Source organism: Apteryx mantelli, chromosome 3 (assembly GCF_036417845.1).
Source record: "Apteryx mantelli isolate bAptMan1 chromosome 3, bAptMan1.hap1, whole genome shotgun sequence".
In the NCBI taxonomy this organism is placed as follows: domain Eukaryota; kingdom Metazoa; phylum Chordata; class Aves; order Apterygiformes; family Apterygidae; genus Apteryx; species Apteryx mantelli.
The window spans coordinates 135983501-136053931 of record NC_089980.1 but is presented as its reverse complement, the minus strand read 5'-3'; the positions used below and the strand labels follow the sequence as shown (position 1 = coordinate 136053931).

Below are 70431 nucleotides of genomic sequence, written 5' to 3'. Positions count from 1 at the left end.
GGGGAAGCAAGTGCCAGCGGATTGACAAAGTTAATAATAAAAATAGTTGTATGGCTGCCAGATTGTCAGTTGTTGGGTAACCTACAGCTAAAGGAAAGTATATTCGTTTAGTGGAAAAGAATTTAATGATTTACCATTCCTGTGGAGTTTTCTTCAGTGTGGTGTGTAAGACTAAAATACGTGTTGGATAGAGAAGAAGCAACCAGCCTTGTGGATGGAGTTCAGGTCATGTTTAAGACATGTAAGGTCATACATAGGTGCCTAGAGCTGTGTTAGAAGCCCTGTGGCGTCCCACTAGTTCTTCTGCTGCTGGTCTAGGTTTCCTACAGATCCTGTGTCATATTGGCCAGCCCTATGGAGATGTCTCACATATCCTAGGACATTTTAAAGGGTGCCAGAAGCCCGTGTGTGAACTGAATCAGGTCCTTAAAATGAGATTGAGCTACAGATGCCTGCACCACATGTAGGTGTCTACAGGCGCACTAGATGTCTACGCCCCCATTACTGTCAATGGAGAGGTATCAATACAGTCAGCAGTCCCTAGGGAGTAATTCAGCCGATCGGCTACTACAGACAGGGTTCAGTTGCCTAAACATGGGTGTGTACTACCATCTGAGATGCCATATGTGAGATATCTGCATGGGCTGACAGATCTGACAGATATGAAAGGAGACTGAGCCTTTCTGGAACAGCAGCTGTAGACCAAGCAAGATAAACCTGGGCATCTCGGATGGCTCCAGACACTTTTATTCAGGCAACTCAGCCAAGCTGCTACATTTGGCCAGCTGACTCTCTAAACTCCACTGATAGCATTGACTGCAGGCTCAATTCAATTGCCTGAACACAAGTAGCAATAAAAAGTTCATATATTCAGCTTTGGCCTGTTTCTAATGGCCAATAACTTGAAATAAAACATCCATGCCAGAAAAAATAAACCGCACATGGTTTATTTATGAAAGAGATTCTTCACAGACTTAAGGATTGAAAACCAACCTGAAAACACAATAGGTAGAACTTGACAGCTAAGGCTCCTCACTCAAAAGAGAAAGTTTCCTCTTTGCTTTTGACTAGATATGATTTCAATGCTCATCTGGTTCCTGATGTCATTTTGGCCTGTGCCAGCTAGAGCTCTTCCAAACAGCGCTGGGTCACAGTTCAGGGGATGGCCCAGACCTGGAAATGTTTCCAGTGGGCACTTTGGACCAAGTCACCCCTTTTTTTTAGGATGGGAGAAGTGAGTTTAAATAATGTAGACTATATCCATGCCATGTCACTTGACTACATGGTTAAAGGAGGTTCTTAGGCCTGTTTCATTGATAGTATCAACATAGCCTTCCCATAAGTTTATCCTCTCTGATTGAACCTAGGCTCTTCCAGATGCTAATCTATCATATGATGAATGACAATTGTTCTTATTCAGCAGTTATATCTGTATTGGTAAACTAAACAGTGCAGGGCTTGTACACTGCCTGGAAGCCTTTTGGCATGAACTGGTTGTGTCCGTACTATGAAATTCTCTTACTCTCCAAAACCTGGGTGGCCATATCCCAGCTGCTGTTTGGAAATTGTCCATCCATCTGTCTGTCTCTGGCAGGCTTCTCTAACAAATTAAACAGTATCAGACACCTGCACAGGCGCTAGACCTCAGTCCATCTGTACTGTAAGTTGTCAGCACAGTACTGGCCTGGCTTTCATCCAGGCAAATGAAAGCTCTCCTAAAAATTCCCAGGCACAGTTTGGGAGTTAGCCTGGGCCAGGGACAATTTCCCAGGACAGAGACAAAGAAAGAGAATCAGAGAGAATGATCGAAGATGCTTCATTTCCTTAGTAAACCAGGCAAAATCCTCTATCACCAGTGACATGGACTAGGATTGCTGCAAAATAAAATAAAGCGGGCCAATCAGAACTGAATCTACCTTCTTTTCTCCTCTTCTGCCTGTTCTCAGAATAATGTACTAACTCACCTGCCTACCCTTGTATAAGGCTTCGTTTAAACTGGACACCTCAGGCAGTCCTTATGGATAAAAGAGAAATCAGCACCTTTAGTATGTGACCCAGCTGTCCTTTAGATGTCTATATTAAAAGAAGAGGAATCTTTCGCCTGGAAATGTCTGTTGTAGAATATAAAGAGAGTCTAGGCTAGCTTAGATGACTTCCACTCAAATGTACCTCTGTAATTTCCTGAGAAGCTCCTATTCTCCAAACTTAGTCCAGTAATTACTAAAATCCTTAAGAAGGAAACCAAGCAGGCACATGCTGAACAAGAAACTTCAGAGAGTTAGGACTTTTGGGTTTGGGGCTGCAAAAAGGATATTTTGTTTGACTACATAAAAGGTTATTTTTTCTGACTATAATTTATATGTAACTTTTTTTTTTTTTTTGCTTCAAAATCTTTCTTTAAAATTCCCACCAAAACTGAAACTATGTGCTGATAAGATGTGGCTTATGAAGTTTCAGCAGACATAGTTACTTTTTCTGCAGTTGGGAGGAGTGTCTTGATTGAAAACAAAATGGGCAAGCTGTTTTTCAGCTTTGTTATGTACTGTCTGCAGCTGCTTCATAATCATAGCAAAAGTCAGCTATATTATTCATGCTGACAGGAGTGAAAATGATGGAAAAGGAGATGCCAAAGCTTTTCAAGTTTGTAACCTTTTGCCCAGCTAAACACGTCAGGTCCCTCCTAGCCTATTTCTGTATTTCCCTTCCAGCTTAGATTATTCCATCCTAAAATAGTTTAGGTTATACTTTTGAAAATGGAAAATGCATGAGGGACATTTAATATGATGTGAAAATTCTCTCGAGATTTGGTTTTCCCCTGCATGTTGCAGAGTACCCAGCCTGGCTTCAAGCAGATTTCATTAATGTTAGTGCAAAATATTCTTTTTTCCATCATTTCCCCTTGTGTAAATGACAGTTACACAGCATGTTAGAAGTGACTGAGGCTTTCACCAAGTGTTATGGACTTCTCATTAGAGTACAATGATTCCTTGGGTGACTTACCAGTCAGAAGTCATTATGTTCGCAATGGCTGTGTTGTAATTAAGTAGAAATCAACCCCACAAGCAAGCATTGCTCTGAAAAACACATTTTCCATAATGTTGAACTGAAGGGCTTGCCAAGGACAGGAGCTAGGAGGAAACTTATCTGGCCCATGCAATTTCTCTGAACTATCCCAAGCCACTACCTTGTGGCGCTTCCCAAGAGAGTAGCCTGTGATGTGCTACAGAGACACTTCATTCTTCCTCTGGCAGGCAAACACAGTGCTTGGGGATTTTCCAGAGGGTCATTTGCTGTGCCTGCATTTTAGCACATATTCCAGAAGCTGCAAAGTTCACACTGACAGATTTCTCCCTCGCCAAAGTTACCTGGAATAGCTGTGGTTCACTTGGAAACAAACAAAACCATCTTTTTATTAGACAGGGCTTCTCATCAACAGCATTACAAAGGAGAGATCTCATTTTAGAGATGGAGAAATGGGAGCAAAGAAAACTCACCTGCCTAAACAGAAAGACTGGAGTGCAGTCCTGGTGTCCCAAGTCCCAGTCAGTGCTGTTTATTACCCTGACAATTCTGCAGCCGATGCTACCTCCTTGCACCAATCCCCTTGCTTGGTGTTGGGACACTGCTTCAGAACATAATACCATCTCTGTAGCACAAAAGAGAGAAATTGTATTTATTGCCACTTATAAATATACACACACACGCATGCACACACACACACACACACATATATATATATGGATATGTGTATATGTGTGTGTGCATATATCTATATCACTCTACTCTTTCAAAAATTAAATGTAGTTTCCAGGCAACATTCCCAAAGCAAAACTCATGTTCAGCCTACCTGAAAATCCAAATTGGGCTCAAATTTCAGAAATTTGTTATCATGTCTTATCTGTATTTCTTTATAGAGTTGTTGAGCCCAAGTGTCTGGTTCTCACCCCAGAGACAACTGTATTTCCCTTTTAGATGATATCAGTCCATATATCTACATATAAGTCTGCTAAGTTCACAAAGTGCTCTGAGATTTCTAAATACAGCTATTATGAAAATAGCCATTGTTATTCATGTTTTTAATAGCTGTTGACAATCATGAACATTTTGAGGACAATAGATACCTACAATAGAATTGCTTTCCAGTCTCCATTGCCTGCATTGACTATAATGGGATCCTAGATTGTATTGTAGACATGTATATTTAGGTTTGAATCTGGTGATGAATTGTAACCTATACAGTTCATCAGTGGGGTGAGAGCCTTCCAATAAAAAATAATAGCAAGAATTTGAAGCCTCTTGTCCATTCAATACGATTATCTGTGGAACATACCTGAGACCATTTTGGAGCGATCATCCAGAGCATGTAACACTGAGCAAGATTCATCAAAGACTATCTTGTCACTGAAGCAACTTGGCATATTTTAAAACTCTTAATATAAAATCCTACTGAGAGCAAAGCTCTGTAGTTTCTGCTTACCTTTGTAGCTCCTGCAAGGCAACCCAAAGCCGCCTGGGATTAGTTAACCAAGACTGAAAACTACCTGAGTCTGTCTTCACTAGGATTGTGTGTTACATTAGCTGTTTAATTTAGCAATCAGATATAAAAACACATTTTTGAAGCTTGTCTAATGAAGATGCTTGGAGTGAAATTCTTCCAACCACATGTCAATGTCTGAATCTGAGATAATTACTGCAGGCTCCCTTTATTGTCAATGGGAAGAAACAGGCATTTAGAGTGTGAGTCATCTGACCTATTTTGGAGTGATGAGTTGCAGATGAAATGCTGAGTTGTCTCCATTGAGTACTGGAGGAACAGAGGGTGATTAGCTTAGATGTAGATGTCTAACGGGATCAGATGGACTCTTCTCCTCCCTGCTTCAGAGTCTGATGAAGGTATGCTTCACCTTAGCAGCAGCAAAGAATTTTACCACCCAGCGAACACCATGGCTAATACAGGATCTGGTCCAAGACTAATCCACATGGAGATGAGAACAGCCACTGGGAATGGAGTGCCATCTCCACTTGGGCATGATTCACAGCCTTCTGAGGTCAATGTGAATGTTTCCACTGGCTTTGCAAAAGCTGGGGTTTAGGCATACATTAACTTAGCGGCTGGGTGCCACAGTTTAAAATAACATTACTCTTCTGTTTTTTATTACTAATGCTTTGCCAAAGGTCACTTCTCTTACAGCAGAACTGGCAGAACAAAGTGAGTCATAGGCCAGTATGGGTGCTCACTCAGTCATAAAGGTACGTATATGTTGTTAATATATGTTACCACAACACTCCCTTCCCTCAGAGCCTTCATCTCTGCAGATTTGGTGGATCTAGTCTGCAGTCTTCATTATCAAGACAATTAATATTTCATCCCTTTGCCCATCTAATCCAAGGCTACCGCTGGCCTGAGGTTCACAAAGAGCAACTGAGTGTTATCCCAATCTGGGTGTTATCCCCCTCCTCAAAGAGCTTGTAGGGCTGCCCCCACTGCTTTCACCCAGCAGTCTGGTCAGTTGGCTCACCAGAGATGGAGTAAATTAGGGAGTCTAATCTAAACTAATTAGCTTGGTTCCTTTTATGAGCTGTAAAGGGCAGGTCACCTCCAGCTGAAGGGAGATGGGATGATGTATCATGTGGAGGGTGCTTGTCTTTGTGACCGTGTTGTAAGGGGTGCCTGTGGGTGACTAGTGTTTACAGAGCTGTAACCAGAATGTGAATTCAACATTAACCGATTCCTTTGCATACAATCTTTATCCTTTCATCGCTCGGCTGTGTGGGGCTGGGCTGTCCTTAACCCTTTTTTTCCCCATGAAAGGAAGTGTGTGAGTATCTTGATGCTACATGATTGTAGGAAGTTTGGTGGTTTAACTCAACTGCCTCTGGTGACGAGGGGATTTTAAGTACCTTTGACAAGAATTGTCTGAGGTAGACATGGCTTTTGGGATCAAACTGCATATTCTTCCTCGCTTGCTTGTGTGTTGCTTTACTGAGGTTTAACTTGAGAGAGGAAATATATTACTGAACTATATTATTGAAGCCTGAAACTTTTTTAATCAACAGGAAGTAACATGCAAAGACATTGCAACTTTGGGGGCAAGTGGGAACTCTGGAGAGAAAATATGAGGGCTTAAGGATTTCTTTCATTTCTGTGGCATTGTGGGTGCTTTTGCAATACTTATACTTTTACTCACCCCACTCCTCCAATCCTCCTTTTCAGTTTCTGGGAAAGACTACTTTATTGTGCTTACAGAGTGACTGAGAGGACACGCTGCTGCCCTACTAGCAGAGCCTTACAGGTATCAACAATTCTCTGCAACAACACAGCGGCAAACTCATGTTCTCCCTGTTGTTCAGGTCAGTGTGATATGACTTTCACAGTCTAACTGGGATCATTCCAGCACTAATAGCATCATTACACCTGTTCACAGTTCTAACTGGAAGAAATTGGTCATTTTAAACCTTTGGAAAAATAGTGTTAAAGTTGCACAGCTAAAACACTTTTCATTTTGAATAGCAAGAGGGATTCATGGCTGCTGCATGGTCTTAGGAATGAGGAATTTCAGATTTTGGTCTTAATGGAAACAAGAAGAATAAACACAAAGGTTGAAGCCTTAACATCAGATCTGGGAAACCTAGGCTTCAGTTCTTCCTTTGCTACAGGTTTCCTGTGTTGCCTCAAACAAGTCTCTCGGGACAGGATCCAGCTCACCTAAATTTAGTCACCTCAAAAATAGGTGGCTTGTTTAAGACAGCTCCTTGGGCTCCCTATAAAGTCAATGGAGATGGATAGGGAGTTCTCCCCAGGGCTCTCACCACAAGACTATTCTGATCTCCTTCAGATAAAATGTATATTTCTCCACAAGAGTGCCTATCTCTCACCACTGACTCTAGCGGTAGTCTGCATGACCAGTTTAGACAAGATCTAAAACTTTTAAACGGTGGGATTTAGCTGAAATGAATTCTGCTTCTAATATTAGGGTTATACAATCCATCTAAGTACATGTGACAGACAAAGATTTTAATTTGTTCAGTTACAGGCCAGAAAAGAAAATATTATCCTGTCAACTCCATGCATTAAAGTGGTCACTAGTCAGGATCACAGAAATGAAGAAAGACAAAAAGTATCATAATTATAGTTCTTTATTTATCTCATGATTGTTTGGGGGTTTTTTTGCCTGTTACATTCATGCTGTCATGGTTTTTCTTAGTAACCATAATGGATAAAGATTGCCCGGATTTTTCCCTTCTTCTGAATGAATACAGAGATTCTCTTCTAATGAGGAAACGGTATTTACAAACAAGCAAACATGCTTGCAACACAGACTGAATAGAAAATGCTCCGGGGGAAGGATTCTCCAAGTGACAAGGATCTCGGCTTCCAGTTAATCCGAAGGGCTCTGTGGGGTCCTCGCCACTCTGTGCTTTTGCTAGTAAATAAAGCAAGCCAGCAACTGTTCTCTGAGCAGAAAGGCAGGTGGCACAACTCATGTTCACACGCCTGAACCTTCTTCCCTCCCAATGCAGGAGGGAAACTGCCTACCAGGAATGGTCCCTGGCACATGGTATCCTTTGCATCCCATCCAGACATTGCCTGAGACAATGCTGATTTGCACAAGCCAGAACTCTGCCATGGAGCGTGCAAGCAATTTAAATGATACAAAGAAGAATGAAGCTTTACTGGCATCCACATTTTAATTTTGGGGCATTAAGGCACAGAAAGACTCAATCGCTTGCCGAAAAGCAGACAGGAAGACTGTGGCAGGGCAAGAAACTGAAGCCAGTTCTCCCCAGGGCTCTCACCACAAGACTATTCTTTTTCTGAGGCTAAGTTCATCTCTGTTTTTTCAGCATAACTGAGTGCAGAAAGTATTCACAGTTGTTGTTGTTACTGTTTTTAAGCATAGTCTCCTACAGACTAATCTGAACCAGTGCCTAAAAAGCCAGACAATATTTTTTCCAATGCATAGGAGATTACTTAAGCAGCAGAGGATCATGTGTGCTATCTACCTAGAGATGCAGAAGCCTGCAGTTATGCCTAGCTTTTCTGAGGCCACTTTTGTCTTCTCATTAGTTTTTCAGTGTAGGGATGAGATGTAAGTGGGGGGATAACTCAATATTAACAAAGCATAGCTGAGCACTGTTTGAGTATGGAGAAAAAAAGTTGAAAGTTTCTCTGTGCAGGAACAGGTACTATCCACTAAATATTTAAATTACTCCCTGAACCCACTTATATTCCCAGTCAAGCATCAAGAGCAATGAACAGAGCCCTTGACTGCAAGTTAATATCACTTGAGGGACCTACTTTTCGTGAATTATGTGATCACTAACATTCCTGCAAAGGGCATGCCACACTACTGCGTAGAGGCAGTGGAGTGCCAGGAAGTAAACCCTAAAGCATCTTCCGACACAGAAGTGTGGGATGTGCTCTCTGAAAGGAACATGGTAGCTGCAGCTTAATTCAGTTGGAAAACTCAGACTATTAAAATGCTAGTGCCTAATATATAATAATATCAGAAAAGCCAAACAGAAGCCTATCTTTGCCTCACAGTCATCTCAATCCTACTGTTTGCCATGTAATGCCAGCTTGAAGCTTGGCAGTTCTGTGTAGTGAGGGTGAAACACCACTGGGCTTAAAGAGGGAAAAGTCCACAGGAGAGGAAGGCGGAGAGAATAGCCTTAAGACCAGTCTGTGACTTCTCTTACTCTCATAAGTATAACTTGAAGGCTGAAAAAGAGACCTGAGCATGATTTTTCAAATTTGGTAAAGAAAAGAGCCCAAGGCAATAGAGAGTCTTGACTTGGGGTGCCTGGTGCCATCCCTACTGCTGAGGACCCTTGGACTCATTAAGCCTGGCAACTTTTTACAAATGAAGTTAAGAGCCGGGGAAGTTGTTGCCCTAGCAGTGGGCTATTGCCTTAGCAGTTGCCTTGCAGGCAGCTCTAATGAACACTGGGTCATTTTAAGAAGTACTCTTCATGCCATCACAGCCTATTGCGAACAGAAGTTTTGTCTACCCCGTCCCACCTAATAAGAGATTTGCCATCATCAAATCTCTGCTGCGCCTTTGTTTCACAATTCTTTTGTCTTCTTTCTCCGTTAAACAACAACGTGTTCCAGGTTGAACAAGGAAACCTGTTCTTTTTTTCATCCAAGAGAAGCATCTCCATGAATGGCCACTCATCTTTTCCACTGCAATTTTTATTGGATTCAGTCTCTCTTGTTCTCTGCCAAGTCTCTCTAAATAATAATTTGTAAACCTGGCATTTCTGAATTCCCAATGTAGGTCCATTTAGAAATTAATAAGAGTAGAATTAGCCAAATCCTAATTTGAAAGAAAATAGGCCTTTTTCTTAAAACTATTGTTGTTGTATTACAATAGTACTGAGAGGCACAAGCCAATAATGGAGCTGCATTGTTACAGGATACTGAACAAGCATAGCAGGAGGTGAGCCAGACCTTGAAAAATGTACAATCCGAATGGATAAATCAGAGACAGAGAGACCAAAGAAGTGACTAGATGAGCATCAGACAGTAGGCAATGGCAGAGCCAGAGCAGGACCTTCGGGTTCGTCTGTAGTGCCATGTGGTTGAGTTCCTGACTGCTCACTTGGACCCTAGTCCACTGTCTGACTGCCCTGGGTACAGCTCTGCTGCATGCCTTCCTCTCTGGAAAACCTAGAAGGTGGAATAGAGGCAGGCACACCTTTAAGTTTCAGTCCTGCAGACAGTGTAGATGCAAATGGTGTCCTGGAGCTCAACACAGCTAGCTTACACAATTTGGGGAGAGAACATCAGAGCACTTCAGCACCGCCCCAGAGGTAGTAAAATACCTTGGTCTCTTGTCTCCCAGTCAGGTAACCTTTCCTTTGATTGCTTTTAAAGAAATATAACAAGCTTCCCTCAAAACAAACCCCCTTTCCCTCCTCCAGTGAAGGAGGCAATACTATCATAAGCAAGAATACAACCAATGGTCTCAGAGGCAGCATTGGGTGGGTGCTTTTGTCCTCATACCTATGTTCAAAAGGGTTCTCTGATGTTCACCCTTCCGTGTGACTCTTTGTGCCAAACAGCTCCATTTGTGGCCATCAGCACCAGAGCCTGTCCTGTGCTGTCTCAGTTCTGCTGGTCCTGCTATCAAAGCTAAGCACCAGGGAAAAGAAAGACCAGTTTCACCTGTGCTGTTGGAGTGAAGCCACCTCTCAGCAGGGTTCAGGACTTTCCAACAGAGTGGACAGAATTGAGTTTTGCCATTCAAAGGAGGAGGGAATGAGTCTAAATCAGGGCTAGGTCATATGAAAAAGAGGCAAAGAAAAAGGAGCAGAACTGGGGCTAACAGCTGGGGGAGAGTGCTGAAGAGCTGTCCTTTCTGCTCCTTGTGCTGCTGGGAGGGCAGAGAGGACCTGGGCAGGCATGGTTCCTACCCTATGTGCTGTGATCCCTTTCATGGCTCAGTGGTGTGATGGCTATTTTGCTGATTCCAGGACACTTCTGAGCTTAGGATCACAGACAGCTATGCCACATCTTTGTTACCACCACACTGCAGTTGCACAGAACTGTGGAGTCTCTTAAAAGTTCCAATATTTTCCCTGACTTTTTGGTGTGCTGCATAGCTACAGTGCATTGCTCCCCTGTCCATACTTCTCCAGCCATGCTCCAACATGCACCCTGCCTGTAGGTGTGCAGAGGGTGGTGACACAGAGCCTCTGCACAGGAAAATTCTTGCGGGGGTGCAGTTCTGTGTGGCCAGTTCTGCAAACTCTGTAACTTCTTCCTGTGGCTGGAATGGTGCAAAAGAACTGTGAAAAAATGGAGTGCAGGACCAAAATGCAAAGGACAGTTTATGCCACCATCTCAGATAAGCTAATTACCAAAAAATATCACCAATGAATGGTTGGAAGATTACTTAAACCTCAAGCAAATATCTTCTCATGATAATATGTGCAATACTCAACATAACTGGATATGAATTCCTCTTTGATACTGTGAAAATAAGGGGATTAGTACTGCTCATATTACTATTAAACTGAGGTCTTGGAACTGTCACCATATTAAATACAAATGGGTTTGCATTGTCAAATTCCACACCATGGGTAAAACATTTTATTCTTTTCTTTTCCTGACATACTAGTAGTTTTCATTTTATGTTAGCACCTTTGGTGCCATTTCCTTCCCACTCATAGTGCATTAGTATCAGTCTTCTCATACCTTTGAAAGAAAGAGCTATAATATGCTTCGTATTTGCATGTTGAATTAACCTTTTTGTATCTCATTGCCATCTTTCCCTTCCCACCTCATGCTGTGCTTCTGCCTTGGCTTGTTTGCACATTTCTATTGAAATTAGTGCCTTTCATTTTATATTTAGGAACTGTGCAAAAAAAAAAAATATATATATATATATATATATATACACACACATATAGTCCCTGAGATTATCCCAGTCTATTTCTCAGCTGAAAAGAGCTGACTTGATCCTTGTCAGTCACATGACACAGCTTTACCCCACATGCGACTTTCCTCACAGCTGCACATCTTGTCCTCTCATTTTCATCAGTGCAAAGTGAGTATCAATGGTCATCAGCTACAAGGAAATGTCGATGTTATTGTTTAATAACTTTGAACTTCTGGCTTTATTTCCATCATATACTTACTGGTGCTAGTGTAGAAGTTGTACAAGTTCTTGTTTCCTCTCATGTCGCAGTCACTGGGCGCTTATTTAATCTCAGACTGCTGTTTATTGTCACCTCAGACTGCCAGAACCATTGAAAAAACCTTCGGCTTAAGATTGAAAATCTTAAAAATGAATAAAACAAATGTAAAAAAAAAAAGTCTTACAATCATCTTTCAGAACTGTGTGTACAAGATTGTCTTGGTCTTGGGGTCCAGTTTCTGCTCCAATACTTAATGTGCAATGGGGTCAAACATGCTGGAAAACCAACTGGAACCCAGGTGCCCTGGTGAGTCTCTAACTGCTGTGTGCTCACTTTGACTGGCTTAACCAACAGTCAAGTACTGTATGTAAAAATGGATTTAGTGAAGAAGCCGAATTTAGGTGATTCAAATTGGATTCTTCAGGGGGGGCAGCTACCTTCAGTTACCGCAGAGGGAAGTTAGGGAGGCTAGCATCCCTAGACCAAGTTTAGACTTTGTAAATGTGCCCTCAGGCAGTGACATGCAAGTCAGTGCAGCCATCCAGAAGAAAACAATTTAGAAATTACTTTGCTTGAGGTTGCAACTCCCAGCTTAAACAAGATTTGGTTGTTGAAAACATACAACTTCATGAGCAGACTCTGAGACTTCAACTTAAATGCTGTTTCTGGTTTTCATAAATAGAGGTGAAAGCTGGAAGCACACTTGTTTTGGATCAAGGAGAAGGCACACAAAGGGGACTGTCCTAGTGGATTGTTCTGCAGTGCTCTGCTCAACTTGAAATCTAGGAGTCTTCACAGGAGAGAAGGTCTGGACAGAGCAGTCAGAGATCAACAAGGATGGCAAAGCCATGTTTCTCTTCTAAATGACACATGAAGTTTGATAGACACGAATTCTGTGCAAATATGAACATAGATATATCACCTGTCCAGACACGGGGAGATATCAACCATATTGAAATATGGTACCAAACCAAAACCAATATTCTTGGCCCAAACCGATCCAAACCTTGAGACATTTTTTTTTCTGCACAATGAACTGCCACATCCTAATAAACTGACAATTTAAAACAACTGCCTTGCTTCTACAAGTTCAGATTTTCAGATCTTCAGAATACTCATAAAATTTATTTTCTGTGGAAAGGGAGAATAAAGCTATAGGACATCCTAACTCAGTATTGCCAAGTAATTAGTCAACCCATATCCTATTTTACCTCAACAATAAGAATTTGTTATATATATAAATGTTTGTATCAAATATAGATATATGGTTTCATAGTGGGTTCATTTCTTGTTCAAAGTGTCACACAACGTTTCAGAAATGAGTGAGTCGCAACATTATTCTTCCATCTGTCTAATTTAAAGAGTACTTTCTTAAATTAAAGGAGAGTTTTACAAAGTAATTCTCAAATGTGTCCCAAGATATTGGGTCTGTCAAGTGCAATCTTTGACTGTGCTTTAGCTGTAAACAGACGATCTAGATTGGTCTGAAGTGCAGAAAGGTATTACGCTGTGTATGACTTGCTATTGTTAAATGACACAAGAATAATTCACTGGGTTTAGGATCAGTCAGCTCTTCTGTTTTTAATCATTTCTTTTTCTTTTCCATTTTGTAACCAAACTGTTGATGCTATCCTGTCCCATGTGAATGCTAACTTCAGGGTTTCACAATAAATGAAATGTCATCTAAACCAGTGTGACCTATCCACACAGTCTAATCTAAGGTGCCCGCAGAAGCTGGAAGAGCACTAGGATCCCAATGTAGCCAGTGGGGTCTCCTGGAAGTAATTCAGTTCTCAACAAAACGTTTCATTCTGCCTCTGGTTTCTCTTTGCTTTCCCAAAGAAATTTAATATCTTATTTCAGTAGTGAGAGGATGAATCATGCAATGGGTGGAGAAGCAAGATATCTGGCTTGGTTTGGGTGACATCAGGCAGTCACTCCATCTCCCTGAGCAGAGCCCTTGGTCTTGTTTCCACCAAGAAAGGCAGAATCCCCACAAACGTTATGTGAGCTGACTGTATAACACAAGCCAGGAAACCTTTCCAATAATTTTCTTTACCAAAATTATAAGCTCTATTTGAGCACTAACAATCCATTAAAATAGACAGTCATTTCTTGTCCTAAAGAATTCACTTTCTGAGAGAGAATCTATCACTTTTTCAGCTAAATGTTTGCACCAGGATAAGAGCAAAGCCCACAGGTTACTTGAGCTAGGAAAATTGAAAATGCCAGGGTCTTTTCTCTGGCACTGGCAGCAACTGGCACAGTCTGGACACATCCCCACTGTCAAATTATCTGTGTCTTCAAAATCGGTGACCTTACTGCGTTTTGGGAATGGTCCTGGGCCCATTTTAGCTGACCTATGGCTGGAAATGAGTTGGGACAGCGCTAGCTGGCCCAGCCCAAAGCTGTGCCAGAAAATGCTCTGTGAATTTAATAATGTGAGCAGTCACGTTCCAGTGTCTGGCCCTGTTTAATTTACCAGTTTAGATGTAGCTATTATGATTTTTTGTGTGCTGTACTGAATGAACAGTCAGAATGTAGCTATCTTCTGCTTTCTGTCACAGGATTTGATATGTCTCTTACTGACTTTAGCAGACATTTCTTCCCCAAATCATGATCAAATGGTAACCTGTCATCTCTCTTGAAGAGACTACAAAGATCTGAGTAAGCTATTTAAGGCTCTCATTACTAGGCATGTTTTTGAGATATCACATCCGTCTCTTTTCTGAACCTTTTCTGATTTGAGAACTTCTTTTTATGATGAAGACTATATGTATATCACACCTCCCTAGTCTAAATTGGTATCCTCTTGCTTATGTATCTGAGGCTCAAGAAGCATTGCAGCAAACAACCACTTTCAGCTGGCTACCTGCTGTCAAGAGACGTTCAATGAAGAACATCTACACTGAACATCTAGTGAGTAGTTGCTTGATCTCTGGAGTTGATTAGGTGTTATTGCTTTCCAAAAACCTGTATGAGACTTTGAATGAGACCAGCGAGGGGCTGATCCAGCAGAACGAAGCAAACCGTCCTCAGGACAAACCAAACAACTGGGGAACTTTGAAACCAAACACTTACTGCAGTGAGGTCATCCAGGATAAGCTACAGCTGAGCGAGGCTTGTCAGACTTTCATTTTTGAGGTACAAGCCTCGGGTTAGTCTAAATCCACCCCTTAACTAGATCCAGCTCATTGCTCATAGTACCTTTCAGAGGTGTGCTGGTTTCTAGGCTGTGCTTATCAGTGTGAAACAACACTCTCAGGCACTGAATGAATCCCCTTCCATCCACCTGTACTTAAAGGTGTATTGTTCTGTTGAGTTAATCATACCAGGTGACTCAGCTAATGGGGCTTTTTGTTGTATCCACTGACCTTTTAGTCTATGAAGCTGCTTTCTATCAGTGCATACCAGCTCCTAAACAAGTGTAAAGCCCCCAACTCAGAAACTCCACCTGTGATGATGTACATATGCAAATTTCTCTTCATTCAATAGCGTTTTTTTAATCCATTTGTTTTGGACTAAATTGATTTTTGGTAGAGCTAACTTCAAGAAGTCTGAATGTCACGTGGGACTAAGTACAAGAGGATTGTTTTAATATGTTTAGATATGCCTGAGAGCTGGAATACTTATGATTGCTTCCAAAACTGCAGCAAGGTTGTTATATAAGATCAATTTTCCGTGAAATCATGCTGACTAATGATTATCTTCTATTATTTGTCACTCAGCTGACATCAGTCTGGCTGTAGGACTTGATGTCAAAACCTGAATTTTCCTTAAGTACAACTCATCTTTTCCTCCTAGATTGCCCAGCTCTTTTGGCCTCCAAGTGCAGTAGGTATCTCCTTCCTTTGGTAGAAGTTCTCTACCATAAGGCAACCAGGCATGCTCTGAAATGCCTTTCCTGAGAAGACAGCCATTGCTCCCTCGAACAGCTCCCCTCTATGACCCAGGAAGTGGAGAGCCAGCCACCCACCACCTCAGTCCCTCAAGGAGCTCTGAAAGCTAAACAGGGCCCTGGTTACAATTAAATTAAATTGCCACCTTTGTGGTGAGAACAACAGGAGGTTTTTGTCAGTGATCTACAGGTTAAAGCCCTCCCCAGGAAGTGGGGGACCTGGATTCAAGGCCTATCTCAGCCTGAAGAGATCCCACTGCCATGACCTCCAGGCACTGCAATACTCAAAGCAAAGGTACTTTCAGCCCTCTGCTTTAAGCACTCCATGTGCAATTAGGAGCACAGGAGTTTTGTGCTGAGAAGGAAAACAGAGGAGAAGGAACACAACAGATACCTAGGTATCCTCATAGCTGGAAACTCTGCTAAGGTGAAATGAGGCTGTTATTCACCATCTAGGACTTTGCTTCATTGTTTAATCCAGTAATGGTGGAACCTGGGCTGCATTACGCAGACCTCTGCCTGCAAGTCAAGGGAGGTGATTCTTCCCCTCTGCTCAGCCATGGTGAGATCTCTCTGGAGTGTTGGGTCCAGCTCTGGGTTCCACTGTACAAGAAAGACATGGACATACTGGAGCGAGTCCAATGAAGGGCCATGAAGATGATTAAGAGACTGGAGAATCCAACATACGAAGAGAGGCAGAGAGAGCTGAGACTGTTTTGCCTGGAGAAGGGAAGGATCAGGGGGATCTTATCAATGTGTATTAATACTTGATAGGAGGTAGTAAAGAAGATAGAGCCAGACTCTTCTCAGTAGTATCTAGTGAAAGAACAGGAGGCAATTAAAATGAAATACAGGAAAATTACATTTAAACATAAGAAAAAACACTGGAACAGCTTGTCCAGAGAGGTTATGGAATCTCCATCCTTGGAGATACTCAAAACTTGACTGGACATAAGTCCAGTGAGCAACCTGCTCTAAGTGACCTTGCTTTGAGCAGGGGGGTTGGACTAGATGACATCCAGAGGTCCCTTCTGATCCCAGTGATTCTGTGATTCTGTGTGTGCCCTTTATCAAGGTTTGAAATCTCAGCTCTCTCTTCACCCAGGTAAGAACCAAGGTCCTTCTTGCCCATTTTTATTTCCCTTCTACTCAACACATGCTGCACGTCATGCCTGCACTATGGTCCAGTTTCAATGGGAAGCTCTCACCTTTTTTTGCCTTATCTGCTCAGATTTTTCAGGCTAGTGTTATCTGTCATTGAACTTGATTTTTATTAGTTCTGGAGAGGAACAGACAGCCTCTTCTGTCTCCTAGGATCTGTCTACACCGTGAGTATGTTCAGACCCCGTTGTGCTTCCACTGACTTTGGAGCAAGACAGGATGGGATTGGGGAATTTTGCAGAAACACTTGAGCTGACTACATATAAACCAGCCTTAGTTCAGAAGTAGCTTAGCACAGGAAAGTGGTTTCTGAGGATGGGAATCATGGTACTAGCAGTAGTAGGAACAATATGCATGTTGTGTCGCCTGAAGGAGAAACCAGACGTTCCTTCTCCCTCCTCCTCCCTTATATCTTGCCTTTATCTAGCTCCTGGCAGCAAGACTTGTGAGCTAGAACATTGCTGTGGTTATGAAGCCACCTAACTTCTAGATTCCAGCTAGGGAGTCTGCATAGTGCTGCACTGCTCTGGGTGGATTTACTGGCTTACGTTTTCATGAATGTGAAGATATCTGGACTGAACTTCATTTCCTGGTGAAGACTAGCCCCAGGAGTTACCTAAACTAGCTGGACTAGAGACAGCTGGAGGCTGTATCTTGTGTGCCTGCACTGCAGTACTAGTAGTCTAGTACTACAAGTAATACCAAGTGCTTCACTTAAAATGAGATCGTGGATGTTACTGGTTTGATTCAAGCTGACTGTAACCAATGCAAAAGGCTGTTATAGTTTTCAGCTTCTCCTTTTTTGATAATAGCACTAATCAAGCAATTGATCACAGGACTCGGGTCATTAGCAAGCAAAGAGAATGCTTGCTTCATGCTTGCAAAGAGAACTTCAATGCTTGCAAAGAGAATTTCTTGCTAGAAAAGAGAATGAATGAGTTATTCAGCTTTCTTGTGTCACAGTTCCCTTCTTACCTTTTGCCTGCCTTGCTTTTTAACAGGGCAAGATTTTCAGGTTGAGGGCTGCTTCCTAACATGTTCATACAGCACCCTGGCTGCATCCTCTAAATACAACCAGATAGGAAATCTCTTCCGTGATTCATTTCTTATTTTTCAGCAAAAGTTCCTTCTGAGAGGGATTGGTTGCCTAGGGATCAGAGATCCAAAGGGAATTAGACCTTGTAGTGCTCAGCCCTATTTAAAAATAAGGTTTATGTCTCTGGGAGCAGAATTAGAGTTAAATTTGGTATCTAAATTCTCTGTTCAGTGAATGAGGCAGACTTAGTAAGACTCACAACACCCAGCATGATGCCAAAGGGAAAGCCTGGTGCAGGGGTATGATCCCAGATACCCCTGATTTTGTTGCTCTCAAATGATAACTACACCCTGAGCAACCTCTGTGAGATTGGTTCACTTGGAAGCTGAAGCTAGTGGCCAGTACTGAACCACCATTACTCTTGCAGAAAAGCCTAATAGGGCACCTCCTCAGAAATGAGAAAACAAGGCTTCAGGTACAGCCTTAGGACTCAAGAGGATTCAAATCCATCATATGTATTTCTCAGATAAACACCTTGCCCCTCACAGGAAGTCAAGAGCAGAAACATGTGATGGGATCATTTCAAATACTCGGGAGGGCCAATGCAGAACAAGACTCTAGCCCTGGTTCTGCTGGATTTTATCCATTTCTTTATGCCATGACTGTTAGTTGTAAAATGTACAAACAGCTTTTGGAGCAAGGACTTCCTTTTTCACCATCCTAGAGGGTCAGGTACCATTTGTTTTCCTCCCTCCACCTTGTGACTTATGCGTAGAGTGATCCAGGTTCAACCTGAGAAGAAAGCATCTCTCCTTTGCCCCATTTTCCTTACCCCAAGGCGCCTTTAATCTTCAGAAAAAAAGCAGGTATTTGAGCCTCTGAAACCAGAGGAGGGACCTGAGTCCTCCACTGAGGGGAGAATGGCTGAGCTTTTAGAGCCAAGGTGCCCCCAGAAGGCTGTGACCGCTACTGAGCCCTGCGCTGTGCCTGTTGTGTTGCCTGTGCTTGGCTGTTGGATTGGACTCCTCAAAGCCCACAGTGCAAGGATCCCTCGTGTGAATCCCAGATGGCTTCAGCAGGGAACAAGCACGCAAGCATGAAACTTAGCTGAGGTGGCAGCATTTCTGGGCACGGGCAGTTATGCTTGCTGGTGAAACTCAAGGCCTTTAGAGACTCTCAGATTCCTAAGGATTTCAGAGTTTAGGCTGTTACTGTAGCCATTAAGCCACTATACTTAAGCACCTAAATTCCACCTAGATTGCACATGAGATGCCTACATGCTTTTGGGGATCCTATTTAAAATTCCCTATGTCTGAAAAGAGTAAACTAGGCCAAGCAGAGCATGATGCTAATGCAACTTAGCATATCCAGGTACTGGAGTTAAATGATTTAGAATAGCTCAGCTCATCAGTGTGCTGGCTGGATGCCACCCAGGCTAAAAGTCAAGTTAATGGCATTTCAACTACAGGTCTGTAAACTGCAGGCGCTAAAATTGAGATCTGCATGTGTAAATTGATAGATGAGCCTATACCACCTGTTTGGAGCCTGGAGCAAAAGTTGGCATTGTTCGTAATGACTGAGGGAGCATTATGATAATTTTAGACTCAGCCATTATAAAAAGAAGATGGATTTGGATGTGAGGTTTTGCTCTCTCTGGTTCCTCACCAAATAATAACACAAAGACCTAGAGCAGCTGAGAACTTGGTTCTGATCTGCAGCTCTGCAGCTGTGCCCACTGGACTGAGAGCATCCTCCGGTTCTGCCCACTTGTCCTATGTGCAGCTGTGAAAGTCCTGCTGTCAGCAGTGCGGCTGTGACCCTTCTGAACCCCTGTGGCGAACAGCTTTCCTCTAATAATTCAGCATAGAGACCCTCCTCCCCCCCCCCACCTCTTATTCCTCTGGGAAAAAAAGCTGGAAAACATAAATAAAACTCCTAACCCTCCTTCCCCTGCCCGATCCTGCAGCCTGGATGTGTTTCCCAAGGCTGCCGGTAGCTGAATGGCAATCGTTTTTGCTCGGCAATGGCACTCCGAGGGGATTTGCGTTGTGAAGCTGCTTGAGAAGCCGCGGCGCGGAGCAGAGCGGAGCGAGAGGAGGGGGTGGGTGGAGAGCTGTTCTGCCAGGCGGGCAGGCAGGCAGGCGGGATCGCCCTGGCAGTGACTGTGCCGAGCTTTCACTCCGTGCCTCCCCAGGGACGGAGCCTGTCTCTCCCTCCAGGCTTCCCCCATGCCACATGAGAAGGAGGGAGAGAGGAGAAAGCAGAAGGGTCCCTCTGCACCGCCAGCACCCGAGCGCCTGGCTCACATCTGCAGCAGGCAAACCAAGAGGAAGGGTCTCTGTGCCCCAACAGTCACTTCACCTTTGACTTAAGAGCTTCGCCCACTTCCACGAGGGACAATGGAGGAGCAGTATATTTCCAAACTCCACCCAGTAGTGGATTACGGAGCCGGGGTCTTTCTTCTGATCATAGGTGAGTTCACAATCCGTCTGCTTGTTTAGGAAGCCTAGGAACAGACACACCGGAGCAGCCCTGTCCGTGCTGCTGTCCAGAGGAAGCTCGAGGGAGATGAGAGAAAATCTGCTCCTGCACAGGTCGCCTGCTTAGTGCCTCCTAGTTGGTTGGGAGCCAGGATTAATCTCCGCTCTCAGATTTGCAATCCTTCACTTTGGTGCCAAAGACTTGCCAGCAGCACAAGTTCATCTCTGTGGCATCATGAGTATTCAGAATAAGTTGCCTACCTCTTCTCCCAGCATCTCAGCCATGTGCATGAGACGAGGCAGCCTGTCTCATGAGACTGATCGGGGACAGCAACTTTGGTCTGACTGTTGTGTTGTCTGGCGTGGGAGGGAAGGTTTTTTATGAAGAGCAGCTGTGCTTTGGGAGGATAACCTGGTATAAGGTAGCAAAGGGTTTCCAAATCACATTTCTTTTTATCTAATGGCCTGTTTGCCCTGCCAAAGGTAGATGAAATGCAAGTGGGGATGGGTACCACACAGTCTGCTCCAGCATGGCTTTTAGCTAACATTTTCTTCCGTGTCTGTTTGTTGCATGTGCCCAGGTAATCTGTTTATCATAGCTGTAGATTTGGAGAGGAGCTGAAATGGTTTAGGCATGCAGTCCAACTGAATTTTAATAAGATGTGAATACCTCCCTCCCTTCAGCTCATTTGAAAACCCTGGCTGAAGTGTATTTAAGGAAGAAAAGCATATATATATTTTGTGCTTTCTTAGAGAGGGAAATACATTTCCTGGGAGAGGATCTGTGAGAAAGACAAAGCAATGGTGAATCAGGAGACATTTTGGTCACTGCGGGGTTTTGGGCAGCAATGCTGGCTTTAGGATTTCACGTCTCACCACTGTTCCTGAACACTTTCCCCTGCGCTCTCTGCCCTGCAATACGCTGTCCCCTCAGTTGTGCTGGCAGCAGAGAGCGTAACTCAGGGTGAGGAAACTCAGAATGTGCAAAGCAATGCAGGGGTTTCCTTTTAATCCAAGTCAGGATGCCAGCTGCTTTCTCACCTACAAGTAGATATGCAGGAGCAGCTCAGGTAAAGGGATGGGGCAGCAACAAGGGGCCGGAAGCTGCTGCACCTTTTGCTGGTATTGCTGCTGAAGTTCCCGTGCCATCGTGCTACTGCCTCACACCTCTCCTAAAGGACTTCTAGGCACCTAAGCTTTAGGCTTAGTTTCCAGTAGTCAATCAAGAGCTCTCTGTTAGTCAGCCAGGCTTGCTATATGGTATGTGGGAAGGGGGTTTTATATCCTTTGTATAGTCAAGCACTTCACAGGTGTGCTAGCCACATGATATTATTGTCTGTCCTGATTCTTCTCTTTTAGCCATCCTGACTATCCTTGGAAATTCAGTGGTTCTTGCTACAGCTGTGAGACGCTCTTCCCTCCTGAAGTCACCAGAGCTGCTCACAGTAAACTTGGCAGTAGCAGATATTGGAATGGCAATCAGCATGTACCCACTGGCCATTGCATCTGCCTGGAACCACGCTTGGCTGGGAGGAGATGCATCCTGCATATATTATGCCCTGATGGGTTTCCTTTTCGGTGTCTGCAGCATGATGACACTGTGTGCGATGGCCGTGATTCGATTCCTTATTACCAATTCATCCAAATCTAACAGTAAGTAATGAATTACGTCTCTGGTACCCTAGTAAAGGTGCATTTGGGCTGTTATGCTCAGAGAGGCACTTTGCTGAGTATGGCATACAGTACCAGTTCAATAGCTTTAGGAATCAATATTAAACCTCTAATGTTCCTAGAAGGAGCTGATTAAATTCCTTATTCAGCAAAACACTCTGGCTCCTCACTCTCTGCTAATATCAAGCAAAACTGCCTGAAGTTGGAGAGCCTGGTGTTTTGCTGGATCTTCCTATTCATCTGCAAGCAGACGTACTGAAACTTAAGAGGAAGGAGAATGCTCTCCTGGTGTTCCTGGACTGGGAGTGTTAAGCATTTTTGTGTCAGCTTGATCTTGCAAAGCTGCTTCACTGTGCAAACTTTAGATAGGCACTTAGGGCTGCACTCAGGTCTCACCTGATCCATGGACACTTTCTGCTGAGTTCTCAAGAAGACTTATGCCTGCATACCCTGTGGGACTTAGGGTGGGTAAAGGCACTGTTCTGGACCTCAGAAACTGTCAGTTCAGGTCTCTCTGCCTCATAGGCATTTATACTGGCCTGCTGGGATGTACCAAGAAGCATCCAGAGTCCTTCCCCCTGATTATCCATAGTGGAGACCAATTAGGAGCATGATACAGCTCTATATACCTGGAATTTCCATGGAAATTAAGGCCTGATAAGGGCTGAAAGTTGATGCACGTCCAAGTTGTACTCCAATATGGAGCTGGGTTATAGCTGAAATGTCCACCGACACTCAAGAAATGTTGATTGCTTCCCAGTCAGGTATTACAAACAGTGCCATGGTATTATACACCTCTGTGCTATGGTATTATATACCTCTTTTCTGCCTTTTATTAACTGACAGTAGTATTAGAGATGTGAACGTCTCTCATTGGCATATGGATGCACAAGTTTCTTAAGGATGGGGAGAAGTGAGTCCACACCCCATCCTTTACACACCAGTACTGACTGATGAAGCAGGAAAGTTTCCAGTCATTTGAGCTGGTACTTGTCCATCTAGAGCATGGGTCCATCCAGTCCTCAGTGTGTGTACAAACATTAGCACAATGGTGCTGCAGCAGTAGAAGGAATAATATGACAGTTATGAAGACAGTGCTCATTAATGAGGCATATCCAGCCCTTTAAGACCATGCAACACCTGAAACCTTGGCAGTATTCAGCGTACTGCTACATTTTGGTGGGTCTTGAGCTGCTGGAAGAGGGCATCAGGGATAGTGCAACTGCAATGTCTATAAACTGATCCTTGGTCCTTGACTGGCAGCTATTGATCCAAGGGTTAGGGAATTGCAGCAGAAGTCCAGCCATATTTGCTGCCACCATCCTCCTGTTGGAGAAGAGGTTATGCCTCAGATTGTGTGGTTGAGGTGAGATTCATATAGACTTGCTCTTCCTCTTTCTTGCAGGTAACAAAATCACCAAGACCACTGTTTGCATCTTAATTACTTTCATCTGGCTCTACTCCTTGCTCTGGGCCATTCTGCCCTTGATAGGCTGGGGCTACTATGGCCCTGAGCCATTTGGGATCTCTTGTACAATAGCCTGGAGCAAATTCCACAACTCCTCCAATGGCTTTTCATTCATCCTGAGCATGTTCCTCCTGTGCACAGTCCTGCCCGCACTGACCATTGTTGCCTGCTATTTGGGAATCGCCTGGAAGGTTCATAAAGCGTATCAAGAGATCCAGAATATCGACAGGATCCCTAATGCAGCTAAACTGGAGAAGAAGCTGACTTTGGTGAGTTATCCCAGTGACCAGAAGAGTCTGCAGTAATCAAGAGCTCACAGAGAACTGGCTCTGCTCATGCACAGCCCATGGCGACCTTCATTGCTTTTGTCTAGAATCGACCAAAGGTGGGGACATGGCTCCAGTCTCATCCAGACTCTGCGCCCCTCAGAGTAGCAAAGGGTTCCTGGTAACCTTGTTACTTCAGTAGCTTGATTACAATAGATAATATATCCTAGATACCATGCAGACTACTAAACATTCTTTAGACAGTTGCACCCATGATTTGCATATATGGATTTCCAGTTATGGTGGAATAGCTGCTGAATCCATTCGTAATGTAGTTGGAGTACAGGCTTTGTCCTGTCATCCTAAGTATTTTTAATTGACTAAGTAGCTATTCTGAGTGAGAACTAGACAGAAGTTCTCTATAGAAACAGGCCTTTTTATATAAAATTATTTTTTTAAAATAAACACTTCAGTTGCTCATTTCCTGTGTAAAACCAAAATTGTCCCAAGCTTTCTAGAGGCCAAACTATTGATAAGCTGTACTTTCTGGTAGGACTGTGTCTCCCATGACATATTGCAGCTAGAGCCAGGGAAGAAGATGAAAATGATAGTTCCCTCATAGGAATCCTTCTGTGTAGATTTGCTAGAGGGGAATAAGAGAATATAAGCACTGTCTGGTGTTACCTATGCTTATGTCACAACATAGCAAACATACTGTTTCGGGTATTTCATCTATTTCAGGTGTGGTTTCATCCACATACCATGTGCCTAAGTATCATGTCTCCCTTTCAGATGGCTGTGCTCATCTCAGTTGGGTTCCTAAGCTCCTGGACACCGTATGCAGCAACCAGCTTCTGGTCCATATTTAACTCCAGCAATTCCCTACAGCCCATCGTTACACTGCTGCCCTGTCTGTTTGCCAAATCTTCAACAGCATATAATCCTTTCATTTACTACATCTTCAGCAAAACTTTCCGTCGTGAAATTAAACAATTGCAGTGTTGCTGTGGCTGGCAAGTTCATTTCTTTGGCGCTGACAACTCTGCTGAAAACCCTGTGTCAATGATGTGGAGTGGGAGAGACAATGTACGTCTCTCTGCAGCTGATAAGGTGGTAAACCAGGGAGCTTCAACTCACTGAAATGCAGTCAAGGTTTCAGAACACAGGTCAAATTCTGGACTCGCTCGTGAGTCTGAATGAGTAGGAATGCAGCATGTTGGGTTGTCACCGCATATTTTATGTCAAATACTCAAATTTAAGTATATATTTAAGTATATTTTCAGTATATATTTTTAAATAATGCCTGATTATTGTTTTTAAGCTATACAACAGAAAAAAATTTTTTTTTTCCCAAGAATTTCCACTTTAGAAAAAGTAGATAGATTTACATCCTAAATAAAACCATTATTAGCTTTGGTCCCATTTATTTTCAGGGAAACAACTACAACTAAAAGAAGATGTATTATTTTTGTATTTTCTTTCTTATGCTTTTTATGATGTAATCTATCTGCAAACTCTTGGCTCTGTCAGTAAAACACCTGTCAGAGAAAACAGTAAGTTGAACACAAAGTGCTACCAAATAAATATGGCTGAGAATGTAGCTTTCCCAACAATTTGGGCAGAAAACCATATGGGTAGCAATAATATTCACTGCCAGGAAAACATGATGAAGTAGCTAGTATCAAAATGTCTTAAAGAGAAAGAAAATAATTGTAGCAGTTCTTGATTTCACTGTTTGCTCAGCTGAACACATCTATCTTTGCTAAAGGTGCAGTGAAGATGGAAGAGTTAAATCAAAGACAGATTTGGCACAGATTTTTGACAAGAATCTAAAACAATGGAGAATGGACTTAGAGTTCTTAAAAGCTTCTACCACACTCAAACCTTAATAATTACTTTTACTGCCATAAACTACAGCTGAGGCCAAGAACAGGATTAAGATAGAGTTAAGCACTGCTATGGAATGCAACATGCTGGGAAGGGAGTTGTTATGGTAAATGTCAATTATTAATATTTTTTTGAATTTTAAAAAATAATCTGATACGAAAATGAAGCTGTTTTTTAATAATCATCTCTCCCACCTCAGAGTTTTTGTTTTGACTTTCTCAGTTGCTTGATGTTTAAAATAAACAGCAATATATATATTCCTACCTGGTAATTGCAGATTTGTGAAGGGGACAATGACATGCATGTTAAAAATGTAACATGAGATTCCTCTGTGAAAAAATAGAGAGCAAAACAGCTACACATGCACCTGCAAATGCTTTTAAAGGGGGTATACAAAACATGAAAAATATGTCACTCCATAATACATACAAAATCTGTGTAAAATCAAAAGATCTGTATATTGCTAATGTTTAAGATAATGTTTTAATGGCCTGATTTATTACCTATGTACTTCATTTTTAAAAATCTAAGTCCAGATGTTTGTGTAAGAAATATGTCTCAAATCTCTTTTTCCTTGTTTAGACTCAATGCGGATCAAATTAGAATTTCCCCAGCAGAGACTGCACATTTCACATGTTTTTATAATACATAGAGAAAAACAATTCAGAAAGCAAGGCTCCCCTTGGACCAGAGAACTAGGTCAGGGGATTAGTCAGTTTTTGTTAAGTCTCATCAAGTTGATTTATGGTCAAATTATCATTCAGAATTCATGGTATTTCCTACCCAGCCCTGGACTGTGTTGTCGACTAAGTGATGTTCAAGAGGGCCTTGCTGCTCATCACTGCAAAGAAATGAACTACAATTCCCTTACAAGGTTTTGCTCTCTGTAAGATCAAATTACTATGTTCTGGAGGTTACCCTACAACTGAAAGTCAAGAGGAAAGTTTGTTTTGCAATTAGGGCACTGGCCTGGGATTTGATACTGCACTCAAAATTCTTGCTTTATCACAGCTTCTTTCATGAAAGATAATGCATTGCAGCAAGGCAATTCCCATCTGTAAATTAGACGCCTTTCTCCAGGCCTTTGTCCTGTCTGCATTCTTTGCATGTTTTCAACATATGAATTGCCTTACACATACAGAAAGATCTACTGCTTTGGAACTTAATACGGCAAATGACTGTCCATCAAATAGTAACCTGCTGCCACCCTGCCCATTCTTAGTGAAAAGATCTGAGTGCCTAGTCACATATCCTGTCATATATCAAAACATTCATATTTAATGAAAATATTTCAGTATAGTTGCAGATTACATACGTGCTTTTGCAAATTCTCATTACAACAAACAAGAGCGCAGACTTAAAGCTGCCAGGTTAATGAAGATTGTGTGCGGTGCCTGAGATTTTATTTGGTAACCATGTAACTGTTATGCATGAGGACTCACAACCTGACATTAACTTGTCAGCAGCACTACATTCATAGTTATGCTTCTCCAGCAGCAAAGAATATATGGAAAAGCACAATCTATCTTAGCTTGCCATAGCATAAGGAATCACTGCTTAGGCAGTGAACTGATGGCTAGCTTAAAGGAATGTCTGTTCACTTAAATACTTTTTTTTCCCTTAAAGGACCTAATACAAACACTGCATGTGAAAGCCCCAGTGAGAAAACTATCTTTTTTTTTTTTTTTAACTTGACCCACCGTTTTTTTTTCCAACATTGATATGACAATACAGAATCAAGGTACTTTAGTCAGTCCTAATCTAGTTCCTTAAAGGGCCCTCCTTTAAACATTAAAGGCCTGGAGCGATTCCAATTGAAGTTGGTGGGAACTTTTTATTGAACTCAAAGGAAACAAGATGCAGATTTTAAAGATCATTAGAGTTGGGGGGGGGGAAAGGGGAAGCAAGCCCATGTAGATCATATACATCACCAAAAAGCACAGAAGCCATAAACAGGAAGAAACAGATGAAACTAATGTCATAATAAAGTTCAGAGGTCACCAGCACCTTGACTACATTTTTTTCCAGTTGGCTGGCAAGAGGGCTTGGTTTTGTGCAAAGACAGAAGGTAGTATTTTTATTGCTGATGCTTTCTGTATATCCTGGTTTGAACCATAGCAGTATTTCCTGAAGGGAATCAGATGCTTATAAATAATCAAGACAAAACCCCATGGCATTTTAAAGGCAAAGATTTGGTCAGGGATCAATACTGTTAACCTTAATTAGAAAGACAGCGAGAAGCAAGTCAATTAACCTGTTTATTTCTGAGCAATGTGAGAGCATGAGCACATATGCTCCACTAAAGAAGATTATTTTAAGCAAAGATCTCATAAGTTGCAATCCTTGGAGTAAGGGCAAGATGCTATTGATTGGATCTGCAAATTCCAGCCAATTGCAGAAAATCTCACTTTACATAAAGTACAATGGTGTTGAATCTCTTAGAAGTGCGCTACAGCCTCTTTCACAGTAGCTATATAAGCGCTACCACACGGAGGCTTTAGTGTCATTTTATGAGCTGATGCAGTGAGCAATAAGGCAAAATGAAGTGAAGTTGGATAGGGCCAGAATGGCAGGGACTGGCCCCCAGCAGACCCTCACACCCTTGCTTGCACTGTAAGGATCCCACAGAGGATGTCCTACTCTTACCATTTAACATGTATAAATCCAATTCCTTCTGGAAAGGAGACAAAAATGGTGAGAAATCACTGACTCCAAGAGTCCAACTGCTAAATAGACAGGAGTAGCAAGAGCAATACTGGACATAAATACAGAACTAAGTAAGGGAGACGGAAGGAAACGAATACCATTTAAGGAAGAGTGACGCATTGGGGAAGGGCAGCAATGCAGACAGGCCAGAACTGGACAGGATACAGGATTGGTATCTTATTAAACAAATCATGAACTTTGAAAAATTATGGCATATCTACTTGGACCTTTCTAAAGCGAGTTGAGTCAGATTAACATCAAAGTGTTGTAGGATTCAATCTCTGCTGAACTTTAGTGATTTTGCCTGAAGACTTCTACGTCTAAAATACCTGCCAAATACCTGATTCCAAAATTTCAAAAGAAGTAATCCATATGTAAAAGGGATCAATGGAATAACCAAACAGCTGGAACAGATGTTTTATTTAGCAGTATATGTGAAAAAAAAAAAAAACCACCAAACCCACTTACTGAATTGCCTTCATAGTTCTAGAGATAAAATTTTCATGTGGATACATACATAAATAACCTTCACATAGAACAAGCCAGAGAATTTATAACTTTCTTAGAAAGCACAAAACACCAGGCCACAGGGCAGTGGAACCAAAGGTATGTGGCTGGCCAACCCTTGCTGATGATTATAAGTAATTATTATAAGACTGATTGCGTTGTGTGAAATTTCAGCATTACATAGATTGCTGCCTCTTATCCAGGCACTTCTCAATATCATCCAGCACTTGGACAGCCGCTTTCGGAATACGAGTCCCTGGACCAAATACACTGGTAACGCCAGCTTCATAGAGGAAGTCATAATCCTGTTCAGAAGAAATTTAAGATCTATAGTTAATACTGCAACAGAAAATTGACTATTACAGTAGGTGCGTGCTCTATACTACATGCTGGGCCTGAGAAAGCATATGCATCAACTCCCAGAAAGGGCAAGACAGCATCAAGGGAAATGGCAAGAACAACAATTAGGAGGAAAAAAGAAATACTAAAACACACCCACAGAAAAGGTTTTACCTGTTTAACATCAGATTAATGTCAGATCCTTGAAGATATTCAAAAAAACAACTGGATGTGACCCTGAATTAACCAAACTAACTTTGATCTACCTTTCAAAAATGCTGCTTTGAGTGAGTGCTTGGACCAGATGACTGTCAGTGGTCCCTTTCAAACCTAAATTACTCCAATTTTATGATTGTTCTGAAATTTCAAAAAAGACTTGGGAAGCAGCTATGTAGTCTCACTTATATATAGGATATATTATACCTGTTTCAACCATGGGCTGTTAGCATCTCATGGAGAGACACTGGACAGAGCATGGTTTGGTTCTCCAAAAAACACTAGTAGAGCTCTGCTTGTTCATTTTAAAAGTCTGTCTTTCCTGAACACTTATCTGATTGGTTGGAGAAGCAAGAAGTCTGGGAAAAGGGAATAACAGGAGATTTATATAAAAAAATCAAATTGAATCTCTCTAGACAGAAGAAAACCCTAAAGGTGAAGCAGCCACGCACTTTGTGGATGAGCTAAGGAAAATTTCAGGACAAATGAGACTGAAAGGCAAATTGGCAAACTGTTGAACAGTTTATAAAAAATAGTTAAGGAGAGGGAGTGAGAGGCAACCCTAAGCCCATTAGGGAACATGAGGAGGGACTAAACAGAGAATGAGATGTGTAGCCTATAGGTGTTGGGACCTGCCATGTGTCTTAGTTCACAGCCATGCCTCTTCGGAACTATTACTGGTAGTCATGAAGTCTCTCAAGACAGGAGCTGGCCTTTATCAGTAATATGCAAAGTACTGGTAATCAGAAACAACAGAACATAAAGAACATCTCCCTGAGGCTAGTCTTTACACACAACTTAATATTCCATCCAACAAACACTGTAAGTTAAACCAGGACAGGGTGTACGAAAAACCACATCAATGAGACCTGACAGCACTTTGTGACCATCCTGCAGATCTATACTGACCCTGGTGATCATACGCAGCAGCATACAGCAGTGTAACTCAACTCTGACATATAGGAAATAGCTAAAAACAGCAGAGACTGAAATAAAACAGTCTCCTGGTCTTGACGGAAATGGATATTGACCCGTACCTGAGGTGGGATGACACCTCCGCATATGACAAGAATGTCTGGGCGGCCAAGGGCATTGAGTTCTTTGATGAGTTCAGGCACAAGCGTTTTATGACCTGCTGCGAGTGTGCTCACACCCACACAGTGCACGTCTGCATCAACCGCCTGCTGGGCCACTTCTCGAGGTGTCTATATGGAAAAAGGATTACATTACAGATCACAGTTAGTCTCAATCGGGCTGCTGATCAAGCATCACAGGGAAAATCACTGCATTCAGAATACACTGGAACAGACACTGCTAATTCAGTCATACCTGGAAGAGGGGACCTATGTCCACGTCAAAGCCAATGTCTGCAAAACCTGTAGCAATAACTTTAGCTCCTCTGTCATGGCCATCTTGGCCCATCTTTGCGACAAGTACACGAGGCCTGCGCCCTTCATGATCCATGAACTTGTTAACTCTGATTGGAAACATATGTTGTAACACTGTAAGTCACTGTGATTCATTAAAAGCATTTCCACAAATAAAAAAAAAGCACTGTCTGCAACCATAGCATAATTTTTCTACATTAAATCAAAGGGTCTTCCAGGTCATGGTTGGTCTGTGTAGTCTGCATACTATTTTAACATTCATGTTAAATGGTTACTAACAGATTTCTTCTATTTACTATCATGAACAATAATTTTTTTTTTTAATAAGAAAAACCCTCCACTACTTTTCTGCTTTGCAACAGCCAAAACATTGCATTCTTTGAGGCTTTAATGAGCTGAATTCCAAGTAACTAAAGCACAATTCTCAGATTTTAAGAATAATTAGGACCCAGGATTTCAAAAGTACTTACATGGAACATGGAATACAGAGACGGGTCCTAGACCTCATGCTGTGCATTTACACATCATCATTCAACTAGGCACAAGTCTGTGCAGAAAAGGATGACCTATATCCCCCATTCCATGCACTCATTCCAGTGCCTCCCTTTTTTCTAGGTTAGTGGCAGTCCAGATTTATGCTGGATTAAAGCAACCTTATAACCACAGCCTCAGAGATCAATCTTTCATCTTACGTCTCATTATCCAAGTACTGCCAGTCTCTATCTTGGAGTGGGACACTAAGATTACTCTCAGAAATACTACTAAAAGTGGGTTTTTAATATTATACTATTCTGCGCATTCTATTAATGACAGATTGTATGGATTTGGAGCAGCTTGAAACCATCTGCTGACACGGCTGGGGTAGTCACTGTATGAATCCAGTGTTCGGGAAAAGAGTGACTCGAGATAAAGCATTTATTAGCAAAGGTTTGAACAACCCCAGAAGGTGATGCCAGGACAGGAAAAAGCTTCATGCAAGTGTGGGGGGGGAAGACTTGGCCAGTTTGAAAAGGAATATGTCAAAAGAGCTGGGGAAACCAGACTGACAAAGCTTCTGCTTGAAGATCTAAAGAAGCTGGGCCTGCAGAACAGAAGGGCTGTTAAGGATATAAATGAAGTAGGTATCTGACTTGATATGTGATTTCTTAAAATCCTTTTCTCTGTATTGCTTTGTATTCCCATATTCTTATTTTCTTATTCCTCTGCACTTAGGTTCTCTCCCAAAGAGAAGAGCTCTAGGTGCTCCAAGCCTGCCAGGCTAAGACTACCTGAGTGACTGCAATTCAGGCCTTGAGTTAAGAGTGGGGCAACTCTGAAATTCCACTTTTCAAGGGCTGTGCAAAGATAGTATGTAGCAAAACCAGTTTTATTACCATATTTACTAAATGGTACATATGACCCTAGACATAACGCATGTGTGTGAAAAAGGGAGGTACATCTTGTTTCTCAAGGAATGGTTCGGTTTCATGTAAAGCCATGATTATAAATACTTATCTTGGCATTTAAAATAAAAAAATCCCCATGAACAACTGCTTTCAAGTCAGGCTAAACATCACCATTGTGAAGCCATCAGGACATTCCTTTTCAGAGATCCTGTAACTCTTTAATGTGTAAGTCCCAGCGTAGTGGGGGATCAATTCATATTACATTATCACCTACTAGAGCAATTTGCCTCCTCACCCATGAGGACAGCAGCAAAGGCAGAAGCTGACAAAAGACACAAAGAGATACTGTTTTCGCACATACTCCCATCCTCTGATATTTTCTCTCTAGTGATACGACTAAGTAACACCCATAAACTGGAAGTCTCCAGGTCATCTTCTCCTCAATCCTGCCAGTGAGGGGGATGGATGAGAGGAGGAGGAGACGGACTTTCCAGGTTAACGACTGGCTGCGCCGCTGGTGTTGGCAACAGGGTTTTGGTTTCTACGACCATGGGACCCTGTTTGAAGATCGACAACTGATGGCGAGAGATGGGATCCACCTCACGAGGCGGGGCACGCGGGTCTTTGCCAACAGGTTGGCCAACCTGGTAAGGAGGGCTTTAAACTAGGAAAGATGGGGGAAGGGGAGAGTTATAGTGACAGGGTAGTTGGCAAAAGACTGCTCAAGTCAGGATGCCTCCAGCAGGTGAATGCAGCCAGGGAAGTGCGCATGGGATGTGGCTATGGAGGACCCTCTTGTATCCCTCCTGGGAAACCTGCATGCTCGACCACCTCCCTGAAATGCCTGTACACCAATGCACGCAGCATGGGGAACAAACAGGAAGAACTAGAGATGTGTGTGCGGTCGCAGGGCCATGATCTCTTTGCCATTACAGAGACATGGTGGGATAGCTCGCATGACTGGAGTGCTGTCATGGATGGCTATGTGCTTTTTAGGAAAGACAGGCCAGGAAAGCGAGGTGGTGGAGTTGCTCTTTAGGTGAGAGAGCAACTGGAATGTATTGAGCTGTGCCTAGGGGTGTGTGAAGAGCGAGTCAAGAGCCTATGGGTAAGGATTAAAGGGCAGGCTAGCACGGGTGACACTGTTGTGGGTGTTTACTACAGGCCACCTGATGAGGAAGAGGAAGTCGATGAGGCCTTCTACAGACAGCTGGAAGTAGCCTCACAATCCCAGGCCCTGGTTCTCATGGGGGACTTCAACCACCCCAATATCCAATGGAAAGACAACACAGCTAGGCACAAACAGTCCTGGAGGTTCCTGCAGAGCATTGGTGACAACTTCTTGACCCAGGTGGTGGAGGAGCCAACAAGGAGAGGTGTGCTGCTGGACCTCGTACTAACAAACAAAGAAGGACTGGTGGAAGATGTGAAGGTTGGGGGCAGCCTTGGCTGCAGTGACCATGAGATGGTGGAGTTGAGGATCCTGCAAGGAGGCAGCAGGGCACCAAGTAGGATCGCAACCCTGGACTTGAGGAGAGCAAACTTTGGCCTCTTCAGGGACCTACTTGGAGGAATCCCATGGGTGAGGGCCCTGGAAGGAAGGAGTGTTCAAGAGAGTTGGTTAATATTCAAACATCACTTCCTCCAGGCTCAAGAGCGGTGCATCCCTATGAGTAGGAAGTCAAGCAAAGGAGGGAGGAGAGCTGCATGGATGAGCAAGGAGCTCCTGGCAAAACTCAACCAGAAGAAGGAAGTCTACAGAAAGTGGAAAGGGGGACAGGCCACTTGGGAGGAATATAGGAATGTTGTCAGAGTATGCAGGGATGCGACGAGGAAGGCTAAGGCCCGTTTGGAATTAAATCTGGCTAGAGATGTCAAGGACAGCAAGAAGGGCTTCTTCAAATACATCAGTAGCAAGAGGAAGACTAGGGAAAATGTGGGCCCTTTGCTGAATGGAGTGGGTGCCCTGGTGACGAAGGATGCAGAGAAGGCAGAGTTACTGAATGCCTTCTTTGCTTCAGTCTTTACTGGTCAGGCCAGCCCTCAGGAACCCCAGACCCTGGAGGCAAGAGAGAAAGTCTGGAGAGAGGAAGACTTTCCCTTGGTGGAGGAGGAGTGGGTTAGAGATCATTTAAGCAAACTTGACACCCACAAATCCATGGGCCCTGATGGGATGCACCCAGGAGTGCTGAGGGAGCTGGCGGATGTTATTGCTAAGCCACTCTCCATCATCTTTGAAAGGTCATGGAGAACAGGAGAGGTGCCCGAGGACTGGAAGAAAGCCAGTGTCACCCCAGGCTTCCAAAAGGGCAAGAAGGAGGACCCAGGGAACTACAGGCCAGTCAGCCTCACCTCCATCCCTGGAAAGGTGATGGAGCAGCTCATCCTGGAAGCCATCTCCACGCATGTGGAGGAAAAGAAGGTGATCAGGAGTAGTCAGCATGGCTTCACCAAGGGGAAATCATGCCTAACCAATCTGATAGCCTTCTATGATGGAATGACTGGCTGGGTAGATGAGGGGAGAGCAGTGGATGTTGTCTACCTAGACTTCAGCAAGGCTTTCGACACTGTCTCCCATAGCATCCTCATAGACAAGCTCAGGAAGTGTGGGTTAGATGAGTGGACAGTGAGGTGGATTGAGAACTGGCTGAATGGCAGAGCTCAGAGAGTTGTGATCAGCGGCACAGAGTCTAGTTGGAGGCCTGTAGCTAGCGGTGTCCCCCAGGGGTCAGTACTGGGTCCAGTCTTGTTCAACTTCTTCATCAATGACCTGGATGAAGGCACAGAGTGCACACTCAGCAAGTTTGCTGATGATACAAAACTGGGAGGAGTGGCCGATACGCCAGAGGGCTGTGCTGCCATTCAAAGAGACTTGGACAGGCTGGAGAGGTGGGCAGAGAGGAACCTCATGAAATTCAACAAAGGCAAGTGCAGGGTCCTGCACCTGGGGAGGAATAACCCCATGCACCAGTACAGGTTGGGGGTTGACCTGCTGGAAAGCAGCTCTGCTGAGAAGGACCTGGGAGTGCTGGTGGACACCAAGTTAAGTATGAGGCAGCAATGTGCCCTTGTGGCCAAGAAGGCCAATGGTATCCTGGGGTGCATCAGGAAGAGTGTTGCCAGCAGGTGGAGGGAGGTGATTCTCCCCCTCTCCTCAGCCCTGGGGAGGCCACATCTGGAGTACTGCGTCCAGTTCTGGGCTCCCCAGTACAAGAGGGATGTGGCACTACTGGAGAGAGTCCAGCGAAGGGCCACAAAGATGATTAGGGGACTGGAGCATCTCTCTTATGAGGAAAGGCTGAGAGAGCTTGGCCTGTTTAGCTTGGAGAAGAGAAGGCTGAGAGGAGATCTTATCAATGTGTACAAGTATCTGAAGGGAGGGTGTCGAGAGGATGGGGCCAGACTCTTTTCAGTGGTGCCGAGCGACAGGACGCGAGGCAATGGGCACAAACTGAAACACAGACACTTCCATCTTAACATGAGGAAAAACTTTTTCACTGTGAGGGTGACAGAGCACTGGAACAGGTTGCCCAGAGAGGTGGTGGAGTCTCCTTCTCTGGAGATATTCAAAAGCCGCCTGGATGCAATCCTGTGCAATGTGCTCTAGGTGACCCTGCTTGAGCAGGGGGGTTGGACTAGATGATCTCCAGAGGTCCCTTCCAACCTCAGTGATTCTGTGATTCTGTGATTCTGTATGTGGATATCCAGACAGATTTTAGCCTTAGAATGTTAGGAACATTAAGAGTGAAGCTACAGGGACAACTTATGGACTGACCAAAACCAGATTTTGCAAATATGAATTGCTGGAAATATTTGTAGAGATTATTATTACATAGTCTTCAAAAGAAGCAATGCTGTTTATGGGGATTTCAGGCAATGTTTCACAAATTCTTAATCTTAAGGCTGACTGGTCTATTTGAACAAAAGCCTCAAACCATAAAACCACCTCAGTGGATTTTGTTTACAAGCAAATAAAGGTTTGAGTAAGTACTGACTGTCCTCTTATTGCACTTAATTCTTCTCATTCTGCTTACAGGCATAAGAATGCGTGTGCCGGTGTTTGTTTTGCTCTTCAATCATTTTTGGGATTAATTTATGCTATTTTGTACCCATGTCTTGGGGAATGCTTTTCTAGCGAGTAGTGAGTATCACAAATGTCGAATGGATTGAATGTAATGCTGTGTTCAGCTTCTTTAGAAGTTATTCTCACCTGTTGATGGCATAAAGAATTTCATCACTCTCTCCAAACTCCTGGCGATAAGCTCCGCTCACCATTCGGTCACTGGCTTTATGCTCCCCAAACACCTTCTTCATTGCATCTGTTATTTCTCCAACAGTGCACCTAAGATACAGAAGCAAAACATTAATGCTGTTAGGAGGGTTACATAAAGACAGAATACAGAAATCACTGGCAGTGGCCCAATTATTTGCCTTGCTCCAGGAGCAAATTCAATTACACATGGTTCTCCTTGGTCCTACAACTCTGAGCTTCTGACTCACTCTAGTGTCATCCACTAATAGAACATGTAAGAGTATTAACAAAAAGAAAAAAAGAAAATAAAAAACTCACACATTTTTCTGATGTGAGAAGTGATTTTACAAAAGATAAGGCAACTGAGACTGTTGCACAGCAAAATATTTCAGCAAGCTGAATCAAGTTCTCTTAATTGGGAATTTTTTAATGCTCAGCTTGCAAGATCTTGTACTTGGACTGATAGTACCATCAGACTAAAATTCAAAATATAAAAGTCAGGAGGAAAAAAAAAAGAAAGAATATACAAAAAAGTAGTGTGGAGCCTAAACTGTTTACTGTAATTTGTTTGCCTTTCCTTTGCTGTTTATATTTTAGTATTTAGTAAAGATGGGAAATTCAGTTATACGCCACTTTCAAGCTTTGTTTGCTGCTGGAGACACTGCATGCAAGAAATAATACACCTTTTACTGATGTAGTACAATTGCCAGAAGCACACTGGGTTGGGCTGTCCTCAGCTTTGTACAAATGCAAGAAATAACAGTGTCTGCCCCAAAGCATTTAAAAATCTTGAGCTTAACAGATTCTATCTTCCTGTGAAAAATCTATCATGCAGACCTGTACCAAAAAGATGATGTTATGCTCAAACTACAGTTCAGCCCACAACCTGAAGACTGAGGAAGAACAATCTGATTAGAAAGAAAAAGCAACTCATCTGTGGAGAAAGAGCAGTTTAGCTAGTAACTCCATTACAGCAAGCTTCTTATTTCTGATATGAAATTAATTGAGAGTCAGTACTGCGTAATGACTGTGAAGGTACGCTGCTGAGCTCCTGATGATATTTTTCATCAATATATTCAGTAAAAATTATATGTGAATGGGAAGAGACTAAGGAATTCACACATAAATACATACATACAAAGAAATGAATACAACTTGTTACAAACTGTCAAAGTTAAATGAAGAAAAATACTACCCTTATAACACAGTTTGAAAGTATGCTTACAAATACAGAGATAAAACTCCATCCATCTGGCCACTGCTAGATACATTTCATGCCATGGAATTTGCACTTTTTCTTGCCATATTACATTTAGCTATAAGCTACTCTTAGCCAAAAATTAAATTAACTATCCTCTAAGCTTTTAATATGAAATGCTCAGAGGACACAGGATATTATTGCTTTATGTCATATTTGCACAAGTTACAACTTCTTGTCCACATGCTTTTGGAAAGAGGTGGCCAAATGAATTGTACTCAGCTCCTCTTCTGCTGTTTCCAGTTCCAGTAGTTATTGTCTGATTCTAACCGTACATAATCCACCAAGCATACTATATAACTGAAGATGGACTTCTGCTGTATTAACTGAATCCTTCAATAAATTTCAGAGAGATACTTAACTTCCTGTGACTCCCTTGCTATTTTGCTTTTTCTTTCTCAGCTCATCTGTTGCATACTCAGCAAACTTAATCATTCACCATTAAAAGAGGCAGCACTGTGTAATCATGTGATAGAGCCTGTACTGTGAGGACATTGGCTGGGCAGAGAAAGAAGCAGCACTGAATACATTACACTTCAGGCCTTTCTTTTCCATTACTGATAGCTGGCACAGCAGAAAGGGCAAGTTTGGAGGGGGAAGGAAAAATGCAGTACTGCAGATGAGGGAGATGAGAGCATCCATCTCACAGCACTACCTAATTCCACCCACCTTCTTATAATGTGGCTTCTCATTAAAAATAAGGCACAGAAGAGAAGCAGTACTGCTCCCATTCCCTAATAGCTTTGGCCTGCCTCCCTACTTGGGTTGCAATAGTAGCAGGACTTTTCTACTTGTGTTGGTCAGCACTGAAATCTCCGCATTAGTCCATGGAGACCTTTTCCATAGATCAAGACTGAAATTCTGTGCTACTCCTTTTATTTCAATTGTATTAAATTATTTACCTTCATTCTGAAAACCCATCCTTTTCCATTCAGTTGGAGACAGCCACTGGTCTCTAACATGGTAGTAGCACTGGCCTCCATCCACCACTTGTTAAGGATGAAAGCACTTTCACTTGAAAATCTTTTTCCATGTTACCCTTTACAGAAGAGCTCCCTGTAGACATTCACAGAGCTCACAAAACTCCTTCAAATGCTCTTTATCAGATGTAATGATGATTTCCTGCTGTGGTCATACCATAGGGGACACAGGCTACACAGTTCTGGGGGCAGATGCAGGATTTTTGTTTTGTATTTGCACCTTACTTACAAAAAGGAGTTGCAGTCCATTAATACTTTTACAAATAATAAAAACAAGGTCATTAAGTAGAGAAACCAGGAGACATGAATCCCTGCTAAGTCCAGCATTACCCTCTAATGACCTCTACAGTTCAAAGACAAGTGTTGACATGCTGCTGAGAGTCCTTACAAGCTCTCTTGGAAGCAAATGTATTGAACATGTGGCTGTTAGTTTGTTCATGTGTTGAACAAAATGGAATGAAGGATTTTGAGAAATCACAGTAAAAAAATAAGACAGCACCTCAATAAGGAGTAGGTTTGGTTTGCTCATTTCTGGGCCACTGAATTAAAGAACAGACAGATGTGAGACATTCCAGAGATCAACTGTTAGTTTGCAATGGGATTGAAAACAGTTTTAAAAAACAACTTAGATGAAAAGAGTAAATGTTCCACAGCACTCTAAAGGATGCCTCACTATCCTTTTACATCTTTTACATCTTTGCCTGACTAAGCAAGCTTATTTCTCCTTCAACCATAAAATGTTTTCACACCAATTTGTGGTGCAAGGAAGGATGAAACAACAGACCATGATGAGACTGTGTACATCCCTTTTCACATCTTTTTAAGCTCTCTAACCTACAAAACAGCAGGGTGGAAAATCAGAGAAATCTAGTTATGTTCTGAAACCAATAAGAGCTTGAGCTGTAAACAACAGAATGTGTGTGAATATCATCATTTTATGACATACTTAGTATCAATATTGTTCTTGAAGAGATATTAAAACACAGCTTTAAGAGATGGCAAACCACAGTAGTCTATCCTACGATCTCAAACTACAGCCACCTTTTACTTCCACCTCTGAATAAAAACCCAAAACATCTCGAGATATCAAACTTGCTGACAGCATTCCCCAAACAGTTGAAAGATGAAAATGAACAATCAATTTTTAATAGCAGTTGGATATTTCTATCCCCCCTGCAATACCTTGCACGTGCCGCCTCCACTGCAAGCGCCAATAAGTTGCCTTCCCCAGTAGCAGCGCACTGTGTTAGAGCAGCAAGACATTGCTGGGCTGCTGCTTGATCTCTATGAGCCTTCACCTTAAGTGGAGAGTAAAAATATTCAATTAAAACAAACAACAAGGTGAATTGGGAAGTCCAGTGTGTTCCGCTAAGACTTTCTGGCTTCAGATATTTATGTCAGAGGTATGGAATAATGCAATTATTACCACCATACACCTTGTCTTTCAAAAAGGCTAAAATCAGAAAGGCATCTCAAGCCTTAAAGCATGTGTACAAGTCCATTAAGCAACTCTAAAACAATTTTCTCCTTTTTTTTTTTTTTTTTTACTAATTGTAAAACTGAATCTTGACTGCTGATTGTAAAGAACATTCCTTAATAGCATCTGACAGGCTGCACCAAACAGTCTGAGTGTTGAAGTAATGTTACACACTTTTAGAGCAAAACATTGCATAGTTATTTTCTATCTTATTTTCAGAAAATACAAAGCTCTTGATTTGAAAGATCAGACATATATTTATGAGACTATTTAAATGCTCTGATGATTAAAACCAAATGAACATAATGAAAACTTTTTTGTTTGGATTTTAACACTTTGTTTCTTTGGGGTCTCCATCAGTCTCCACTGAAGTTGTTAAACGGAAATCCAGCTTATCCACTACGTTTTAGACTGGATCCTCCCAAATTTGAGGGTCAATTTTTTGGCAAGCCACCTTTCCTTAATATTTACTCAAGTGCTATCTGAAAGTACAAGAACTTTTATTTTTGAGAAGGTAATTCCCACCTTATTAATCTTCTCAATCTGCTTGCTACGGACTGAAGTATTATCAATAGCCAGAACTTCAACTGTCTCCTCTTTTTCTAGCTGGTGCTTGTTTACTCCAACAATTACTTCAGAACCTAATTCCAACAGAAACACCAGAAACTAAGAATACAGTTGCAAGCTACTGTGAAAGGACACAATATTTTTTTGACAAGAAAATTTTGAGCTTTGCTTTAAAGCTATTTTGACATTCCAAATACTTAAGTCCTTCCCGATAAAGCAAATTTCAAGTCTGTATTTTTCACTATGATGAAAGATGGTTAGATGTAAGAACATTCAGTTCAGTGAATACTGACCCAAAAAACAAATTTGAAAAAGAATGCTATTTATCTTACAAACTAATTTAGTAAGAACACATTAGCTACTTTTCTCTTTTTAAATTTGCATAGCCGAATCTTACAGAAACAAGCAGAAGCGCTGCTCTCTGGCACAGCTCTGGATTTACCCTTCTGTTTTACCAGAAAAATAAGAAAGTGAAGTTCCTATCTAGAACTACTCCACATGAATAAAAATAAATTTATCATGTTGGAAAGTCGTATTGTAGTTTTCAGCCAATATGGATTTAAAAAACATTTTCACTTGCAGTGCCTGGTAACATTATTACACTCTTCCAACCAATGTGAAGTAGTTAATCTTGGGAGAGAAAATACAGAACTTTATTTATTATTCTCTAATGGTCTTAACTCAAAAATGAAAGGAGATATATGAGCTTTTTCATTTGGAGCATATGTTTGAAGTAGGCATTTAGTAATCCCTAGTTTCTGTTACTGGAACACAGACTACAAAAAGTGGAATATAAACACACACACATATATATGTATATCCCTGCACATATATACATACTGTACATTATGTATACATATAAAGAGCTGCATCATCCTCTAATTTGAGATGACTGCAGTTTTCTGGTCTTCAGTAAAAATGAATACTTCTCAAGCAAAACTAGAAATTCGGCCATATATATTCAATATCGCCATCTGCTGGTGGTCACATTTTTAAATTCAGGAGACACAATTTAAAGACATTTTTTCTATAGCTTTGTCTAGTCTAGTTTTAAATATGTCAAGCAAGACTGTTTTCATTCATTTCTCTTGGCAGACTCCCATGCACTGGCACCTCTTCCAGAATCTTTCACCTATATTCGACTAAAATCTTTCTGTTTTATTACTCACAATCTGTTACTCCTAACCTAAGAAGTGAAAACAAATGAAAATGCGTGTGTAAAAAAGCTTTTATATAAAGATATTCTACTTGAATTTTTCCTTTCTTACACCTTCCTGCTCCCTACCAGAGTCAATCCTGGCTTGTCTCCGAGCTGCACACTCTTCAATCCGAAGTTTGGGGATTCCCTCAGCTACAGCTTTGGCCATTCCACCCATTTCTTCAATCTCCTCAATGAGCTGAGAAATGAAAAGGATGGAAAAAATATATAGTAACAAGATTCACAAATCTGGCTTTTCACTTTTGCTAATAAGAATTCAGACAGTAGTACTTATACCTAAATATACAGTCTTGTGCTCTAGAAGAATATTTCCTATACACCTGCATCTCAGACTAAAGGTTTTGGGTATAAATTAAGCAAGATCTCAAAAAAAAGAATATTCTTATTAACAAAATGCCATGGATTCAATAACAGTGCACAGCATATTACTTAACCAGTAACAACCACAGTCTTCCCTCTATGAAGACTTAAAATCCAAGGCATTGATTCTGCAAACAGATGAATAGATATGGACCCTTGCCTGCCAACCAGCCTTTGTAGTTACGTGTATACTAGTAAACTGAACAAAGTCAGGGCAAATTCTCAGACCCTGAAGACAAGAGGAATGGCATGGTTCAACTCTCACACAACTACAGTCCTTTCCTCTCCGAAACAGGGTGACTGTATTCAAATTTCCTACTGAAAATGGCTGTCAGACCATGCCTAGGCACTGTCTAGAAGCATCTTAGTTGACATGGACCAAAACGATAGGGTGCTAACACAGCAGTGTGTGCAGTCCCAGGTTAGTGTTTAAGCCTATTTTAGTTAATTTACAGACTTTGGGACTTTGCACAAAAGCAGTAATTTGCTCAAAGGGAGAATTGCAGCGTTTTAGTTCCACAGCCCAAATCTTGCGCGTAGGCAGATAATAATTATTTATTCGGGATTGCCCCAGACTACTCCTGTACAGTAGTGCTTGCACACAAGTAAGCTATAGTAGCTGAAAAACATTTAAAAAAAAAGATTTTTGATCCAACAGAAAAAAATATAAGTTCTACATAACTATATGTATGGTCAGACAATTGTCTGCCTACATGCTCATGCTCATGCAGCTATAAAAACTTGCATTTAAGAACTAGTTTTAAGGTCTTAAGTAGAATATCACAGATGTCATGCACCTAGTAGATTGGCTTGACTTCTTCTGTAGAATCTTTGCTTTTATGGACAAAACACAGAGATGCAAGAAAATCAGGAATCTCCAGAGCACATGGGAACTTAACAGATCTTGATTATTTGTTCCACATGGAGATATTTCCCTTCTGAATGTAATCTGCCAAAAGGTTGAAGTCCACACACACACACACACACACACACACACACACACACACACACACACTGTATTTTTATCAGGTTCATTTACAAAAACATAACAGAAGCAGGAGTGTAAAAGAATTCCTTCATAATAACTCACCAATATATCAAATAGTCTCTAAAAAGACACTTCTGAAAACAAAACAAAACACAAAAACAAAACCTGATGCTCCTACACCAGATCATAAAAAAACAAAAAATATGCAAGCTGACCTTTAAAGCAGCTTCATAGACATCATTGGTGAGGGACTCCATGAGGTAAGATCCCCCCCAAGGATCTGCCACTTTAGGAATACCCGATTCCTCTTGTATTATGATCTGCGTATTCCGAGCAATGCGAGCACTCTTTACTGTAGGCAAACCCAAGGCTTCATCGAATGAATTTGTATGCAAAGACTGTGTACCTCCAAACACTGCAGCCATTGCTTCAATTGCAGTACGAATGACGTTGTTAAAGGGATCCTGGAAGGAAAAGGAAAACACTGAAGCATAAAGGTTCTGCCAAGTGCCTGAGGCATGTTAAGAACTTAATAAACTCAAATTGGAGAGGATGGAATGGTTAGTCTGGATAACTTCCATCCTGTAATTCCAAAAGTCCTGGAGTCATGAATAGCACATCTGGCGGTCAGGTTACTAGTCAAGATCCTCAAGATGTGTTTTGGAACGAAATGTGTTTAATATTTTCATTAATGACAGCATTACAAAGGTAGGAGTTACTGCTGAAACTTGACGGTGCTGTAAAATTGAAAGATACCAATGGGAGAACTGGGATATTAACCAAAACAAATGTATAATCTGGAGTACCAAGTAGAGAATGAGAGTCAATTTAACAGAATTGAACACTTTTAATCTGAGGACCCACAAACGCCACTGTTCCAGAAGTCAGTTAGTTTCACTGCATTCCTGTGATATAAATATTGCATTTGTTTAACAAATAAATAAATAAATAAATAAAACCAAGACACAGAAGTTAAATAACAATTGCTGCAAAGAGAAGAGAATCTAAAAATAACTCTTATCGCTTGACTTTGTTTGAGAAGCAGTCCTCAGAATAAGAACTGAAATCCAGTTCTGATGTCACTTGAGTAACTACATATGCGGTCCAACGCGTTATTTTCTTGTTGTGATGTGACGCAAAAGAAATAGCAGAAAGTGCACCCAGTTTCAGAAAAGCAGCTGAACTGTAACCAGCACTGGTCTCTTCAGCAGTCAGAAATATCAGCGTGAATGACTTCCTTGACTACCAGAATGAATTTTCAATCTAGTGAGCTTGAGACAAGGGTGCCCCTACTGCTCCATTCAGCCACGTTCTCAAAGGGATAACTTATTTAATCAATCCAGGAGAGAGCTTCATCTGTCGTTCCTGAATTAACACAAGCATCTCTCTGCATTCATCTCTCCACTTAACAGGTTTGGATCCTATTTTCAATTCAGTATCCACTAGAGTGGGAGCACAGATGCTTAAGACAATAAGTTCAGTATGGAAATGAAACCAGACCATGAAAAGTTAGGCACTGAGACTCTGGGTATCACCATACCTAAATTGTTTTGTGAATACGATCTAAAGCCCTTAACTTCAATGCTTTCACTTGAGCAATATAGGGTAGCCCAAAATATTGAAGTGTTTCCTAACCAGCAATTTGGGAAGCAACGCTGCTGGCATTTGACAACAGCTTTCCTCTTATGTGATCAAAAAGATGGACCCAATACTAGTGTGTGCATTTGCCAGAGTAAGACGCGTTGTCTCATTCAGAAAGCTGCATCTTTGCTAGTAAAAACAGCAACCCCTTTTAGATACATGCAACTTGAGGACATATTTAAATCATGTACATTATAAATCAGAAAGCAGTTGAAGTTCAATTTCTAACCTGCTCAGTGAGTGACCAGCCTGAAGTCTGACAATGAGCTCTCAGAAGAAGAGATTTGGGATCCTTGGGCTTAAACATTTTCTCTATTAGATGAGCCCACAGCCGCCTCCCAGCTCTTAGCTTAGCTATTTCCATATAGAAGTTCATGCCAATTCCCCAGAAGAAAGAAAGTCTGCAATGAGAATACACAAACAGGATAAAATATTGAACCATTCTAACAATTCTGTTTCAGTAATGGAAAAGTCATGTGGCAAGTTCCCTGGTTAATTTATTTTAAATATATAACTCTAACATAAGATGATGGGAATGTTCTCAGACACTGATGCCAGTTGTAATGGAATGGCACATATTTGCGCTAATAAACTGTCTCAGTCTCCAAACAGGATGACTGCAGGCAAACAGCAGTGGCAATGGCCCCAATAATTGTTAAAGTGTCTTCAGGGACTGTTTTTTGGGGGAGCCCTAGGTCAAGCAGTGCTCCAGCAGGTCACTAATATAGACAATCATATAGACAATAATGGGGAATGCTCCTAGACACAATTTACTACAGTAGGTATGGCTCATGAACTACTTGGAACAAGAAGATGTTACATTTTACAAACATGCATGCATTCTTCTCCTGAGGATTTTAATCAAAATCCAAATCAAACATCAGTTCCAAACTGGACAACGTAACAAGGAACAGACTGATTGATCTACTTTTTCCCCATTTATAATTTCTTTGATCTATAAATGTAAATATGCACAGTTAAAGCAAGTACAACTCCTTATAAAAAAATCTGCACACTTTTTAACAGTCAATTAGTTACCAAAACAGTCTGCTAAAGGCTCTTACAGATTCTCTCTCACCAGAAGGTCTAAAAATAAAGCTTTATCTTTTTCTATAAGTCTCATTTCAGTCTTGTCACAAATGTTGGAAAGCGAGTTTAATTCAGCTGCTTTGAATAGCCTGTTGCACAGTCAAGCTGTATGATCCACACTTTTTTTTGGACTCACTGTATAGTTAGGGAATTTGTAAATCAGAACAACCAGACCACTGAAACTGTGATTCCACTCAATTTGGCAATCACTGTACAGAGAGAGAATATGCTGGCCAGAATGAACTGACTTTTCAGGAAATTTGTAATCGTAAATTCTGTTTCAACTGCCTGAGCTTTCCTTTGCTAAGGAGATTTTTTCCAAATATTTCAAAATAGTGTCAGTGAACAGAAGATCAATCATACTATAGCATAAAACAACTGCAAGAGCTCTTGATGGATTCTGCAATCTATACTAGATGTAATGTAAAGGCTTGGGGACCTTTCTGGACCAGAGACCAACTGTCCCAACAGACCTTGGCAATGCTTGGGCTTGTGAATGAGCTTTATTCAGTTTATTAGCATAGATGTAATCTAAGTGTCTGTTGAACCAGATATATTTTTGCACTGCTGAAATTGCATAACAACAACAACAAAAATTAACCTGCAAAATGAGCATTGCTAATGTTGCTTGTACAGGAATAATGAAGTACATTTGAGATTCAATTCCAGAGGTTTTATTCACTCTTCCAAAGTGAATTTTGTACTTGCAGATTTGTTTTGCTCACCTTGGTGCAAATTCATCAATGGTAAGGCCAGCTTTAAGTCCAGTTCTGCAGTACTCCAAGCCATCAGCTATAGTATAAGCTAATTCCAGAATGGCATCAGCTCCTGCCTCTTGCATATGGTATCCACTAATTGAAATTGAATTAAATTTTGGCATATACTACAAAAATAAAAGACAACAGTGTATGACAGCAGAAGGGGAAAAACATCAGACAATTGTACTATCAATGTTCGCAAATATTCCATTCTTTGTAGGCTGACAATACAACATATCTCCATTAAGTTGCGTTTGCAGGTGTGTATTTCAGCTGAATGAAGTCTCATTGTTCTTCTCTCCCAATACAGTAAAAATGCTTTTACCTTTTTGCGTTATTCATTGTGCTTATATTATCATTCACCATGATAAGCCTCTTTGGACTTGATTACAGGCTGTGTTCCACCTCTCCAATGGAATTGCAAATAAGAAAACATTTGGCACTATCGAACTTCCAGTCACAATATCAGGACTTCACTCCTTTCATTATCTCCTTCTCATGCTCCATTTCATAGCAGAAGTCTTTCAAGATTTCTTATCTCTTTGTTCCCACTTACAGCTGCACCATACTTCTTAACCATGTGGTTTCTTTTATTACTTTTTGTGCAAAAAATAGCATCCCTAATCCTTGTCTCCAAGCTTCCTTCCTTCCTTTCAGGCTCAGCCTCAGAGTCAAGGCTGCCTTACATTTGGCAGCCTAACTTAATAATCCTAAAATGCACACAGTAAGTGATTTGGGATCTTAACTTCTCCGCCCTCCTCTTCCCACAACCATTTCATTCTTCACTACAAGAAGTCTTCCTGTCTTCTGCCTTATTCTGCAAAGAGTTCTGCAAAGAGTTCTGCAAACTCATAGTTAACAAGATATAATAATAGAACTAAATACATTTAAACAATGAATACCTTTGAGGTGTACTGAAAGATGTCAGCAATAATCCGCATTGATGGTTCTGGGGGAAAAATGTATGTATTTCGGACCATGAACTCCTTCAATATGTCATTTTGGATCGTCCCCGTCAGTTTGGCTTGGGGCACTCCCTGCTCTTCTCCAGTTACGATGAATGTTGCCAACACTGGAATGACTGCCCCATTCATTGTCATAGAAACCGACATTTTCTCCAAAGGAATTCCATCAAAAAGGATTTTGGTGTCTTCCACTGTATCAATGGCAACTCCAGCCATTCCAACATCCCCTCGAACTCGTGGATTGTCTGAATCGTAACCACGATGGGTGGCTAGATCAAAAGCAACTGACAATCCCTGCTGGCCAGCTAGATGAAAAAAAAAGGGGGAGGGGAAGAGAGAAAAAGAGAGAGAGAGATTGATTTCGAAGTGCTAAACAGGCTTGCTTTAAGAAATGGGCCTAATTTTATTTTACATCACCTAGGCTTGGATGATAAATCAATTTTTGACGTTCTCTCAGACTGTTCTCTCCCCAAACTTATCCAAGGTTTTCTAATCTATGCAGAATTTAAGCTTTAAATGAAAAAGCTTTTAACTGAGAAAAAATATTGTAGTCCTTCAACCTCAGCCACAGAATCAAAATGTGGCTTAACAAATTATTGAAGAGTAGTTCAGCCACAAGTTAAAAATGTGCATACATGGTCAGTATTGCGGCTCACATATGCTAATTGTACTTAGCTTAGCTGGTAACAAGTGTAGGTCACATTACCTCCTCTTTATCACAGATTAAACACATGCACACAGACTGATACCCTGGCTCTGCTCACAAATGTTGTTTCTTCCTAACGTGAAGTGCTGCATTACTAAAATCCGCAGTAAGAGAAAGTTATTCATACAAAGCAGGGAACTGGGCAGTTAGAGCTCTGGCAGACTTGTTGCAGTGACCTAAAAGCAGTACCTGAAACTTCACTAAACACAGACGTTCACCAGTGTTGCTGTTCCTGAAGAACCTCTATCTGCTCCTTTTGCAAATCAGCTACTCAACATCAGCAGAACTCTTGTCGGATCCCAGATACTCTTTTTGGTCTAAAAAGCTAGGTGTTAGCTTTGAAGCACAGTGACAGCAGTTTAAATTTGTATCCAGTTCATTGCTCAGCCCATCGATAGGAACTTCAGTGATTCTGAGGCTGGATAACGAATTCTCTTCCAGCATTCCTCTAATTACAGAGCTATTTGTAATTAAATTATTTAAAATGCTTTACAAACAACTAGGCCAGATTCACAATCTATGCTAAATAATTCACTATCAATTCAACCATTAACACAAAAATAGGTCAAATGACAACATCACAGTGTCAACATTTGAATAAACATGAAAAATTCCTAGCAACAATCACTCTTGAATAACTGAGCAGTGCTGCCAACATATTCCAACGTTAGCTCTTTTGCTTGAGCAGAAAGTTTGAGCAGTAACACAGAGTATATTCACAAGTCTTTTTGTTGAAATGTTTGTTTGCAGATCTTTAATATTCTACATTTGTGATTTCTTAATTTACAGAGATTTTAATAAACAGATAGAATGAAAAAGACATACTTGCAAGAATACGACAGCAGCCAATACTAACCTGCTTCATCCTAGCTAACACTGGTAAGGAAACCAACCCCTCCCACCCCCCAAATATTGACATTTTGAGTAGGAAGGGCAGTAAAGTGGGACATAAAAGCTTCCAGAAGTATTATTCAGAATGCAAATTTCAGTGGTCTGCTGTTTTGACTGGTAAGGTTATAATTAGCCACTCTTCAAAAAGCTGCTAGTTGTAAAACAGCGCTGTTGTAAAACAAATGCTGCATTCTATCAAGATCAGACCACTTTTTAGTAGTGGTTTTGGGATTCATATCTGAATAGTATATTATGATGATACGCTGGCTATTATCTAAAAGAACTGCTACAAAGCACAATGCTGTGCAGAAATACTAGGAAAACTGCTCTCAAATAAGGAAAATATCAAACTTAAGGAAGCTGGCTTTACCAGTATCCTACTCATATACATTTATATGAGTACATTTAAAACTTAACAATATGAGAGGGAAACCCAAAACGTCAGAATGCACTAATGCCAGAATTTTAACTAAGTGACAAAGTTCAGCAGATTTTTCCACTGCAAACCTCTCTCACGATCACAAAACTAAAGTGCTCCACAGTCTCCACTGGTTGGACCCTGGGATGCAGCCAAATTTTGTATCTGTCAGCGTCAAAGCAGAAGATCTAAAAATAGCAAATTACACATTCATTTTTCCATCTCAATGGCAAAATGAAACAAGGACAGTTACAGAAATGATCTAAAAAGTGCAACAGAGAAGAACCTAGCAGAAATCAGAACTCACAAGGCTGCATAATCACATTTGCGATGTAATTCTCCATGTGATTGCTTTGCCAGGCGATGTCCTCTACCAAACCAGCTGTCTTACCTTTAATGTTGTCCTTGTAGAACTTGTTGCTCTCCTCCACAGTGCTGAAGCCAGCATACTGGCGGATGGTCCATGGCCTGTATGTGTACATGGTTGGGTAGGGTCCTCTAGTGAAAGGTTTCACCCCCGGCAGCTCCTCAGGAAGGTTTTCTGTGTCCCTCTTGGAATACAAGGGCTTGATGTCGATGCCTTCTGGGGTGTGCCAAATTAACTCCTTCGGATTCTTGCCTTTCAGCTGCTTCTCAGCAAGGGCAGCCCACTCGGGGTGCAGAGGCTGCCTGTGCAGCGAACGCCATGCCAGGCGAGAGGCTGGAAGTTGTGCCAGGCACGTGCGGCGGTGGGGCCAGAGGCGCGAGAGGGCATCCTTGGCTCTCAGCATGTTTGCCCCAAGCAGGTTGCCAATAAGGGATAAGCTGAAGGAAATAAAATGCAGAACTCCATGTTTTGCACTGTTATATAAATCTAAGATGGGAAAAGCCAGTGTGAGAGGTTACTTGTCCCACCAGGCTCCTGACAGAGACAGGGGAGAAGCTCAGTAACTCGAGAAAGCTGAAAGCTCCCCTGCTGCTCCCCATCCCTGAGCTTTCTTCCAGGGTGCTGTGGCACCACGGCAAGAAGCTCCACACGAGCCCTTCAATACCATATATGCTACCTAAAATACATATACGAGACAGTGCGGGCAGAGGAGCGGCAGAGAGGCACCACCACCCCCCCGGCACCCCCTCACGGCAGCCCCGCACCGCCCCCGGGCCGCTCTCAGCCTCCGGGCCGGGCTCGCCCACGTACAGCGCCGAGCACCCCGGCTGCCACAGCCCCCCCTTCCCCAGCCCGCCCCCTCGGCGGCCTATAGGGGCAAGGGGGGCGGCCCCGGGGCTCGCTGCCCCTGCCCGCCCGAGCGAAGGGAGGTCGGGGCGTCCCGAGGCCCCAGCACGCGGCGCCGGGGCGGCCTCCCCCCGCTGCCCCCTACCTGCCGCCACCCCTCCGCCGGGCCCCAACGGCCGCCGGCGGCAGTGCGCAGTGCGCAGTGCGCAGGCGCCCGCCCCGCCCCGCCCCGCCCCGCCCCGCGCAGGGGGCCGGGCGCTGCAGTGCGCATGCGCCTGGCTGCGCGGGGAAAACGGTTTCCGAACGGCTCGGCGGTTTAATGCGGAGTCGGTCTCGGCGGGAGCGTTGAGGAGACGCCGGGGCGGTGGAGGAGACGCCGAAAGTGGTGAGTTCCGTAGCGGGTGGTTCCGGTGGGCTTGTGGAGGTCTCCTCTGTGTTACCGGCAGCAACGGGGAGCCGGAGGTTTGCAGGGACAGAGGGTGGCTGTGTGGCGGAGACTACAACTCCCGGCATGCGTCTCGCCCTGCGGGTGGGGGAGCGCGGGGGCTGGTGGGCAGCGTTGCATGCTGGGAGTTGTAGTCCTCTCCCGTGCTCGGTGATGGGTTCTGCTGGCACGACAGCCGCCGCCACGGCGATATGGCGCAGAGTCGTGAGGCGTCGTGCTGCGAGTTGAGGTTCGCGCTGGGAAGCAGGACCGCGGCCTCCTTGTCACGGAGTTTTTTAGTGTTTTCTTGGTGCCAGCCGTGGCTGTCGCTACTGCCAGCGTGAGTGCCTGTCGTGTTGCGACAGGGGGCTGCTGTATGCCGGTGAGTGGGAGCCCACTGTTTCCGAGCGGGCAAGAAGCGGCTTGAGGGAACGGTTGAAGTTCAGTAGGAATAAGTGCGGGTTTTCCTGCTTCAGTGGGACGAAGTGGGCTTGGCAGGAGCACCCCGAGAGCTGAGGGCGAGCAGCACCCGTCACGGGGGGAGTTGTCAGGCCTCTCCCTGGACGCTGAGAGTAGCAGGGTGACACAAGAGGAGCTTCTGCTTGGGGTTGCTACCTTGGGGCGGTTGGGGAGGTCTTGCCTGGATCCTGGCGCCCGATTTTGGATGCGGCACTTCAAGAATGATGTAGGAGTCCCAGGAAGAACAGTGGAAATGATCAGAGCTCTAGCAAACTTGGGGAAGAAAGACTACATTTGAGTCATTCTGCTTAGGAAAGAGAAGACTAGTGGGATGTAATGCTTACTTTCATCTTACTTTAATCAGCAGATTAGATGGTTCTGAACACAACTACAATTAAGTTGTCATTACTTTTGTTTGTCATGCAGACATGCTAGCTGTTAAAGTGGTGCAGAACACCCAAAGACTTCTCTAAAAGGCAAATGGAGACATTCTTTTAGTGGTCCTGCACTTAAACAAATACCCTGTGCTGTATAAAGCCTAAATGTTTGCATATTTCCTTCCTTTTCCTTGATGTGTGGTTTGTACTGGATTATAATTGCTGACTTTTTGTGTGTGTGTTTGGGGGGGTGTTTCTTCCTCTTCCTTTTGGTTTACAGATAATGAAACGCCGCTACACTTCTTCCAGTAAAACAGGGGAGACAGCTGTTGGGGGAACAGTAAAAAAATCCCGCAAATCAATACATCAACAAGGGTCTTCCAGCAAAGAAAAGGGAACAGATGGAGAAAGAAGAAAACAAAGTAAAAAAGGAGAGGTAATCACTGCTTTGGGTCAAACAGGTTAGAAAGCAACCCAGGAGAAAAGAGAGATTTTGCCCACTTTTTTCTAGTGGAGTGCATAGAGAATACCAGTATGGACGTTTCCTTAGAGATGCGCTGCTGTAGCTACAAAATCAGGAAACCAGGAAGCAATGTGTGCTGTTAAGTGTTTGACCAATAGAGGGAAGTACTGTCTGATAATTAACAAAAGGGCAAGCTGGCTTTGCATTTGAGTAGAGGGATAAAATCTGTGTTCCTTCAGCTCAAGTGAAGCTGATTTAGTTCTGGAGAATATTCTTTGCACATCTCAAGGTTGGCCTGGAGACCTGTCTATTGGAAAAAGCTTGCTTAACAGCTTACGTCATGAGCAACATTATCTCAAGATGTGGCTGGATAGGTGAACTTAAGCACTTTCTTGCCTTGTGCATTTGTTATTTTATGACCTTACTTTTGCAATGGGAGGAAATAAGAAGAGTGAATTGCTTTCCTTAACCTGCTTGAGAGGAATACTGTTTCCTGGTCCAGAAAGCCTTTCCCTGGTCAGTAGTAGCACGCTGCTGACAAGCGTTAAAATACCTTCACAGCCTTTTCTGTAGCAGAAGTAGCAAATAAGTGGTTCTGCAGCAGATGATGTTTCCCAGTTACCACATTTGCTGTAAATTTTTCTCTTCAGCAGACCACTCAGACAGTCAAATGGAAAGCTAAGGAACATAGGGACTATTCTCCTGCAGGTAGGAATATGTTCTTTCCTTATGTTTGTCTCACAGCAATTTAGTGTTTTGGAAAAACACTAAAATTAAGAAGTAATAACTGGTATGTTGAAACGATAGATATATGAAATATGCCATTAAAATAAGTTTCATGATTTTTTTTCTAAACAGTAACAATGATTATTTGCACTACAGTTTTAGTCACTGTGCATTCATATAATATGTGCTGCATATGCAGATATTGTATACTTCGTTTGCAAATGGTGTTCTCTTGTTCTGGGTGCCTGTGATAGATTATTTTACATTTAACTCTCTCTTCGTAGGTCTTTGTCTTCTGTCTTAAGACTGGCATATGTGGTATTGAACATTTAAAAAAAAAAAAAAAAAAAAAAAAAAAAAAAAAGACAAGGCCCCTGCTGCATTGTTTCCCACTTTTATTTCATTCTGGGTTTTTTTGCTTATATCACCAATGATTTGGGGAAAATACCTGTTTAGAATGAAAGCTTTTATAGGAAAGAACCTTTTCTATTTTGTGCTTGCTACATAACACTGTATTTATAACTGTGAAGTACAAATAAGTACCACTTAATGTGGCCAGATAATGAGCTGATATTTTTGTGAGAAGGAAAAATCTTAGCTGATGCATTTTCGACCACCAGATAACTGAATTATTTACTACAAAGCTGTTCGTCCACATTTGATAAGTCCTAAAATTTTCCTTTTTTTTTTTTTTTTCCTTCTACTAATACGAACAAAAGAAAATGGTTCTTCAAAAGAGATGAAGCTAACCAGTGCTGAAATAGCATCTTGGCAGACTCTCTCAGAGAGCAGCAAGAAGTTTCTGGAAACTGTGATGGATTCAGTAATACTGTAAGTGTCAGGTACCCTGGTGATTCTTTTTTGTCTGTTTCCCTAAGCAATAAAGTGAAACACTTAATATTGCTTAAGCTGGAAAAGCGTTGAAGCTTTTTTGGACAATGGTACTGGCTGTGTATGTTTTATCCAGTATAATATAATGCTTTTTTTAATCTGAAGTTGGAAATTCTCATCTAATTTTTAAATTTCTCATCTGTGTTTACTTTGCTTGCTGAGATCTTTGTGTTTGCTGGCTCTCTGGTGAAAATTCTGCCTTTATTTTCTTTCCAGATCTGTTTTGTGCCAGCAAAGAGAGAGGAAAGAAGATGTTCAGAAACACCTCAATTTATTAAAAGAAAGGTAAAAAAATAAAATTTAAAAAAAAGGGGGGGGCAGGGATGAGGGAAGGGAATCTGGTTTACCCCATTATTTTGTACTGTGCTGGTAGAATTGCTCCTGGGAGCAATCACCTTTAAGAAGTCTTGGAAGGGAGAGTTGATGCAAAATCAAGGAGGGAAACATCTTGACAGTACAAGTCATACATTCCTATTTTCATAATACAGGATGCTGAGATTTTTCAAGACCTTAAAGGTACCTCCACGGAAGCTGGGCAACCTGAAGAGTTTCCTGAGTCTTCAAGTGGCAGAGAAACAAATGCTTGAGACAAATGAAGAGTCTTTGGTACAATTGCAGGTATGAAAGGCAAGAATGGGAACAAAATATGTGTCTTGTCTGTCTTCTGCTCGTCAGTGTGTTGTAACCTTTTAGCAGAGGGGGCTGCTCCCTTATTCATCATTGTCACCCACCTTCACTATTAAGCAGTGTGTCTTTTTGGCTGTTTTCTCAGTGATTCAGCTGGTGCTTTGGAGAAGGGGCTTAGAAGAGTTGAGAAGTCCTAACTATTCTATAAAGTACTATCAAGAGATGGAAAAAAGCGATATTTCTTTAATCCTGTTAATTTCTTGTTCTAGTTTTTTGTTTTGTTTTTTTCTCCCCTCCAGTCTTTAGGACAATTTGTGCGGGGACTCTTGCACAGTATTTTATACACCAATGGCTCACCATCTCTAGAGCAGTTTTTATTGTTGTTTTGTTTTTCTGTCTATTTTACTTTAGGAAGAAGTAAATGAAGCTGAGCGATCAGCAGAACACATAGATGAAACTATACAGCAACTACAGTACAAAATCCAGGTGCTCAGGAACCAGTTGGAGGAAGATGAAAAAAAGGCTAGGAAGGTATTTACAACAAATGGTGCTGCATTCAGCTAAGGAGAAGGAGTTTCCAGTGCTAGCCCATCCAAGCTGTTTCTACAGAGAGCCTAATATAAGGGAGGCCTCATCTACCTTTGGGAATGTACCTTTTCAATCTTTCCAACTTCAATTGCAAAGCTAAGCAATTTAGGGTTTTTTTTTTAGAAGTTGGATAATGGCAGCCATTTTTTTTTTTTTCCTACTTGCATCTCTCTTATTTTATTTTTTTATTTCTTCTTCTCCCCCTAGGTATTCCAGGAAGACTGCAGTGGAGCACTCAACCTTCCAGAACTCCCCAAGCACAGTTTAGAGTTACCCACTCTGCAGGTGAGCAGGGAGTGTATTTTCAGAGACACCTTGGGAGTGAGGAGGGCAACAGAAAGTGCTTTTATCACTTAACCTCTTTAGCCAGAAGGGGCAATATATCTGAAAGGGTTTTTTTGTTTGTTTTTGTTTTGCTTTGTTTTTCATTCAGAACTATATGCTTGTGTGGGTTGTTTGCCTGTGTGTTTTTTCTTCTTTTCAGTCTAGAAAGCATGCCATGTAAGGATCACCTGTATCTTCCTAGTGACCCTATGGTACTAGGGAGCATGTAATCATTTCTGAAATAAATCACCATGTAACTGACGGAAGGAAGTCTGTCGCATTCTGTGTCTTTGATCTGTCTCTAAACTTAAAAACAGCTATGCTGTATTAGCCTGATGGAGTGAAATTCCTGTTGGAGTCAGTAAAATAATCTGTTTATTTCTGTTATTGTCTGCTATTCTTAATTTTTTTTCTTTCTTTAGGAAGAAATTTTGAAGATAAAAAATAAGAATGGTCTTCTAAAGGATATGAACACTATTCAGCAGTCAACTGAAATGAAGAACTTGTTAACCCTCGTTGAAAAGATCTATGAGAAGGTGGACCTCATTTGAGAAACCAGAATACCTGGAGTCTGCTTTGAAGCAAGATAACCTCTGCCAATATTCTATACTAATGCAGAACAACAGTTGTTGATCGTGAAAACAGTGATTTAGGTACTCCGTCAAGAAATTTTTTTGACCAGTGAGGACCTCTTCTAATGAAAATGTATATTTTCTTAGGGGAAGAGAGGAAAATGTGTTTTGGGGTTTATTTGGACATTTTTATAGACTTGGGCAATGTTTTCCATTGTATTTGGACTTTTATATCAAATCTGTAAATCAGTAAATGCAGTGCCTCTTATGAAACTAACATTCATATAAGAGTTAAATCCTCTTTAAACCTGAAGCACCTAGTGTAAAGATAAGTCTGTCTAATGCTGAGTTGCAAATCCCCTTTCCAGCTTCATTATCTTTTTTATTAAAAAGACTTACACTGCAGGAGATTGAGTCACTTTATCAACTGTAGAGGATTTCTTTATCAACTGTAGAGGTTTTCTTACATTTTCAATTTACTGTTTAAAACAAGGCATTTACACCTGGTTTATGCATATGGGTGAAGAAAGCAGATGAGAACATTATGCAGCAAAATTCTAATCTCAGTTATGTACTCACTTCGTATTTCATATTTCACCAAGGGGAAATCATGTTTAACCAATCTGGTAGCCTTCTGTGATGGAATGCCTGGCTGGGTGGATGAGGGGAGAACAGTGGATGTTGTCTACCTTGACTTCAGCAAGGCTTTCCACACTGTCTCCCATAACATCCTCATAGACAAGCTCAGGAAGCATGGGTTAGATGAGTGGACAGTGAGGTGGATGGAGAACTGGCTGAATGGCAGAGCTCAGAGGGTTGTGATCAGCGGCACAGAGTCTAGTTGGAGGCCTGTAGCTAGCGGTGTCCCCCAGGGGTCAGTACTGGGTCCAGTCTTGTTCAGCTTCTTCATCAATGACCTGGGTGAAGGCACAGAGTGCACCCTCAGCAAGTTTGCTGATGATACAAAACTGGGAGGAGTGGCTGATACCCCAGAGGGCTGTGCTGCCATTCAGAGAGACGTGGACAGGCTGGAGAGGTGGGCGGAGAGGAACCTCCTGAAGTTCAACAAAGGCAAGTGCAGGGTGCTGCACCTAGGGAGGAATAACCCCATGCACCAGTACAGGTTGGGGGTTAACCTGCTGGAAAGCAGCTCTGCCAAGAAGGACCTGGGAGTGCTGGTGGACACCAAGTTAACCATCAACCAGCCATGTGCCCTTGTGGCCAAGAAGGCCAATGGTACTGTGGTGTGCATCAGGAAGAGTGTTGCCAGCAGGTGGAGGGAGGTGATCCTTCCCCCTCTCCTCAGCCCTGGGGAGGCCACATCTGGAGTACTGCATCCAGTTCTGGGCTCCCCAGTACAAGAGGGATGTGGCACTACTGGAGAGAGTCCAGCGAAGGGCTACAAAGATGATTAGGGGACTGGAGCATCTCTCTTATGAGGAAAGGCTGAGAGAGCTTGGCCTGTTTAGCCTGGAGAAGAGAAGGCTGAGGGGGGATATTATTAGTGTGTACAAATATCTGAAGGGAGGGTGTCAAGAGGATGGGACCAGACTCTTTTCAGTGGTGCCCAGCGATGGGACGCGAGGCAACGGGCACAAACTGAAACACAGACGCTTCCATCTGAACATGAGGAAAAACTTCTTCACTGTGAGGGTGACAGAGTCTTCTTGTCTGGAGATATTCGAAACCTGCCTGGACGCGATCCTTACAATGTGCTCTAGGTGACCCTGCTTGAGCAGGGGTGTTGGACTAGATGATCTCCCGAGGTCCCTTCCAACCTCAACCATTCTGTGATTCTGTAATTGACAGGTATTCTTCAACATTAGAAAATGAAGTCAACTGTACACTTTCCCTATTGACTTCCATCTCTTCTGTATTTGCCAATGGTAGAATTTCTCCATTAAAAGATCCAGTTATTATAAAGCACTTTCTCTAGCCAAATTATCATCTGGAAAACTTAGCAGTGCTTTTGATATTGACTTACCAAGAAAACATTTGTTCATTTGTTTACATGTTGCTGGTACCCTTAATGAGGCATAAGGTAATTATCTCTATTCCCGTCTGAGAGATTAGAGGCTTTCTGTAGTTGCTATGTGTAGCAGAGGACAAATGGGTATGAAAAAGAAGTAGACAAGCTTATGATGGGTATATCCATCAGTGACTATTAAATGGTTAGGAAGCAGTACTGATACAGGAAGTCAGTGAACTGTTGACTTACTTTTAATTGTACGTGATGATACTCTGAAGGACAGGATACTGAGCCTGGATTATTTTTTGTTTAGCTGTTTGCAGCATTTCTTATCTTCCTACTGAAAAGGCTGTAATCGGAGCGCTTTTGCAGTTATTCCTACATGGTTAGATTTTTATCTTAGTATCATCAAACTGGCCTGATAGTAATGAACAAAAAGTCAGGCAAGGGACCAACAGGGCTGTAATTCTGCTGCCTCAAGTTGGTACTTGTGGCTGCTTAGGTAGGTTGATTTCCTCTTTGGCAGAATATGTCTCAGTTTAGTTCAGGTTCTTAACTTCTCATGGCATGAAGCTTAGCACTGAGCATGAATTTGACCTCTGAGAAGAAAAAAGATAATTATAAGTATGTGCAAAGCAGATCATTAATTGATACCAGAGAGATTAAACTTCTCAATGAAAAATTAAAGGTTCTTACTGGAGCTCTGTACTTTTGAACAAGCTGCTTAACACTGAATTAACTACGCTTACAAAGTCCCTCCTCCTCAGAAGGTGTGGTTGGCTCTTGCTTTGATTTCCGTGCTTCTCCAAAAGAAAGAAACAATAAAGCTTTTAGGAACGATATACCAGTTCGGATCAATACAACTATATTTTCAGTGCCAGTTTTTTTTCTACTACTCTGTCATTCCTCATGCAGAAGAAGCCACAAAGTGGATGCATTTTCTTATCTCCTAACTTCAAGCTCACCATTACAGTTTGGAAGGACGAGCTACAAGACTGATCAGGTAATAAGGTAAGCGATCAGTTAGTCTATCAGTGCAGTATTTATTTTCAATCTAAATCTATTTCTAGGCGTAGAGTTATAAGAAGCATCCTTCCATAAAAGTAGCCGTACACTCAAACACACATCAACATTGTGTTTAGATCTAGTTACACGCCTACTGACATAGCACTTTTGTGACATGGAAGCAATTTACCCCTTGGAAATGGCGAGAAAATGGAGTATAAGTTTCAAGAAAGGTGGATATGTACGTGTGATTGTAGAATAGGATTATTTTTTTTATTTATTTTTGTGTTTGGTGAAACAAAACAGGGAACTAGGGGACAGTTTGATACTGATGATAGATCACACTGATGCTGAAAGATTTTTCCTGTCTAAGGCACAAGTGTGTTGGTGTGACAATGTCAGCTTCACTACATTGTTCTGTTAATATTCCTCAGCACTGATCTGGTGAGCAAATTGCCTGTACAAATGTGTTGCTTAATGCTGTGGCTTATTCAGCCCTTAATTTGTCTTTTGAGGACATCAATAAGTGACCCAATTAGTGTTGACTGTTAGGATCTTTTCTTGTTACACAAATCCCTGTCACTTAGAAACTGTACTAAATGTTTGAAATGTAAATACAGCCTGGAAGTGAATTTCAAGCTAGGAAATGCGAAAGCCTTTGGAAAAAATATAAGCTGTAGAACGTAATAAATCTTAGAAGAAAGACAGATCAGTCCATCTGTATTTAAAATAAGTAAACAGAAGCCTTTTTCTATAGGTTACAGATCAGCCACAACCCAGCAATCTCAGAAAGACTCCTTGATTAATTTGTGGTGGAAGATCTGCTGTAAGGCTCATAGGTATGGCTGATTTATATCATCCATGCCAAGACCCTTCTATATTTATCACATTTAGTACTTATTTCCTACAAAATCATGGGAAAATCATGCTGAGTAACACCTACCCTGATTTTTGTCCGAGTTAGTTGTGATCTATCTGTTGGATCAGTCCCTTTGCAGCAGCCAGATGTGTCTAATAGACAAACATAGGATAGGAGGATGGATGACCACATAACCCTTTGTTACAGGATTTGTTGTTCCATCTGCAGTCTTGAGTTGTGGTTGATTGCAAGCTCTTTATTAGGCCAAAGACTGAAGGTGCTTGATGGCTATGATAATGTTACACTCAGCTTATAAAGATAAAATGCTGTAAGATGTGGTAGGATTTATAATGAACTGTAGCAAAAGAATTTTTTTTTTTTATGGATTGATATAGATTAGAGGAGTAAAAGAGACAATATTGGATGTGATACTTCCAGGAAATTTAGGATTTGAACTCTTTGCTTGGACATTTTAATTAAAGATTCATTTTTATTGCTTCTCTTTTCTTTGGCAGACCATAATTAAATTATTTTGGATGGGCTTGGTTTGAATTTGCAGAAAAGGTGGCAAGAAAACAAATATTACTGAAGCAGCTCTTTCACCAATAGGATTTGTAGCTGGCATTCTCATGGTAACTTCCCCGCTGAAGAGGTTACTCTGGAGGATGCACTGTACCAAATCATAGCCTAATAAATTACAGGCTGAATGAACATAGTATAAACTGCTCATTAGTAGCTAGTAAGAGAGCTCAGCCATATTTGGCTTAAAGAATTTAGTGGTAATGATTTACTTCTTATGGCTTTTACCAGCAAAGGCTAACAAGATTTTTTGGGCAGACATGAGAAAGACCTCTTTGTGAATCTCTATATAAGATACCTGCCTAATGCTGCACAAGAAATCTGGGGTAGTAGAACAATAAATTAAGCCCAGGACTTTCTTACTCCAGCTTAGTCTGCCAAACACAATCCCATCTCATTGGTCTCTGCACATCCATCTGTTGAAAAAAAAATCTTTATTCCCAAAAAGCTTTCCGTAGGAAAATGCTGAAAGGGAGGACTTGTAGAAGTTATTGTGTTTTATGAAATTGTCAGTTATGTCACCCAGTTCCCACACGTTATTGTTTTTCTACATTACTCTTCACACCTTGTCTGTGTTTCCCAAGCAGATCTACAGGGAAGATGCTGGTGCTGAACTGTTCCATTAAACTGCAGATACTGGAGAAAATGTTAAGGTGGAGCTTCCCTGAGTCCCTCAAGGTAACACAGAGCTGTCTTGTCTTTTTTGTGCTATTTTACTCCACAAATCAGGACATTCGTCAGGGAATCAAAGTTGTGGGAAGATGGTTGTGGCTCTTATGGACTGGCTGATGTTGTTTAGATGACTACACTGGAGAGATCTGTTTGGTTTGGCTTACTAAACCAAATTCACATACTTAAGAAAGAAAGAAGCAAACCAGCCTACCCCCTCTCCAAAGCAACTAGAGTTGCTATAATTGGGCAACAGTTTACCTGCATGGTAATATGCCTTACTGGTGTGTGTGTATGTATGCATCTATGCCATATGCGTGCCTGTATTTGAAAATCTAAATGTATGCTTTCAGCTCTGTGTTCCTGGTTCAGTCGCTGGTTTATAAGGGGGGATGGCAGGTGCCACATTAGTGTGTCTCAAAACTGTCTTTCTTCCCTTGACTCTTTATCCTGCAGGTTTATGGAGCTGTGATGAATATCAACCGAGGGAATCCCTTCAGGCAAGAAGTGGTGGTGGACTCATGGCCCGACTTCAAAGCTGTTATCACCCGGCCACAGAGGGAGGTAGATTGAGGTGTTTTTTATCTTTGTTCCTGAGCTGTGGATCTGACAAAGCTTCCTCTCAGCTTTGAGAGCTTTGTGGATGGGGCTAACTTTAGCTGGAAATGGGTGGGAACCATAAAATGTAATAGACCATCCCAGGTGGATGCCAGCACAAAGGCCACTTTAGGGAGTGTTGCTTTTTACTGAAACATACTGACCAGCAATTTTAGGCTAATCAAAATTGTCTATAAAGTGCATGCTGTAAGTGATTGTAAACATCCTGATTGCACTGTCTGAAGAATAACTTGCATAGCTTCTGCAGAGATAGGTTTTACCTGCACTCATGCCATTGACTGCACTTTCCCAGGTTTCTTTGGTATCTCTAGATTTTGTGTAGGCAGACAGAAAGAAGAGCTTGTGATAGGGCAGATACAGCTTCAAGGTGAATGAAGGGTCTTTTCAGATCTTTTGTTTCATGACAGACCATGGTAAGGAGAAGCTGGGAAGGGGCATTGCTTCAGCCCTCTCTGTTCACCATTGAAAAGCAATCTAAGTTGCATGGATTTGTGTTAGGAGTGGTGGATGCCTCCCCATGTCAGGCAAGGAAACAAGCTCTTGTTGGTCTGTAGTTTCACATCAGGTACTGCAGCTCAGCTCCTTGTGCTGTTAAATCCTTAGCACGCTTTCTGGGACAACCAGCTCTCTCCCCAGCAACTCCTAGGTTAGCAAAACAGGAGACAGCACAGGCCAAGGGCAATCCCCAATTGGCAGTTTGGATATAGCCACTCTGTTTTGGAGACTGAGACTTTAATAGTATTGACATGGCCCGACTCTGCTATTTCAGCTCGGGGACAGACAACAGGCCTTGGTACTATTTTGTTTACCAGAAGAGATGTAGTCTAGGTATCCTGACCTTGGGGAGGTAAATAACACAGCATTGGTTTGGGGAGAGACCAGTAGAAGGGGTGAGCTTTGATTAGGATTAGGCAAGAGTTTCGAGAAACTGCTGCCAGGCCTAAGTTACCATGCCTGTATTTAGTGACTCCCCTGGGTACATGAGAGCCTACTTCCTTTGCTGCTGTCTGCTTTTAAGGCACTGTGGAGAGCAATAGATATTTCTGCTCTCTTGCTTGAGAGTCACTGCTGAAAATACCAAAGTAAGCATCCTAAAGAAGCCACTCTGAAGCTCCAACTATTTGTTGTATCTGTGGGGTTGGGTTTTGGTGAGTTTTGATTCCAATGGGAAAGATGCAGGGGAGAGGGGGAGAATTTGTAATTCCCCCATGTTTTTTCTCCCCAGAATGTCGTGGATGACCTTGACCATTACACCAACGCACATGCAGTTTTCTACAAGGAGCTACAGGCTTACAAGGAGCTACTGGAAAACACAAACACTATCAACTGGGGACAAATTTTTCAGATACAAGGTATAGTACAGCTCTGCTTTGTTTAGAAAAGCAGAATAGTTGAACTAGCTGGTTGGAAAAGTCTTAAGGCAGTGTAGATCCTGTCATTCTACTTCTTGTATTTATGTAAAGTACGAGATCCAGGATATGGCTTCTCTTGCTTTTGAATTTCATCCATGTTGTATTCGCTGTCACCGTCTCAAGTTCTACTTACTATCTCAAGTTCTACTTTCAATTATTTCCTTGCTGGAAGACATATTTATTATTTTTATTCTTTTGGTCATAGGATTCTGTAGATGACATACAGACTGAGCACTAGTGATTGTGAATGTGATAACTAGAGGTCTTTTGAAAGTCAGTGGTTGGAAGCCAAACCTAGACAAGATTGAAATGGGAAACAAGATTGAAATTTTTAATGGTGAAGGTTACTAATTAGTAAAACAACTTGCCTGTGCAATAGGTGAATTCTCCGTGACTTGAAATTTTTGTATTAGGCCTGAGTAACTTCCTAAGGCTCTAACTGAGTGTAAGAGTTAGGTGGGAAGGTCACTGGGAGAGGGTCTGTGTGTGTCATGTTGTTCTGGTGATCAGGTTAGATGAATAGTGTGGCAGCTTCTGATCTTCAGTTATATAAAGCTATGGCCAGAGTGTGGAGAGAATCTTGTTAGTAATTTTGGAGGTCTCATATATTCATATATTCATATACTTTAAAAAGAAAACATTTTGAAAATAAAAGGCGTAATCTTGAGCTTTTATTTTCAAAATATGTTTTCTTTTTAAAGTGTCTCAGTGTTTAATTTTTTATATACACAGGGCTCCAGGATGGAATATGTGAAGTATCTAGAAGTCTGGCTTTATCTAAGCAGGTAGATGTGAAAACATCTTCTTTCTGGATGGTTACCTATTCAGACCCGGATACACTGCCAGATGTCAGATGTCGGTATGTGTAATCATGTTGATAAATCTTATTGCTATCACAATATATTTACATAAAGTACTTTTGCATCAAAATAATAGGAAGACTGCCGGGCTTTCCCTGTGACTGAGCCAAAAATTGACTGGGGAATGACTTAGGAGAGGAGGACTACCACCTTAAATATTTTTCAAGGTTTTTCTTTAATCAGTGTATTGTTTTTGCTGTTTTATATTCCAGAATAGTTCCCATCCCTTCCTCTCTTGGCAGATGAACAGCTTCCAGAGGTCCCCTTTCCATCTTCTTTGAGTTTCCTGTGTTGAAGCTCCTTAGGTTTCCTAGATGGATCTGGGATTCCTGCAAAGTTTGTTTTTCAGAAGAGGGCCTTACTGAACTGTTTGAAGGCCTTCTAAGTTTTCTAATGTCCCTCTGCTTATCAGATATTGGCCTGCCATCCGAGAGGAAGAGTAGGTGAACCAGAGACTCAGTTTTTCCTGGAATTTCTGAGCAGTAAATTTGAAATCCAGAGAGAATCCACCAGTCTGGGAGGCTGAGACATTAGAAATCAAATCCCTTCCACTCTCCTGTGGCAGCTAGTATGACACTTGGGCTACTTGCCTTCCTTAAAATGTTGTCCACTCTTCCTGCAAGGATTAAGAACCCTCTGGAGTGTGCCGTGTGTACTTAGGATTTCACATTTACAAAGACCTAAAATAGTCAGGGGTAGCATAGTGCAGAAAACATTTTATTCAGAAGAAACAATGCGATTTAAAAACATCCCAGGAAGGAGTTTAAAACCTTATTTAAATTAGGTTGTTGCTAGGACTGGGATAACTTGTCAGTGACTTACACGGGAAATGTGGAGAGACCCTCCCCTACTCAGTGATTTCCAGACCTCCAGCCTAATGAACTCAGCTGTCTTTGATTCCCCTTTCTGCTGTGCAGCTGGAAACCTATTCGGCTGGAGAAGGTGTCTTTAAATCTAGTGCAGTTGCTTGGAGAATATTAGGAACAACTTTCTGCCTAATACATTTACTGTACTGTTTCTTAGGATGGACCCTAATTTAACAGTGGCTTGTCTGGACATCTCCCATGCCAGCCTGCTCAATGAAACCTGGTCGCGGGGAGGCAATCCAAGGTGCCAGCAGTACCTTGCTAACCTCATTTGCTGCTTCCCCAGTGTCTGTGTCTTGGATGACAAAGGGTCTCCCATCTCCTGGAGCCTGACAGACCAGTTTGCCACCATGATTCACGGTTATACTCTTCCAGAGCATCGGAGGAAGGGTTATAGCAGGCTTGTGACTACCACTTTAGCTAAGAAATTACATAGCCGGGGCTTTCCGGCACAGGGTAATGTCTTGGAGACGAATTTGCCATCTATAACTTTGCTGAAAAGCATGAATGCTCAGTTTCTTCCCTGCTCATTCTTCAGAATGATTCATACACCTTTTCATTTTTTAGCTAAACCTCACTTATAGTTCTACACTCGATTCAATTCTTTGTGCACTATAGGAAATATTTGGTGACATTTAACAACTTGAGTTACATCAGAAATCAGACAAGATGATCCTGCGTAAGCCTAAAATCAAACATGGTAATTGCTTGCGAGTTCTCTGCTTATGGCAAACTGCTTACGGCAAATCCAAAAGACTTAGGAATGGATGTAAGGTTAATAGTTTTGTTGTAATTCAGCTGTACTTGATATTTCCTTTGTACTGCCTCTGACTGAAGAATTATTCCTTCTGTATAACCTTTGTATAACCACTTTCTGGAATATCTACAACAGAATCCTTGGACATCTCTAACACCATCTGTCTCACTTGATGTCAGGCCTCAGGCCTCTCCTTTCCTGAGAATGACTTAAAAGAGATTAATCTGTGAATTTAAGAAGCAGAGAAACCTGTAAGATTAATTAAAAAATAATTTAAAAAATTAAAATTGAATTAAAAGAAAAAAAAGCTTTAGTAAAGAAGTCTTTCAATATCCAATACAGGGAAAAGTCTGTCTCCTTTCTTCACTGTGTCTCCTTTATGATCAAGGTCATGTATCTGTGTCTTATACAAGCACATTTTATACAAAAGGATATCTATCTATCTGTCTCTCTCTCCCTCCCTCTCTATCTATCTATCTTTTACTCATAGAAAAGCTAAACAAGCAAAGGCTGGAAACAATTTTTGCAGATTTTAATTTCAACACTTAGGTGTTTTATCATAAGCCAGGAGGGTTAATCATCATCCAGGTTATCCAGGCATCCATCAATTCTATGAGTAAATGACCAATATAAAACACACCAATATAAAACTCATCTAAAATTTGGCAGACAAAAACTATGATGTTTACATTGTCTCTCAGTCAAGAGAGCCCAAGTAGAGATGTATCTTTAAGGGAAGTGACAACACTTTCTAGGGACACAGGCATCTACCCTTTGCTAAATCCTGAATGCTGTTGATGAAATCCTGGTCTCAGTTGTATGAATGAGGGTTTTACATAGGTCCCCTGGGGCTGAATTTTCACCCTTTTTGATTTGATACTTAGAGGATTTCCTATCTGCATTATGGCTGAACTACATGAGTCTGGAGAGTGCTTGGGAGCAACAGTAAGGATGCTATAACAGAAGGCTCTGGGAGGATGCACGGAAGTCCTGTATTTGCCAGAGCTGGTAGGACTTTTGTACAAGAGACTACTGGGAGAATAAAAATATGACTGAGAGGTTGTTTCTTGAGGAGCACAACCAGAAAAGCCAGGTTACCTATCATATAAACTACAATAGGTGCTTTATATGTTTGGCCAAAGGCATCTAGTGCCCAAGTGTATCCTTCCTGATCAGCAGCTGCTGCTCCAGAAGACAAGTCTCCCATCAGTCACATTTGCTAGCTCCATGTAGATCTCTCTAATATGCCATAGTGTCTGAAAAGATCCTGGGGAAGGATGCAGCTACTGCTGAACAAACATAAGTGTCTGCTTAGGGTAAGTTGAACCACTATCTAAGCTTCCACTGACTCTGTTGAGCAGATCTCTATTGACTAATGATAACATAGACACTTTAGGCTCTACTCACTTGCTTAGACATAGGCATCTAGCCCCACTTCAAATGCCTTAGTATATATGAGACATCTTCAGGTTGTTCAAAGGACAGATGGGAGACCAACACTTTTCTGGGTTACCACTGGGCACTAGCTGTCTTAAACCATCTCAAGCAGTGCTCGAGATCTAGACAGCTGAAGTCCTAAGTGCGCATGTAGACACAGTCAGACACAAAAATTTATTTGTCTAAATTTGTAGCTGAATCTTGCCCAGTTGCATGTATTTTTTAGCTAAGTATATATCTGTCGAGGTGCTACCAGCACCAGTCAGTATAATGGGAAGAGCAGCTCTGAAGGTTTTTCTTGCTGGAGATCACGGTCTTTTGCTAATCAAGGGAAATGTACATTAGAAACATTCGGCCATTTTCTCCAGTTGTTGCTGGGAAAGTAATTTTTTTTCTTCTGATTGCTGACCTGTGATTGTTTTAGATGTTTGATGAAAGACAGGTGTGTGACCTTGTATATCAAGTGATTATCCCAGTCTTGTGATTTCTTAGCAGAAATGTAGGATGAGAAAACATGCTGGAAGTAAAGCACAATTTAACTAAAGAATGCAAATTATAGTGGATAACATCATGAGTGTCAGACTCAAGGATTTAAATTAGTATGCAGTGAAGGGCTACAGGTAACCCTGTAAAAAGGGATGGGGCCTGGTTTGATATGCTTCCACCTGGGAAGCTGCCACTGATGTATCCACACAGCAAATTTTTTAACTAGTTTCCTGACCTGCATCTGCAAGAGCTATTTCACCCAGATATGTCATGTTGCAGCTTTGTTTTGCCCTTAACCTACTTGTCCTTTCTTCACATTGCTGCTATGTTGCCTCCCTGTCCTCCTCCACTAATTCTACTTCCATGTAGTCCCTTAGCTAGGAAAGGCCCTCTGTGTATGAGTTGCACTGAGATTCAGCTGAGTATGTACTACCATTTTTTTGCTGAATCTTAATGCTGAATCCTCTAGGTCTGGCCCAAACCAGCTTAACCAAGATCACACAGAAAGACAGACATAATGTAAAAAATTGAGCCTGGGTCAGTTGAGACCCAAGCTAGTGCTTTAGCCACGGGCTCAATAGCAAAGTCCTGCTTTTATTTCCAGATCAGTTACACCATAACAATGCATTAGCTTTGTGAACTTGTTAAGTAATAATGAAATAAATACTTAAAAAAACAACCAGCTCACCGAATACTATGTTGTCCTTAGCAGGGAATTAAGTAATGAGTCAGTTCCACTCCATTCTCTCTACATGGTGCGATAATAGCTAATACAATGGGGTTACACAATGTTGGCTTCTACCAAGCATTGCACGTTAGAGTGTCCAGGAAATAAGTTTGTTGGTATACAAAGCACTCTGACAGACATTTATGTTTATGTATCTAGGGATGACTCCACTGAAAATCTCTAATTCTGGGAAAATGAAATTGTCCTCCATCTGGTTTCTGTATTAGGGTATAATGCAGATTCTCACTTATCTCAGTAGTGCTGAAGTTCACTTATTATAAATTAACAAGGCCTCCTAAGTCTGAAATTATTTTCTTTGTGGTTCCCACCAGTTTTCTGTGAAGAAAAGAGAAGGTAAAGCTTGCTGATTGGTTAAGCTGGATCTACAGCTCTGTGTAAACCAGCCCGCATGCATCACATCCTGGTGAACCTGACCCTAGAGCAGTGAAACATCTGTCGGGTGGGCCTCTTCCACTGCCCTGCTGATGCAAGAGGTGGCATTTGAAGCCCTCCCTATCCATGTCTGTCCTCCCCATCTTCTGAAGCATAACCCTATTCAATACAGCAAGAAAGAGTGATTTATGCCAGCTGCGAATCCAAACTGTGCTGCTTTGTTGCTAACAGCCAGATCAATCATTACATGATTATTCAATCCAAAAGAATGGGTCATTTGCTTCCTGCTTTTCACAGGCATATTAATTTCCACACGTGGGTGTGAGATTAAGACAACACTCGCCTGCCTCATGCTCCCCTGAGGTTAGATCTGTTTTTGCAGCCCAGCTCTGGTATTGCCCTTCCACTACATCTGCACTCCCCTGGGTCCAGTCACTCTGATCTGGGATTAGGGGCCCAGTTGAAAGGTGTATTCCCCCAAAACAGCCTAGTGCTGTGATTTTTCCCTTGTCATACGATACAGTGGAGTAAGTCAGAGACCACCAGCTTGCTTGAGTATGAGAAACCTCCTTGGGGCTCAGATAAATGAGTTTTATATTACAGTTTGCTCAGGCAGAATAGTGAAGACACTGATAAGTAGTTGCGAGTGCATCAAGGTCTAGGCTGACTCTGTTTCAGAATAATTGGCACTGAAAAAATTTGATTCTGCTTCTTGAGTTTGTTATAATAGGAGATTTGTTATAGACAGGATTTGTTGAATGATGTCAGATTACCGTGGCAGGTCTATTTTTATGTATAGTTGGAACAGTTTGAATTTAGATAAAAAGTAATAATAATTACAAAACTGTAGCAAGAACTCTATCTTCTGCTTTGCTCATTAGGTGAATTTCTGTTTCAGTGCACCAAGGCAGAATTTTGGCATACATCTGAGGCATATACAAAAAAAGCTTTTCAAGCTTTATAGTAAGAAATGTCTAGGCCATTACAATAATCTCATCTCCTCCTTGTACAACTGTATGCGAAGAGCTTCACTGTGCTTTTCTTAAGGTGGAGAGAATCCTTCCTCCTACTTCTGCAGGTGAGCACTGGCAAGCTTAGTATCTCGGAGCTGAAGAATGATGTCAGGTCAGTTCTCCATAATGGGAAAAAGCACTGCACAACTTTAACTATGAGTCAGGCCCCAAATCTCATAGGTGATTGTTGTTTAAAGACTTTGCATGCTCATGAATCCATCAGCAATGGAAGACTCTCAAAAGTCTAAGTCCCTATTAAGAAATTATATTTTATTTACAATTTCATTAGTCTAAATCACCCAGTGAATCCCCAGGCCTCTGCTGACTGGAGTAAAGTGCATGTTTTGCAATACACCGTTTATACAGTGAGAAGTCCTTTTGTAGTTTTCTGCTAGATAACATAAGCTCTTCCCACTCAACATCTCATCTCTGACACATTTTTAGAGCTCTGACTGTTTTTGCAGCTTTTTTCAAATTTTCAGCAGATTGTCTTC

At 41.9% G+C, this 70431-nt stretch overlaps 4 protein-coding genes across 6 annotated transcripts; 3 read left to right on the top strand and 1 right to left on the bottom strand.

The window, feature by feature from the left end:
• The first annotated feature begins 20140 nt into the window (after window positions 1-20140).
• LOC106489177 (opsin-5-like) lies at window positions 20141-24766 on the top strand. The gene is made up of 4 exons (XM_013948315.2): window positions 20141-20213; window positions 21581-21874; window positions 23298-23629; window positions 24419-24766. The coding sequence occupies exons 1-4, from the start codon at window positions 20141-20143 to the stop codon at window positions 24764-24766; spliced, it is 1047 nt and encodes a 348-aa protein (XP_013803769.2).
• Window positions 24767-28620: 3854 nt separating this feature from the next.
• MMUT (methylmalonyl-CoA mutase) lies at window positions 28621-51026 on the bottom strand. The gene is made up of 13 exons (XM_067294417.1): window positions 50982-51026; window positions 50015-50427; window positions 47546-47913; window positions 46611-46768; window positions 45026-45197; window positions 43371-43619; window positions 41874-41985; window positions 40547-40662; window positions 39727-39842; window positions 36265-36396; window positions 30611-30758; window positions 30319-30486; window positions 28621-29031 (listed from the first exon to the last, which is right to left on the bottom strand). The coding sequence occupies exons 2-13, from the start codon at window positions 50391-50393 to the stop codon at window positions 28903-28905; spliced, it is 2247 nt and encodes a 748-aa protein (XP_067150518.1). The 5' UTR covers window positions 50394-50427; window positions 50982-51026; the 3' UTR covers window positions 28621-28902.
• Window positions 51027-51110: 84 nt separating this feature from the next.
• CENPQ (centromere protein Q) lies at window positions 51111-56692 on the top strand. Of its 3 annotated transcripts, none has more exons than XM_067294415.1 (9): window positions 51111-51221; window positions 52377-52532; window positions 53210-53267; window positions 54005-54116; window positions 54393-54461; window positions 54665-54794; window positions 55215-55334; window positions 55599-55676; window positions 56138-56692. In XM_067294415.1, the coding sequence occupies exons 2-9, from the start codon at window positions 52380-52382 to the stop codon at window positions 56264-56266; spliced, it is 849 nt and encodes a 282-aa protein (XP_067150516.1). In that variant the 5' UTR covers window positions 51111-51221; window positions 52377-52379; the 3' UTR covers window positions 56267-56692. The 3 variants fall into 3 exon arrangements, with proteins under 3 accessions (XP_067150516.1, XP_013803758.1, XP_013803752.1); XM_013948304.2 differs by lacking the exon at window positions 51111-51221 and adding an exon at window positions 51401-51642 and having other exon boundaries at window positions 53213-53267; XM_013948298.2 differs by lacking the exon at window positions 51111-51221 and adding an exon at window positions 51401-51642.
• Window positions 56693-59172: 2480 nt separating this feature from the next.
• On the top strand, window positions 59173-65887 carry GLYATL3 (glycine-N-acyltransferase like 3). Its single transcript, XM_013948287.2, has 6 exons — window positions 59173-59267; window positions 61287-61377; window positions 61825-61932; window positions 63212-63338; window positions 64131-64257; window positions 65282-65887. The coding sequence occupies exons 2-6, from the start codon at window positions 61300-61302 to the stop codon at window positions 65706-65708; spliced, it is 867 nt and encodes a 288-aa protein (XP_013803741.2). The 5' UTR covers window positions 59173-59267; window positions 61287-61299; the 3' UTR covers window positions 65709-65887.
• The last annotated feature ends 4544 nt before the right edge of the window (window positions 65888-70431 follow it).

Excerpts from the sequence above, each read along its gene's own strand:
- LOC106489177 (XM_013948315.2), top strand. The coding sequence starts at position 20,141 with ATGGAGGAGCAGTATATTTCCAAACTCCACCCAGTAGTGGATTACGGA. Across the intron at positions 20,214-21,580 it reads GGTCTTTCTTCTGATCATAG|CCATCCTGACTATCCTTGGA; the intron begins GTGAGTTCACAA and ends CTTCTCTTTTAG. Across the intron at positions 21,875-23,297 it reads CAATTCATCCAAATCTAACA|GTAACAAAATCACCAAGACC; the intron begins GTAAGTAATGAA and ends TCTTTCTTGCAG.
- MMUT (XM_067294417.1), bottom strand. The coding sequence starts at position 50,393 with ATGCTGAGAGCCAAGGATGCCCTCTCGCGCCTCTGGCCCCACCGCCGC. Across the intron at positions 45,198-46,610 it reads ATTGATGAATTTGCACCAAG|ACTTTCTTTCTTCTGGGGAA; the intron begins GTGAGCAAAACA and ends TTCTCATTGCAG. Across the intron at positions 30,759-36,264 it reads ATTCTTTATGCCATCAACAG|AGTTAACAAGTTCATGGATC; the intron begins GTGAGAATAACT and ends GTTTCCAATCAG.
- CENPQ (XM_013948298.2), top strand. Across the intron at positions 52,533-53,209 it reads AACAAAGTAAAAAAGGAGAG|CAGACCACTCAGACAGTCAA; the intron begins GTAATCACTGCT and ends TTTTCTCTTCAG. Across the intron at positions 55,677-56,137 it reads TAGAGTTACCCACTCTGCAG|GAAGAAATTTTGAAGATAAA; the intron begins GTGAGCAGGGAG and ends TTCTTTCTTTAG.
- GLYATL3 (XM_013948287.2), top strand. The coding sequence starts at position 61,300 with ATGCTGGTGCTGAACTGTTCCATTAAACTGCAGATACTGGAGAAAATG. Across the intron at positions 63,339-64,130 it reads ACAAATTTTTCAGATACAAG|GGCTCCAGGATGGAATATGT; the intron begins GTATAGTACAGC and ends TTATATACACAG. Across the intron at positions 64,258-65,281 it reads CTGCCAGATGTCAGATGTCG|GATGGACCCTAATTTAACAG; the intron begins GTATGTGTAATC and ends ACTGTTTCTTAG.